Source organism: Hyposmocoma kahamanoa, unplaced genomic scaffold, assembly GCF_003589595.1.
Source record: "Hyposmocoma kahamanoa isolate Upper Pololo Valley unplaced genomic scaffold, ASM358959v1 93, whole genome shotgun sequence".
In the NCBI taxonomy this organism is placed as follows: Eukaryota; Metazoa; Arthropoda; class Insecta; order Lepidoptera; family Cosmopterigidae; genus Hyposmocoma; species Hyposmocoma kahamanoa.
Window position 1 is genome coordinate 12697804 of NW_020654810.1, and position 72089 is coordinate 12769892.

Sequence of the window (72089 nt, forward strand, 5' to 3'; positions counted from 1 at the left end):
GATTCAATATATACCGATTTTAGCAGCGCATTTGATTGTGTTAACCATAACTTATTGCTGTCGAAACTTGAATCCTATGGCATTCATGGCAAACTGCTCAATTGGCTTAGTTCTTATCTAAAACACAGAAAACAACGTGTAACAGTGCTCGGTTTTAAGTCTTCCTCTTTCGAGCCTACTTCTGGAGTGATACCCTGGGCTCCCATCTGGGTCCAATTCTTTTCTTGGCCTTCATAAATGATATTTCCGACCAAATCATAACTAGTAAGTGTTCCATGTTTGCCGACGACGTTAAATTATACAAAAGCATAAAAACCCAGAGCGATGTTAACCTTCTACAGTTGGATCTGGATTCTATTCACGATTGGTGTAAACTTAATAAAATGAATTTAAATGTATCTAGATGCTTTCACATTAAGTTTACTAGAAATAAGAATTTTGTCCAGTCAGAGTATAAAGTGGACGGTGTATGTCTAACTGAGCACTCTTGTGTCCGTGATCTTGGGGTCATGTTTGACAGCAAGTTAAATTTCACGGACCATATTAATAGTATCATATTAAAGGCTTGGAAGATGGTGGGTTTCGTCAAACGCTCTTGCAGGGACTTCAGGAGTCCGGCTGCCATACTCGCTTTATATTACTTTGATACGTAGTACCTTGGAATATGCATCCCCAATTTGGAATCCACATTATAGAATCCATTGTGAACGAATTGAAAGGATACAACGTAACTTTACTCGTTTTCTGGCATATAAAGACCCCGACTGTCCCTATCGTGCTGAATATAATACTCGCCTACACAATTTCAAAATGCTTTCTCTTGAGACCAGACGTCGAATCATCGATATTGGAGTTTTGCATAAGATAGTGCATGGAGGTATGTCGTCGCCAGAGGCTCTTGCCCTCACTAATTTTAACGTTCCTCGTAAAGTGCCTAGGTACCCCATAGTCAGAACATTTGTTTTGTCTAGTGGCAGGGCTAATCTTGGAAAGTATGCCCCCTTGAACAGACTCATGCAGTCATACAATGACTTACTTACGACTGGAGACGGCGAAATGGATATCTTTAATATAAAAAATACTAAGCAGTTTCTTCGTATGTGCAAGCAATTTGTTTTAACTTATAAAGCTTATAAATATCTATTATACATAACTAATTATTACTGTAATTTTATATTTGTAATTATATATTTTCTTTAGTATCTCATTGGTTAACATTCGATTTTTAGTGATGTATACATCTGTAGTGACTTGGCACCTTGTACAGTGAACCTGTGTGTATTTTTTTAAAGTATTGTTTTGTGTTAAGTTGATGGTGTATCTTTAAATAAATAATAACACATTGCATGCGCAAAAGATGGAAAGAGACCCATTACGTTAATTTCAAGAAGCTTATATAAACTTGTTGGTCATTGTCAATTGTCCGAACCACAAGCGATTGAAATATTTAGAACAAAGAAACTATAGAGTCGCTTTGATGATTTTTTATTAAACGTTAGCAATAACTAACAAGATATTTTTGTACTCGTTTTACGGCTTGGGTTACCTATCAGAATTCAGAAAATACATTTGCCCGAAATAACGTCAGCTCGAATTTTCATAATGTCAAATGTTTTTTTTAAGAATATTACAAAACAAAAGCTAATTTTCTCTTTGTGAAAAGCATCAAAATTACTTGAGAGCGTATAAAAAAATACGTGTTTTCAATTATTTTTGCGGGTATTGAAATTTTTTATCTTGCCTATGTGAGTTTTGTGAAGCTATGATTTAGAACATGGTCCTCCACGCTGACTCAATGCGGGTTGGAAACTTCACACATTTTCCGAGGGTTGTGAAACTTTTTCGACGTGTCATCACGATGTTCTGCTTCGTCGAAAAGCTTATGGCTAATTTCAAACTTCAACAGCAAAGGCTGCGGCCCGCCGTATCGTCTGTCCATATCAGAACCTAAAATTATCCCGAACATCTGGCGGCCGCTGTGATTAAAGAAAATGGATAGAATACTATTAGATCGTAATTAGCGAGACGAAGATTTACTTTTAGCGCAAATAAATTAAAAGAATATGTTAATAAAAAGGAGATGTCGAATATTTGTGCAGAGTTCAAGAAGTTGAGTAGGTAGAATGCATCATGTAAAGTTCGTTGCGGCTCAAAATAAATATTTCAATTCGTTGTTAGAGAGCGACAGTCGTGATGAACAATACGTAGAGCAGAAAAGCGATGTTGCCGATGAGTAAGAGTCAAGATGGTATCATTTAGGGTCGTATTCGTCGTGTTTTTTTTTAAATTGAAAATATTGACTTTTGAACTTCTTTTAAAATATTGAATTAATTCTAAATGTGTACTCATACAATTTGCTTAACTTCGCTTTTGAACGCATGAAAGTGAACTCGGTTCTACTCTTCGGGTCGTATTCTAGAACTATTTAGATATATGTCTGAGTTTTGGAAAACGACCCTAAGCGTCGTATTCCAGAACTCTACTCAATACTCAAGACAGGACTTGAGTATTGCAGTGAGCACTGAAAATCATCGTCGAAAATCGTCGTATTTCCAGTGCTTGAAATCATACTCAAGTCTGCTCAAATCCTGGCTTGAGCATTGAGTAGAGTTCTGGAATACGACCCTTAGAGGAGTCAGTAAAAGAAATAACAGACTCAGCAGAGCGTTCTGTGTGTGGTACTGTCATGTGTAAACGCTGTAGGTCAGGAGATGGTTCAAACAGTTTCGGCAATGCGAAACGATCTTTACACTTACCGAAGCTGGATCTGCCCCGATGTAATGGGAATATCCGACGATAGCTACCGTTCTGGGCGCAGTTCAAGAAGTTTGACTCTGACGAGACCATAGACAAAGAAGACAAGTTCCAATATTTGACCCAACCAAGTGGGGACAGGTGCACTAGAGCTAGTGGAAAGCTTCCCTCCGTCAGCCGAGTATTATAAGGTTCTCGAACAATTTAAAGAGACGACTTGACGACGGACGGAGTTTTACGTACGAGAACTGCTTCAATAACTTTAACTCAAGCCAAAGGACCCACCAGTTCTTCTCTGAGGTAATTATACAATAAGATCATGACACAAATTATGGCGTTAGAGTCGCTTGGCGTTACACAAGAAAAATATGCGGCTTTCATGTTTCTATTAGTTGAGTCGGCGTTGCCAACAGATATATTACGTGTGTGGAATCGGTCTCAACTGCAAGGTCAACCGGGGAGTCAACTGACTAAGTTACTTCAGTGTGTGAAACTAGGAGTAGAATCTGAAGAAATAATAAATCTGACTCGTAGTAATCAAGGTAGAGACTATAAATTTACTGATGCACCAGGTCCTTCAGTAGCGTGTTTTTCGACGGTAAGTAAGAGCAAGAACGTTAAAAATGTAAAGCCAAAGGATAAAGATTAAACTGATAAGGTTCAAACTTGCATATAGTGTGACAAACTTTCTCACACAAGTTCGGAATGCAATTCTGTGGCAAAAATGTCTTTAGAGGAGCGACATAACTTCTTGAAGCGGAAAAACGTATGCTTTGTATGTTTAAAGGTCGGCCACATGGCAATGAAGTGCAGAAAACATGTACAATGAATTGCCTGTGGAAGACGACACTTTTCTATTATGTGTGAAAGTTTGTTGGGCCCAAAACAAGAGGTGTCGGAGAAATCGAAAGATGGACAAGCAGTATTAAGACAAGTGACGTCTTGTCAAGATACCGTATTACTACAAACATTGATGGTTAACGTAATAAATGGAAACAAAACGGTGACGGTACGAGCATTGTTAGATTCATTCATTCGGTCATTTATAAAGAGAAGTGTAGCGGAATATCTACAATTGAAAATTATTGGTCAAACAGAGATGAACCATACTTTCGGTGGAATAGTAACTCAAAGGAATAACCATAAGTTGTATGAGTGAATTACTGAGAATATTGATGGTAGTAATCAAATTAAGATACAGGTCTTAGAGCAATGTAGTATCTGTGATCATTTACCTAAAGTTAAGTATGGTAGTAACTTATTGTCAAATTTGCAGCAAAAGGATGTACATATTACTGGCCATATGAATAATGCGAAAGGGATCAGTTTATTAATTAAGTGAAATTCACTAACTTGCCGCCTACAATTCAGAACCCGCTCGACCGTTAGCGTAGTTAAACACTAGTCGAAAACGCGAAAAATGAAGAATTGTGCCATTATAAACTGCAAAAGCACCCTAACTGTAGGTAAAGGAGTAAACAGAGACGTTTCCTTCCACGGGCAAGTGATTTTGTAATCAGAAGATGCATAGTTTATTTTAAAAACAATTATTTTGGTTTTTTATCAATTTAGAGAAATAGAGAATAGAGAAAATAAATATGCAACCGAGTGTATGCCTCATAATTTGTAATACATTGCGGCTTTTACTTGGTGCGATATATTTGCGATCCTTTGTTAATACGCTATGAATATCGAACGAACGCACTTTTGTATAATGAATTCAGTTTCGTGTTACAGCCGATTGTACATTCTTTTGGCCTTTAACATTTAGTTATGTACTGTCTCGATTCTGATCGATTTTGAGAACAAAGGGACGAAAATTATTATGACCTTAGCAATATTATAAAAGAAATTCTATAACTCTTTGGTTACAACGTTTCGTTTTTTTTTCAGTTTTGTAGTATCTATTATCAGTAGTGTAACTGGGGCGTAGCTTGGGTTGCGTAGCGAGAGGTACTTTTATGAATTTAAACTGGAATAATCTTCAAAATATACTTTATTGCACTTTTTTACATACTTTCGGCGTTGGGTTATATTTCGTTATATATCAAGATGCTCTATTCTTTTTTTACTTCATTTCCCAAAACACATTCTAATTACAAAACTATTCATTCAGCCAGAGATTCTACACATAGAGTAGAGCCTAGACTACATCCCTCTTCGTCACAGCTGAAGGGGTGAATATCCTTAGCTGGTGCTCTACCTATGATAGGCAACTTACATCAGTGATCAGCCTTTACTATAGGCTAGCCACACACTGCTCGGAAGCTATTATCTTACCAACAAGTAAACCACCGAGGAGGCTATGGCTTTAGTCTGCTAAAAACCTATCTAAAAGGATAGACCATGACCACATCCTAATCAAACAAATCAAAATATAATTACTCGTCAGCTATCCTAGCTAATTAGGGAACCTGGCTAAATCCTAACACTTTATTTCAGCGACTCTAACCTGGCTGAATGATCCTAACAAAATGTCTAAACATCACTACTCAAAACTTCCTAACTGTTTCCCTAAACTATCTTCAACATGCATGCTGCCACAACGACGACACAGGCTTGAGCATCCATCGGATGATCACTGGGTTACATCAATATTGATCTCCCAGCTGCCTTAGTCCTCATCCTGCAGCTATCCACGTTCCCTCAGTTTTTCTCACTTTCTTTAAACAAACAGGAACAAACACACATATAATCCTAACAACGACAATTTCCTAACATACATATGATATGAGGGTATACCACATGAAGGATTTCTAATAATTAAATAAATATATTTTCCTTGAATGCAGACAGTTCTTGTTCATCTGGGAGAGTGACCACGAACTATGAACATAAACTGGATAATATATCTATGAAATTAAAAAAAGAAAAAGTAAGCTATATCTATCCAATCCAAATCGGCAGTCATCTTCCCCAATATCTGTCATGGACTTAGAAGATGAAATTTTGTTGTCCATTTCTAATTTTGACAACTTGAAATCATGTTTCTTTAAAATATCCTGACCCAAAATTAGATATTCTTCAAAATCCTCTACAACCAGCAACCTTGATTGATATTCCTTTCCATTAAATGTCAACGACACTTTGGTGGACGACTGCACATTTATTGGCGTTCCCCCCACTGCACGCAAAGGAAAACTTGGAGTATCATCAATGCGCAAATGTAACTTTTCTGCAAAACAACGAGAGATTATAGAAACCGAAGCACTAGTATCCACCAACGCCTCGCAACTTACATCATTAATAAAAACAGATACAAAAGGTGCTCTAAATCTATCTACACTAAAACTATCAATTGTAGACAAATTTTCTAAATGTTCAGCTGCGCTTTGCTGACATCTACGTTGAGGAGATCCCGACGAAGATCCACTACTATGTGCCCGTGAATACCCTTGACTTGGCGTATCCTGATGCACGACTGGTGCTCGTGGCACTTGATATTCCGACTGCTTAGACTCGGGTCTAATTATCGGTGCAGAGTCACCCTGTATTTGCCAACAGTGAGAGTCCTCCTTAGGAAAATATACTGGCAAATCAATATTTTGTCGACTCACATCATAACCGTGATTAAATATATCATCTAGTTGTATATTTTCCTCAACTCCTCTTTAGATAAATACAAATTACTAGCCAGCATCCATTGAAAATTGGGTATCAAAGATTTCAAGAAATGTCTAATAAACTGAACATCTTGAATATTCGCTTTCGTCGCTAACTTATCTAAACTACAAAAATAACTTATCAGCGATTCATTAGGCCCCTAATGAATGTCGCCTATAATAAAACTCTCGGGCGTAATCTATTTGTGAGGGAAATTCCTCTTTTAACTTCTGTGCAATTACATCATAGACGTATGATGACATGAGACATGACGATGTATGAAGAAAAATACGTTTTATACCATTATAGAGCTGGCCCCTCCAAATACAATGCAAACACGAATCTCTTATGCACATTAGACCAATTATTTAATACACTAATGGACTTTCCGTGAATACCGGAATGACTCGGAATCCAGGAGAAAACTACAGACAAGCCTTTCGAAGAGCAAGCTAAGAACAAATTTCTAATTTCGAGTATTATTGGGCAAAGTATTCGCGTTTTAAAAGGAAATCTAGACAGTGCCTGAAGTGCACTCATTAGAGCCGGAAAAAATTACAGTGTTTCTTAGCTTAGCTAAGAGAACGTACTCGACTGATTTGTATAAACCGAAACACTCTCCAGTAAAAACAGAAGTTTCTGGAGGCAATTTAATTTTTTGAACAATATTATATTGTTGATGATACACACCAACGCCAACAACACTGTCGCTGCCATGCTTAGAAGCATCACTAAAAATGCAGTGCCACGATTGGAAGTCCGTCTCTAATGAAATTGAAAGTATGGGAATTTTCAATAGAATTCTTATTGATACCTAAAGACAAACGGATGTCCAGAGATAAAACTAAAGCTTCGTATTTAGTAGAGAAAAGAGGCAAACAAAGGGAGTTATGAATTGGAGTTTGCAAAGACAAACGCTTACGGAAACTAATAACCAGACAAGGAAGAGACTTATGAGTCCAATAAGGAGATGTTGATGCGTCAGTTGAGAGGCGTCGAAGTCGTAACAAAAGAGGATGTTTTGTAAATTGCACGCAACGGAGCAGATATTTATCGGATAAGTATTGACGTCTCAATTGAAGAGGAGGTTCCACACACTCCACTTGCAACGCATTGATGGGACTTGACTTCATTGCTCCCAGAATAATTCTTAAAGCTTTAGATTGCACTCAAATTTTTTAAATGCCGATGAGTAACATGGGCCAAGAATAAAAGATGCATAATCAAAAAGACTCCTAATAAGTGAATAATATAATAATTTCAAACAAAAAAAATTTGCTCCCCACCAAACACCCGTTAAACATTTGATAATATTCAGGTTTTTCTCACATTTAGCTACGATGTAATCTGAGTGTGGAATACCAGTAAGCTTAGAATCTAAAATAATCCCCAAAAATTTAGTTTGAGGTACAAAGGAAAGAAGAACATTATTATAAACCACACAGGTATTGGTGGATTACGCTTTTTAGAAAATAAGACAACAGTGCTTTTGGGAATGAAAAGTTCAAGGCCATTTGTATCTAGCCAACATTTCAAATGTTGAAGAGACTGTGTCATTGAGTAAGATGCTTTTTGAACACAACCGTTTACATTGTACAGCAAAAGATCGTCAGCGTTTTGAAGAATTTTAACAGAAATATTAAGTGAGGACTCTAAGTCATATGTATATATATTATAAAGAATAAGGCTAAGAACAGAGCCTTGGGGAAAAGACCCTTCCATAACAAGTTAACTTAGCGCCATCCTGAAGATGTATATTGATATATCTTTCAGACAACATATTTATGATAAAAGAAGATAACATTACGGGAATTCGTAAATCATATAATTTTTTTTGAAGCAGAGAAATTAAGACATTATCATATGCTGCACTGATATACAAAAAAGCCGATAAAACAGATTCATTATTTGTAAAAGCCAAACGGATATCCATCACAAATATACTAATATTATCAAATGTGCTTTTACCTTTTCTAAATCCAAATTGGTTTGACGCCAACAAACCATTGCTTTCAACAAACCATTCCAAACGGTTTTTAACCAAGTGTTCAGATAACTTTAAAAGTACGGATGAAAGAGCTATAGGACGAAAAGAGGAAGCATCCGACGCTAACTTGCTAGGTTTTTAGATTGGTGTTATAGATTGATATTTCCATGATTTAGGGATATTACTTGACAACATAACTGAGTTTACTATATCCAAAAAGTATTTAAGGGTCCTGTCGCTACAATTTATGAAAAATAAATATGGGATGCCATCTTCACCTGGAGATGAATCCTTAACGAGAGAAAGTACACCTTTCAATTCGTTTAGAGAAAAGGGAGAATTAAGGACAGAGTGGTCTCCGGAGGAAAAAGAAGGAACAGAGCAAGTCATTAAATTAGGAGCTGAAGCTGGAGCCAACTTATCCAAAAATTGATTTGCTAATTCAGATGGAAAATTGGGATTTGATGAAGAATTAAATGCGCTTCGAAACCTTATATTTTTTTTCCCAGACAAAGACGGGACTAACGTCAGGAGATATAGATAGATTCACAGAACTTCTTCCATTCATCAAATTTCTTTTTTTTTTAAAGGTTACGGGTGTTACGTGCGACTTGTGAATAAATTTCAAATTTTTCAGAAGTCATGCACTGACCATAAATTCTTTCAGCTTCCTTCCTTCTCTTGATAGCCTCAGTGCATTCACAATCCCACCAAGGAGGCAATGGAAGTCTATCTGGATAACCTTTTCTAATGGGAAACAATTCATCTGCAACTTCAAGAAGCATTTTAACAAGAGAATCTGAACAATGAGATTCCTCATGAGTAGAAACAGATGGAAGTGAAGAAGTTCTATTTTCAACTCGCTGAGAAAATACAGTCCAGTCATGAGGAAATCTATACTTTATGCGGGGATTGGGTTTTTGGCATTAGGCATATGGCGAATAAAAGGAAATGATATTATAATAGGAATGTGGTCACTACCACAGGAAGAAGTATGAACATGCCATGAGAGCGAGGATGCTAAATCAGGCGTGGATACAGAGAGATCAGGTGCACTTAATCCTTCACCTGGACCTGGGAGACGCGTAGGAGCGCTATTATTCAAAATACAGAGATTTTGAGAGTCAAGTATATCTAACATTAAGTCTCCAAAACAATTACATGAAGAGCTTCCCCATGATTGATGATGACAGTAATCGCCTAATGCTAAAAAAGGTTTTAGTAAAACTGAAAATAAATGGTTGCCTTCATTAAATAAAGCTGTTGAAGGACGTGGAATGTAAATAGATACGAAACATATGCCATTTACAATTATTGCTATAGCATCTTTGCCATCACTTAAAGTGGGTAATTGTAAGAGTTGGTAAGTTAGAGAATTTTTAATGATTATGGCGACACCGCCATACCCATCAGATCTGTCTTTTCTAAGGGTGAAATAACCAGTTACTTTAAAAGGATAGCCAGGTTCCATCATGTTTCTGAAAGATAAAGCATAAAGGGATGAAGTGCATTTATTAAATAAAAAATGTCAGATTTTTTACTGGAGGCACTTCTACAGTTCTACTGTAGAATTACTGGGTCCATATTGAGGACGAATTAAAACAGAATTTTTAATAACATTGGCTACGTAGGACGGTTCAAATTTAGTCTGAATCATATTTGATTTAGTCAAGAAATTTACAATGGCTATAATAATGTCCGAGATAGATGTCTGTGAACTAGTATTAGAAGAGGCTTTAAGTGCTGAACCATTAGGGAAAGCTAAAGGTATGTTGTAATCCTTTGCAAATGAATCATGTGCAGCACGATCATACCCACCCGCTACTTTAGGAGGGGACCGTGGTTGAACAAACACTGTTTTTTTATAAGATTTATTAGTTGAATGAGCCTCTGCTGAAACTGTGTAGTTAAGGTTCAGCCTACTATCATTAGATTTTTGTTGAGAGGAGCGAACTGCATCAGCAAAAGATCTTGAAATTGGAGGGTGATGTTTTGATGCTTCGGAATATGATATACTACTTTGGGCCATGGACACTTTAATTTCTTTTTGACGGGCAAATTCAGGACAGGATTTGCTATTTGCAAAATGGAATCCAGAACATAGGCAACAAGAAGCATAATCTACATGTACCGAGCAGGTTTCAGCAGTATGGTCTTCACCACATTTTAGGCAACGGGGTTTGGATCTACACTGCATTTTGGTATGACCATAACGGCAACAACGGTAACATTGTATTGTATGATAATATATATACAGTTCAACAGATAAAGCAGTATAGCACATATAAATGCGCTTTGATAAAACTTGTCTTTTATCAAAGCGCATTTATATTAAGGCTTTGGCAAAGCCATCAGCCTAAACATGAAGTTTAATTATGTTTCTGTAAATATGGACGCCACAAAGAGGATAGGCAATTTGAGGCGGCGTGCTTGGATTGACTCGGGATTCCTTAAAACGGGCCGATACGGGTACTTTAATTCGACATTCGTATAATTTCGCGTTTTAATCTTCGATTAAGGCACAATAGCGCTATCCTATTCCACTTTAAACTAGATTTCCCAAAATAATTGAAAGTCAAAATAAAAACGACACTTTTCCCTCCAAAAGGCCCAGAGCGAATCTGAAAGCAATAATAACATTTTCACACATAAGAAATTTGTTCTAACAAAACAGTTTACCTATAGACTGGTCTTACTTTGCGTGCGGTTTTTGAACACATAGAGAGTTTATGATATGTGTGTAGATTAACTACTTTGTAATCTACACGAGATATTTTGAATATCCTTGTAGTAGAATCACAGATATATATGTCTGAGTCAGATATATGTATAAGTCAGGACTTGAGTATTGCAGTAAGCAGTGAAAATCATACTCAAGTCCTTGCCATTAGGGTTGTATTTCCAGTGCTTGAAATCATACTCAAGTCTGCTCAAATTCTGACTTGAGCATTGAGTAGAGTTCTATTCCAGAACTCAGACATATATGTAAATAGTTCTAGAATACGACCGTAAGAGTAGAACCGAGTTGACTTTTTATTCGTTCAAAGGCGAAGTTAAGCAAACTGTTTGAGCACACATTTAGGATTAATTCAATATTTTAAAAGAAGTTCAAAACTCAATATTTTCAATTTAAGAGAAAAGCACCATCTGTATTCTGTGTCGTAATGTTGACGGGACATTGGCGCTAAAAATCAATTGTTTACAGCAAATTCCGAAATTTAATATAATATCTTGGTGACGATTTCTTCCGCAAATCCCCATTGCAAGTACTACGTTAGTGTGGATTTGTGAGTGTGGGATGGATAGAACATGCCCGCTGTGTATTAGAGTTATCGCAATCTTCGGCGACATGGTCCAAAGAGAGTGATTACATTATCACTACGTGGTCATGCAAGTAATGTAGTACTGCCCAAAAAAATGTGTTCAATCACGTATTTCTTGATATAGCTGTATTTAGTGCTAACGCCACAAGGGCTAAGGAAAAAATTTGCAATCTTTCAACACCCTCATAGTCTCGTCTTGACAAAGATAAAGTTCAGAATGACAGGCGTCATGTGAAACCCCAGCTTCGAATTGTCCATTACAATTGCGGATTTTTAAAGAGACCTGCTGAAGGTCGCGTGTTGCCACTGGATATCCGAGATCTACCTAAAGAAAACCTATAATTTACATCATTGTTCTTCAGGCATAGGCCATGGGCGCCACTAAAAATGGATTCTATTAGGAATTCCTAAGAGCCTGATGACAACCTCCAGCTGAATTATTATTATCACAGAAGAAAAAAAGCAGTAAACCGTATTTATTGTTCTGTGATTGGTAGTCTACTATTAGCTATATATTCATGAATTTTATAAAGACAACAAAAGAAACAACTAATTTGGTGGTAAGTTTATTGGTGAAATTTTACAAATGCGTACAATAAAGTGACCTACAACATGCCTACAATAATTTTATATTACTATCATTTACTTCTTAACAGCAGCCCTCTCTCGCGCTTTCTTGCCTTCCATCAACTTTATTCTTTCTTCTTCTGATAGATTGTTATTGATCTTAGTGATGACACCTGTTCCTAAAGTCAAGTCACCCAAACGTAATGTGAATCTTTGTCCAGCTTCACACACCATAGGTTTTACAAGTCTTAACTTGAGACTGAAACAGAAAAAATAAGTGATAATTTGAAGAGCACAGATTTAATGAAATTACAAAATAAAGAACGGAAATACTTACGTAGCATCTTCGCCAGGCATAACCATCTCCTTATCAGGTATGACAACTTGTGCTGCACAATCCCAAGTCATTGAGAACATCTGTAGTTGAATGAAAGATGTGAAGGGTTTGGATCGTCCACCTTCGTCCTTGCTGAGAATATAAACAGCAGCTTCAACATTGTCATGGGCCTTTACTGTGCCAGGTTTGGACATAACCATGCCTCGTTTGATTTGTTCTCTTTTGATGGACCTAACCAGGGCGCCTAACTGGTCACCGGCTTGTGCTTCATCCAGTGTCTTGTGGAACATTTCTACACCAGTAACTGTGGTCTTCATCACCTTACCATGGCCAACAATTTCACACTCAGTACCCTTCTTCAAAACACCTGTAAACAAAAAAAATGTGCTTATATTAGCCAAAACATGACTCATCTGTTAAATGGTATTTGTCTCCCAATTTCGCCTCCAAATTTGTTATGTTACATACCTCTGTGTAAGCGTCCAGTAACAACAGTACCACGTCCAGGAATTGAGTGTACAGATTCAACTGGCAAAAGGAAAGGTTTGTCCAGCTCACGTATTGGTGTAGGTATGTAGGCATCCACTTCATCCAAGAGCTTGTTAATTGCTTCAGCACCAATTTCTGGGCTCTTACCCTCTAGTGCACTTAGTGCAGATCCTAAAAACATAATCAACAAATCAATAATATCACAAAATTATAAAATGTAAACATAGTTTTAATTTATTTCCTTGAACATACCTTTAATTACAGGTACGTTGTCACCGTCATACCCCATTTCAGTCATTAGCTCTCTGATTTCCATCTCCACTAGCTCCACCATCTCTTCATCAGCAGCATCAACTTTATTAATGAATATTACAACATGCTGAATGCCTATCTGTTTCGCAAGCAGCAAGTGCTCACGTGTTTGTGGCATAACACCATCTGTGGCTGCTACTACAAGTATGGCACCATCCATTTGAGCTGTTCCTGTGATCATATTCTGAAAGTATACAAATGGTCATTAGTATATTTTATGTATTGATATCTTTTTAACTGAATGATTGCTGTAAGTATTGACTCTGCTCATCGGGTATATAACCAGAAATATAGGTAAAATAAGGGCTATCCATCCCTGGCAACTCATCAGGCAAATGGGCCTTATATCACTTTTAAATTTCTACTCTCGTTTGCACTGGAATCACAAATTAGAAAGCTGAAATAATACAGCGCCAACAACTGACCTGTGTGTACGTCTCCATATATTCCAAAAATATTCTGTATTTGTTGTAATAAAGATATTTCTAACTATGGGGAGCTGTTTCATTCGGTTGAGTGGGAACAACAGCAAAACATCTAATTACAAAACAAACGAATCACATTTCGTCAGTAATTAAATGTTAAATATGTAATTTTTCAATTTTCGTCCATTATAGCAAGTTAAACTGGTAGATTTGAAGTGAAACAATTGACGACGCCTGTCAATTGTTTCGAATTCGGGCTGACCAATCGGAGCACAGTCATCACCGTAAGGATTTGGCAGAATAGTTTTCAAACAAATTAAATGACATTTCGTCGCTATTTCTGGTTATACTCGATGACTCTGCTATATCCACTACATTCAAAATCAAAGAACAATGTTTTGAGTAAATGATATCAGTGTTTTCAATGATGAAAATACATGATTTTTGTTTAGAAGCTGAAGAAAGAACTACTACTACTACTACTAAGTTAATGTACCTTGATGTAATCAGCATGTCCAGGACAATCTGTGTGCCCATAATGCCTCTTGTCTGTCTGGTACTCAACATGGGCAACATTAATTGTGATACCACGGGCCTTTTCTTCAGGTGCATTGTCAATGTCAGAGTACCCTTTCATCTGAGCTAAATCACGGTCTGCTAATACTGAAGAGACACCGAAAAACATTATGTATTACCTATTCTTTAAACTGCAAGGAGAGACAAACCATCGCTAATTGTAAGTGTTAGTCTGGCAAAAAATTATTACCTAATGAAACTCAAAAGTGTTAGAAAGAAAGTATTTACCTTTGGTGATGGCAGCAGTAAGTGTAGTTTTTCCATGGTCTACATGTCCAATTGTGCCAACATTGCAATGAGGCTTTGTACGCTCAAACACCTGCTTCTCTGCATAGTTTCTTCTGAGTACAATACTAAGTGGTGTTAGGCCAGGGAGACCAGTAGTGCTTCGTAGATACGCACATTGGCTTTGTTTCAACATAAGTTTTACAGCTGAAATTGTGGAGGATTGTAAATAGGTAAAATGCCTCAATTCTGATACAAGGGCAAACTATTGACATAACCTCAAAATTTTGATCCACAAAAATCAATATGCGCATTTGTCACCATTCAAGAAAGTACAACATATGAAAATATAAGTAAATGATACTTTAGTTGTCAATAAAACTGAGTAACTGATTCGAAATTTTAGACTCAAAGCATTTCATTTACATAATCTTGAAACAACAAAAACAGCTTAACATTTTATTTATGAATTTGTGTTCCATACCATAAGTAAAAGAATATCATACAAATTAATGTTGTGTATGGAGCTGGAAATCCAATAAGAATACTAAATCACATATAATTACCTGGGTTAACCAAACTTTTGGCAAATGATATAGTAGCCATGTCGCCGGCACACCACACCAAATGCTGGAACTTATTTGAACACACTAATTTAATGATAGTTTGTTTGTAAAGAACGTAATGTTTATATTCGAATCAGAGAAAATTATATCACACGCCAAACGCGCACTGCAAATTAATTCTAGAGAGAAGGGACATAAACTAATATATAATATACGTTCACAAATAAAGAAGTGGTTTCACTTAACATTACAGCTGTCACTTTGACAATAATCTCTATCCATCCCTTTCAAATAGCAAATGAAAGAAAGAAACCAAAAATCGGCCAAGAACTTGTCGACCATGCACATGACAGTGTTTCGAAGTAAATTACATAATTAATTTTGTGAAACTTTATTTTGTATAAAATAAAACGCTACTTTATGTCGTCTAAATTCACAGATATTAAAAATCCGTGATATCGCGCTTAGAGGAAGGATGAAAAAAAAATCCGTCAAGCTTGACACCTAAGATTTAAATTGAATTGAACTCTAATTAGTAAAATTAAAAAGTAAATTAAACAAGGCTATGACCGCACTAATTTTTATATTAATTTTAAAAACTACACTGGCACACACCATTATATTGGGTGTAATTTTGTTTTTCCATCCTCTAACACCGCGTTTACACCTTGTTTACAATATCGTCGAAACAATCGTGTCGAGAGGTTGAAACGCGTTCACACATTCGTGCGATAGGCGATGCGATGCACGACACGCATGCGTAAACGGTCACTTCGCTATTCGCGTTGTGCATCGCATGAATCGCATCGCCACTCGTGCGATCGCATTGTGAGTGGTATTTCGAGCACGAGTCAAAGGACACGAGTTTTTTTAAAGCTGTGCTTTTTTTTTTAGAGAAAAATATAAAACTACAATCAATGGTAAAAATAAACTCTTGGTATTTCATGGAATGTATCTATATTATTTACGTAAATATTTATACAATGCATTTTCATTAAAATGTATACAACAAAAGGTTATTGTAAATTCTCGGACAACACTCAAACGGGGTAATTATCACGGCCTTGTATATTAAACTGACCGCGCACTAAGTTAATAAAGGTAAATAAGGTAAACGAGCCGAGAGAGAGGCTTCAAAGTAGTAATGCGTCTCTTTCAGTCATGGTTCAGCCAGCCCATAGATACAGAATAGTATCTATGAGCCAGCCACATTGTTTTTAACTTTTTAATTTTTACAGAAAATGTGGCCGCTTATTTTATTACCAAAACTACTAATATTATTTCATAATTGAAATTAGTATACTTATTTGATATGCTACTTCATAATAGAAGCTTTCATTGTTTATATATTTTTTTGTATTATTACAGTAAAAGCATAATACCTTTAAGCTAATTTTATTTAACCAAAAGTTGGTAGGTCAATGACCAAAATGAAAAAAGTTAATGCACTAGACACTACCTAAGATGATTTTATTTAGCTTTGGCAACTTGTTAGACAAGGACAGACCACTACTTCGAGCTATCTCACGTAGCTGGGTTTTTACTTTTATTTAAAATAAACCTTAACGTAACCCAATAAGGTGTAAGTTTGTAATATTGGTATATAGAAGTACGCGACCCAGTTTATGAAATATATAAATCCGTGGTACGTCCGTACATTTTTTTTTAAATATGAAGTGTCAAAACTAGCTGACATATTTTTTTAAAGCTACGACTCAATGAAACTTTTTTTTTATACTAAACTTATAACGTTTATTGTTTGATTTGTGACTGCAATGAATAGCATGGTTATTTATAATGACGTTAAAAAAAAATCACTCCAAAATTAGAAAATTTGTGATGACAGTACCTAAACATGTGGTCTAGGGTATCGATTGACAACATTTTCAAAAAAATGCCTATTATCGCTTAACTAAGTGACATGGATTTTTTTTTAATTTTTACCAGAACTGATATAACCTGGCCTCTCGCCCAGTGACCGCTTGACGTTGGGTTTTGGGACACCTGTATATTACATATATTCGAAAATTAACAAATGTGTACATTTCATTGCACGCGACACCCACGGCCGGTAATCCACAGACTACTTAGTGAACTACGTTCAGACTGCGCACTATAGTACTTTTTTTTCAGTAGTAAGAATTATTTTTAATCTGTGATACTAATGTCGACTGACATTTCATTTTTTTTAATAGGTAGACGATATTGTCTTGCAAAGGAGCAGAACATATACATCCAAAAAAAATTTAGGTGCTAGGTAGGGTTCCAGTTCATTTATATAAAATAATACGATAAAATAAAATAAATAAAACAACTCAATATTTGTTAAGGCGTTTATTTTTTAAATTCTTTTTAAATTTTTCTAATGCTTTGTTTTGCATTGGAGGTAGAATGCGGTTTGCTAACCTATGTCCGTGCCTTTTAAAATTTTATTTGTGGTACTGCACCAATTCATAATTGTAAATCGAACAGTGAAAGCAATAAAACTATTAAGTAGATTGGTTTTATGTTCGGCACAGTTTATGAAATCAAATGAATACTTGGACAAAATTATTCGCTGGAATATTATATGCAATATTCGCTTTATTTGCGTTGCGTTCAAAGTATTCATTTGTTTCTCTGATTACTGTACCGAAACACGTTACTGCTCCTTCGGATGGGTATTTCAGTCGGTTTTTATACGTTGTATACTCCCTGTGACTTATCCAGTCGTGAATACGCGTTTAATTACTTGTTAAAATTTTTAGGCATAAGTTACAGTTTATTTTTAATTTATTTAAAATTTTCCTTACCACCCATCCAGCAGTGTAGGCCCGAGAGTGAACATTGAGACATTCTCGACGGGCCTGGTCTACAATAGTTTCAACGCTTTCAGTCCTAGGATGATCAGGCTGAATATTTTCTTTTTGTTCTTCAAATAATGATTGTAAATTGAACACTTGGTCCGCCGGATCATCCTCACAATTACAAGTTTCATTATGGAATTTAATAATCCTAGTTATTAGTAATGATTTAAAGGTGTAGTTAGAGCTGTGGCAGTTTGGGTCATTATTTCTATAATTATAGGCCCTAACTTGACCGAACAAATTCTTTATTGGATCGGAGTTAAAATATCTAGGCCTCATTATTGTAATCCCTTTACTTTGGAAAAACTGCCACAGCTTCATATAACTTTTTAAAGTTATGACAAAGTTTTTCAATGACGGCACGGACTTTTCATGTCCTTTCACATCGACATATTTGGTTTCTTCCAATTATTTTATTGATTCCCTCCAAAAATCGTGATGAGGTGATTTTTCCGTTATGGCTGTTCTTAATATTTTTCCTTTTCTTTTTGACCGTATTGCAGTTCCATTGACGTTGTCAAACAATTTATCGAAGAACAAAACAGTGTCTGCAGTGTTTTGTAAAGTGTTACTGACTGGTCTGCCATCTGCATAGTGAGCTGAAAAATAACCCTTTATTAATCTATCAATGAGTAGTAAATAATTAAAATCAATAGCAACCTGTATCGAAATTCACCAGTAAATTTTTGAGTAAAAATGCGTGCGTTCCTCAACTTGACATTGGCGAAATCACTAATTACTTCAATGGGGCCATATTATTCAACAGAAGAACCTGGGATTTTTTTTCAATAAATCCATTTCAACAGTTTTACTAGAAAATGCTACAGTAATACTAACTGCATGACTAACCTTTTAGTACTTCCCTTTGAAAGTACGTGTGGTCAAGGTGTCTTTTACGCGAGTAACTATGCTCCATATCAATATCCATGTTTTCTGTAAGTGCAAAATAAATAAAACAATTAATATGAATAACATTAAAAGTTATTCCTTCGAACTAGGACACATCCCGGTATAAACACTAACACATGCAGGTATAAACAAACAATTCAAAACAAAATATTATTTCTTTAGTTTTAAAAGTAAGTACTTAAATTGTTATAAGTTATTAACGCTGGATACACCAACGTCGTCAATTGCGAATTTGTTTCTTAGATGACGGTCATAGTTATTAATATTTTATTTCCACAAGGCGACTACGGGCTAAGTTCATATTAAAAGTCTGTTAGGACGTACAGATTAGAAGGCTATAGTAAAGTCTATACTTAAAACTTACCGGCATTGTCCTGTGATGGTATTCCAGAGGAAATCGCGTCTTCGGTAAACAAAGATGGATATGCACTGCCTATGAGACGTGATTTCGGTGTAATAAACCTCTTTTCAAAGTGTTTTTGACATACAAAACATTTGAAAGTTTTTCTGGTGATAACTTTTTCAGATTATCACGATTTAGACACTTTAACCACTTCATGAGTCTTTTCTCAGTGCGAGGAAAATGATGTAAAAAAGCGTCCTGTCGTGAACTTTTACATACACAGCACTCGTACATTTTGCATGAAGCAAAATACAAACACACAATACAGAATTAACGGAGAGGATAAGCACGTCACGTCTTCACTCGATAGATTACCGCACGGCCGGTAATCTACCTATAGAGAACCGCTCGCAATAGCAGCCATCTTTTTTAATGAATAATGACATTTGTCATTTTTGTTTCCTTGCTGTGATTGGCTGCCGCAGGAGCAGTAGCCTTTCCGCCATCTTGGGTAGTGATCGTGGTATTTTACATCTTGTTATTGTTTTGTTAGTCACCTTGTAGTGGCTTGTAGTTTGTTTGTACAGGTTCAGATCGAGTGAAGACGTGACGTGCTTATCCTCTCCGTTAATTCTGTATTGTGTGTTTGTATTTTGCTTCATGCAAAATATACGAGTGCTGTGTATGTAAAAGTTCACGACAGGACGCTATTTTACATCATTTTCCTCGCACTGAGAAAAGACTCATGAAGTGGTTAAAGTGTCTAAATCGTGATAATCTGAAAAAGTTATCACCAGAAGAACTTTCAAACGTTTTGTATGTCAAAAACACTTTGAAAAGAGGTTTATTACGCCGAAATCACGTCTCGTAGGCAGTGCATATCCATCTTTGTTTACCGAAGACGAGATTTCCTCTGGAATACCATCACAGGACAATGCCGGTAAGTTTTAAGTATAGACTTTACTATAGCTTTCTAATCTCTACGTCCTAACAGACTTTTAATATGAACTTAGCCCGTAGTCGCCTTGTAGAAATAAAATATTAATAACTATGACCGTCATCTAAGAAACAAATTGGTGACGTTGGTGTATCCAGCGTTAATAACTTATAACAATTTAAGTACTTGCTTACTTTTAAAACTAAAGAAATAGTATTGAGTTTTGAATATAGTGTTTATACCCGGTAGTGTCCTAGTTCGAAGGAATAACTTTTAATGTTATTAATATTAATTGTTTTATTTATTTTGCACTTACAGAAAATATGGCTATTGATATGGAGCATAGTTACTCGCGTAAAGGACACTTTGACCACACGTACTTTCAAAGGGAACCACTAAAAGGTTAGTAATGCAGTTTGTATTACTGTAACATTTTCTAGTAAAACTGTTTAAATGGATTTATTGAAAAAAAATCCCAGGTTCTTCTTTCAAATGTTATGGCCCCATTGAAGTAATTAACGATTTTGCCAATGTCAAGTTGAGGAATGCACGCATTTTTACTCAAAAATTTACTGGTGAATTTCGATAGAGGTTGCTATTGATTTTAATTATTTACTACTCATTGATAGATTAATAAAGGGTTATTTTTCAGCTCACTATGCAGATGGCAGACCAGTCAGTAACACTTTACAAAACACTGCAGACACTGTTTTGTTCTTCGACAAATTGTTTGACAGCGTCAATGGAGCTGCAATACGGTCAAAAAGAAAAGGAAAAATATTAAGAACAGCCGTAACGGAAAAATCACCTCATCACGATTTTTGGAGGATATCAATAAAAAACTTGGAAGAAACCAAATATGTCGATGTGAAAGGACATGAAAAGTTCGTGCCGTCATTGAAAAACTTTGTCATAACTTTAAAAAGTTATATGAAGCTGTGGCAGTTTTTCAAAGTAAAGGGATTACAATAATGAGGCCTAGATATTTTAACTCCGATCCAATAGAGAATTTTTTCGGTCAAGTTAGGGCCTATAATTATAGAAATAATGACCCAAACTGCCACAGCTTTAACTGCACCTTTAAATCATTACTAATAACTAGGATTATTAAATTCCATAATGAAACTTTTAATTGTGAGGATGATCCGGCGGACCAAGTGTTAAATTTACAATCATTATTTGAAGAACAAAAAGAAAATATTCAACCTGATCATCTTATTCATTCATAGGACTGAAAGTGTTGAAACTATTGTAGACCAGGCCCGTCGAGAAACGTCTCAATGTTCACTCTCGGGTCTATACTGCTGGATGGGTGGTAAGGAAAATTTTAAATAAATTAAAAAGAAATTGTGACTTATGCCTTAAAATTTAATAAGTAATCAAACGCGTATTCACGACTGGGTAAGTCACAGGGAGTATACAACGTTAAAAAACCGACTGAAATACCCATCCGAAGGAGCAGTAACGTGTTTCGGTACAGTAATCAGAGAAACAAATGAATACTTGGAACGCAACGCAAATAAAGCGAATATTGCATATAATATTACAGCGAATATTTTGTCCAAGTATTCATTTGATTTCATAAACTGTGCCGAACATAAAACTATTCTACTTCATAGTTTTATTGCTTTCACTGTTCGATTTACAATTATTAATTGGTGCAGTACCACAAATAAAATTTTAAAAGGCACGGACATAGGTTAGCAAAAACGCATTCTACCTCCAATGCAAAACAAAGCATTAGAAAAATTTAAAAAGAAGTTAAAAAATAAACGCCTTAACAAATATTGAGTTGTTTTATTTATTTTATTTTATCGTATTATTTTATATAAATGAACTGGAATCCCTAGGCACCTAAATTTGTTTGGATGTATATGTTCTGCTCCTTTGCAAGACAATATCGTCTACCTATTAAAAAAAATGAAATGTCAGTCGACATTAGTATCACAGATTAAAAATAATTCTTACTACTGAAAAAAAAGTACTATAGTGAGCAGTCTGAACGTAGTTCACTAAGTAGTCTGTGGCGACACCTACGTATAAAAGTTGCTAGATTCCAAAAAATAATTCGAGGTAAAATTGCCTCAAATTGTACAAATTAAGAAAAATATGTATTTAAAAACGCAATCCTATAATTATTATTTTGTTCAGCCACTTTAGGCAATTTTACCTCGAATTATTTTTTGGAATCTAGCAACTTTTTTACTTAAAGTTTAACTACTTCCTCCTTGGGCAACGTGGCAACACTACTTATTCAAAAAGTTGACAACCAACGTGAGCTATTACAATTTCTTGAAAACAAGTCTCTTTCTAATTATAAATCGAAAAAATAATTATCATCAATATCAATCAAATCATTATCATCTTGTGATATTGAAGGTTAAGCTTTATTTTCTTTATTCTCCAATTTTTTACTTTTCTTACTAAAAGAGCTAAAAGATTTATCTATCAAATATTTTGTTTTGTACCTAATAATTTCGTAAATCTGAATAAATCTATATAGCTAAATACTGGCTACAGTGGCAACACTACGAATAACTGTTTATAATGAATAATGTTGTTAATGCTCAGTTCATAAGGAATAATGTTATTAAAATTTAGATTATTATTTATCCACTTAACATTATTTTCAACTATTACCATTTCATAATCTCCATCCTTCATTGTTTAGATTTACCTATAATATACTACCTACCCTATCTTGTTATTCACCGTACCAAAATTCCGCTTGTTTTTATTTTTATTCCGCGATTTCCTTTCCCCGTTTTTAAATTCCTATTAATATCCAAACCCCACATTAAAGTTCCACAACAACTACAACTGCGACGACAATGACATCCTGAGTGTCAAGAAGGAAGAAAGTATTGGATGAATTATCAAAAATTGGCAACTCAATCGAAATTGCATATGGCCAAAGGCTGGATGCCATAGTGCCAGGAAATAAGAAAAAAAAGTAACTTCGCGTCACCTGTCGTATCTAACTTCGCGATGCTACTCGTGCCTAACTTCGCGATAGCGAAGTGACCGTTTACGTATGCGCAAAGAGTACATTGTATATCTACATAATATGCGTATCGTGTATCGCATCGCCTATCGCACGAAATAAGGTGCAATATAGGAAGTAATACTAAATTGAACACTATGCCCTTTTATGCCGAGATGTAAGAAACCGGAACACGCACCGGTCTAAAGTGTCAATTGATAACTATGACTATATATATATATATACACATGTGTGTATATATATATATATATACCTTAGACTATGGAAACTAAAGGACATGTTACGTTGACATATATAAATCAGACGTTATATGTATATGATGCATTTCGACGTCGAAAACATAAACATATTATTGTCTTTGTTTAACTATTACGTGCCGTCTTAAGCCAAAAGAGATAGCATTACATTGGTCTGTGTCAAACACGGGAATCGAAAATTCGTAACGTCATTTTAAATGCCAACCGTGGCCATTTCAAGTACATGAGGTAGGTACATGATACCGTTGTCAAAGGGAAGTACATCAAATGTCAAAACAAATGTTTTTCCAAATGTATTATTGAATTATTCACATGTATTATAATTAAATTGGACAAAAATATTGACAGTGAGAATAATTAGGTATTAATAAAAATGCGACGCTGCAGCATTAAAGGATGCGGCTTTAGAAAAACTGCAAATCAATCGAATGTTACATTGCACAGGCATGTGTTATTTTTTTGTCTATAAATCACACAATAGCCCGAATATTTTGTGTAATTAGACTTATTTAAGTAGTTTATTTATAAATCTTGCCAAATTTTGCTTTTGTTACTTTAGATTGCCTGTTTGTTTGTATATTTTGATGATTGTTGTTAACGATTATTTTGAGATAGTGTTGATCTTGTAAGCATACATATTATCGATATTCTGTTATTAAAACAATTCACTATGAGGTTTTTATTGTTTTATTATTATTATTTCAAGTTTTCCTACAAATGAAAAAAGGAAGAAAGAATGGTTGGAAATCATAGGACTGCCGAATATAAACGTTGTATCAAAGACCATCTTCATTTGTTCGCTTCATTTTGAAGAGTCAAATTTTAACAGAACTTTAAATGTAACTAGATTACATGACAATGCTATTCCATCATTAGGTTTATTGGTAAATAGTTTTATGTTCAATTTAGATTAAACAAGACTCATTTACTAGCTATTCTCAGTTCCTGAAAACAAAATTATCCACTCGTTTCTGATTTTTCCCAATGACAACTCTAACTATTAAAAATGACTATTTTTTTAAAGCCTGCAATACAATGACAACATACCAACGTATAGACAGCCTATTTGCTTTGCCTTGCCTTGTTCGGTGTCACTCGCCTAGCTGACCGAGTGAAGGCGAGCGCCAACGTGTATAAAGTTCATTCGGCTTATCACAAACCAAATTCGCTCGACCAATAGCGTTCACACGTTAGTCCGTCCGCATATGAAATGCATACTGGTTTTATAACTCTATTCAAAAAAAATCAAAACACAAAATAAAGAAGTATACATATATTATATATCAACAAAATGTCATGTTGTTCTGTTTCTGGAATAATCAGCATCCACCACGTTCGTTTTTGTCATTTCTTTTTTGCAACTTTATTGCGGGGATTTTATCGTGGGGAAAAGCTAGTACGTGATAATTGTTGATTTCCGATAATTGATTTTTACAACTACTTCCATTATTTCTTTGTTAAAATTGCTTGATAGATTCATTTGCTTAAGAAAGCCCGGGAATTAACGGGAATACTAGAATCCGCAGAAACCTGAATAGACTTGTACTTGACGGTTAGTTAAAAGACGTTATGTAAATATGTACTAAAATGTAGGTTAAAGGCGTACCTCTTAAAGTAATTTTTATATTTTATTTAGTAAGTACAATTAATACCATGTAATGTTAAATACAAGTAAAGTAGGTATAATTAAGCAAGAATGCGCATGTCGCCAACAAACTGCACAGCAGTTTGGTGACTTTTACTAAATAAGTTACCAGTTGTAATGTTGAAAATAAATTTTTTTTGAAGTTAAAAATGTGTGTTGACATTTATAATAATATACCACTCGAGATTAAATTATCAGACTTGTGTTTGTTTAGGCATACTTTGGTTACAGTAAACTAAAGAAACAAAAATTCCAGCCATACATTTGCATGTCGATAATGACTTATTGATAGATTATGGTACAACACTAAAGAAATCTGCCATTTGTAACTTTCAAATTTTGGTAATATGCACGTTGATTCTGTACTTAGGGCAGCTCCTTTCTTTTATTTTTTTCCATCCTCTAAGATATATACACACAATAAATCACAGGTCAAAGTCAATGGTCAAGCTTTAAAAACTGTGACATTTTTAAACTACAAATGACATAATACCGTTTATTTTTGTCTAGACTATTTATTGAGACTATTTCTTTATTTTTTCCGTCCTCTAACATTTTTATACGCAAACTCTTTTTATTTTCTTTGCTCCTGATTATCACACACAGCGCGAAATTATTTATTGAATGAATAGTTGATCTTTAGAACGAAGACGACAAAAATGTATCGTTGTCTTTAAAGGGTTGTTTCCAGGATTAAAAAAACAGAAATTAAACCTGCTTTACGCCAAGTTATGCTCTTTATTTTGCACTTAATAGTAATAAATTACAGAATTATTTGCCTCAAAGGGAATAAATTAGTATTCAACTCACAAATTAATCTAAAATTCAAAATCATCACTACTGGGTGAGGCGATGCGAATTTGAACAACTTGCGGCATTGTATGTAAAAGTATAGATTTTATTTCATCCACGTTTTCAGGAATGTACGTGTTAGATATGACTGAAACAAAAAGGCTCTTTTAATCAATAACGAACGAACGGTGTAGGAGCAAGAAAGTCAAAGCAATTTGATACATTTTAAGTTCCCATTGTCAGGAGTCTCCATTGTCGCTAAGGAAGCAACCGTGCTGCCGACTTCTAAAGTCATGGAATCGGTTTCCTTTGCGTTTTCATTCACGGTAAACTGAATAAGATTTCCTTTGTCTTCTTCGTGTGATAACAGAGAATTGATTTCGCTTGCGGTTGATTCTTGTGCTGTTTTCCAGCTATCAGCCGATCTATATTTCTTGGCAATGTGACTTTTCTTTGGTCTGCTTGGAGTACCCAGAATAATCACGTTGTTTTGTTTTACCGGAAAACCATAATATTTTCCATTTTCTTCAGTTTCATATGCTTCATGTGACTCATCAGCGCTTTCGGCAAGACGTGTATTTCCGAAATTGTATTTCCTTTTAACTTTGTTTTGATACACTATCACGTCATGTTTAGTAATATTTTTCGGTTTGTTGATGGATCCTGGGTATCTCGCGATGAAGCTGTATTTTGCAAGTCTGCTGTGCAGAGGCAATTTTTCGGCGTCATTTGCTTGAATGATAGCAATTTGTATACGTTTCTTATATGTATCGTTTTTCAAAACGTCTTTGAATATATTTTTGTTGATACGGTATGGTTTCATTTGTTCGGGACTTAGCCATGCCCGTGTGACGTTGGCTGCGTCGAAAAATACCACATTGTAGTGAGTCTGGAAAAAATATCTATTAGGATTTTTGTTATGAATAGGTACAGTTAGGCCTGTGGCGCCTATTGATAGGACGGCGTGGCAATGATTCCTTCGGCATTCCTACATGCAAGCGCATACTGACGGTCGAAGCATAGGTACCGTCGCGACATCGTAATCGCGTCTATCCTCACTTCAGATCTGTCGTAACATTACAAATTGGATTATTACCAATTGTATAGGTACCTATTTAAAAACGGAGTTTTAAATAGACAACTGGTATAATGGTAGTCTTGTTGAAGAAGAAGGGAACTATATTCTAAGAAAGCGAAGATTTTGGGTAAATTGGAAGCCTGCCGAAGCATCCTGAAGGCTGCCGAGGCATTTCGGTGGCTGCCGACTCGGTATTCCTAAGCTTTCCGCAGATTTATTTTTGCAATAAATTATAAATGAAATTTCCACAACAACGTTATAACATTGAGGTATATTAAGCCTTCGTCACGTAAAAATTTCTCGCCGTGTGAGGGCACGCTTAGGGATGCACGTTGGAAAAAAACGTCGATGTTTATTTCGATGTTGTGCATCGCGCTTTGGGATCGATGTTTTACGATACATCGAAAAAAATCGATGTTTTGCATACATCGTTTTCATTTTTAAATATACAGTGAATTGTATGATCAAGTCTTCGTTCTATCGAAAACATCGCTTTGTTTGTAATACGCAAAAAATATTAGTTGTTACATGCAATTTTCGTTACAAATCCAAGTATTATACTTAAAACATTTCAAAAATCCCAGTGATTTTTAGGCAGGCATTATAAAAACAAAATTTTATTTAGCCTTTTACGGTTTTGTACCGCAACAATGTCAACTGTTTATTTTCAAATTTGTCAGGTTGTCAGTATTGGCAGTTTTGCCACCCCTCATTTTTTTTAACGTTTTGATTCACGGTCAACCTTCTTTCATTGAGCACTAATGCTTTTTCGCTGTATCGAGTCGAAAACATTGATGCCTCGAATCAGTGAAAGATCATACAATACATCGGTTTATTCGATACATCGTTACAAAAACATCGAATGTATTTAATACACGATGTATATCGTCCACCCCTAGACACGTTCCCGGCGAGTTGCCGAACGTAAGTAAGTAAACATGGTGGTCCTCTTAATTTATAAGCTAACATTGTGAGCGGCTCTTAATTCAAAATAGCATTACCTACTTGCATTAACTAATCATATTACCGGAATGTCAGAAAAGCCATCCAACCAATAATACTGTTCCGTATCGGGGTCATCGTCGACCATGGCTGGCCACCAAGGCCAGCCCGATAAGCGGGCCCAAACCATCGATCCTGCGGTGTATTCGCCATGGATAAGATCTTCTTCATCGCGGACCCGAATTGGGGACTCAGGAACGGAACAGTTTGCTACCGTAATATCTGAAAAAATTTAGTAGATACGTTTTATAACAGGATAAGAAAGTTCCATCATTATGTAACTTGCATTTCGAAGAAAGTACAGACCGACGCCGGAAAGCGATCTTATGAAAGTAAGATTATATACATCATACTTTAAAATTAACTTTCTACTAATTCAAATTAAAGAGAAATAAAAAGAGAAATTTTTTGAAATAGTTTTTCGGCCCCGGTGTAAAGTTCTATTTTTCGAGATACGACAAGATAGCTTTCCGGCGTAGACAAGGTCTTTGAAGACATCTGAAGTTCACCCGCTTTTGAACAACCAATAATCTTTAGCAACAGTAGAGCTTCTTGTGAAAGGTTCGTCCTGGGAAGTACTGCCACGTTACCTATTCCTGCCGCTAAGAAAAATATTTTCGAGAATTAATTATCTTCTACTTTCTGTAAGTGCGATTAAATCGCAATTATTCCATAAACAAAAAGTTTTCATTGAAATGCATGTAAAGATTACCTGGATTCATACGACAGTACCATTTGTCGGGCAGTTCGTGATTGTCCAGCACACGAGGGAGGAACCGCCAACGGTTGCATTCGTCACATTGCACCCACAATCCTGGCGTGCGTCGCTTTTGTAGCCATTGAAGACGCTGCTTCTGTGTTAGCTTCCCGTCGGGTTGGCTTAAAGTATCTTTGTAAACGCTATACAGAAGTAAACAAAGGAACAAAATACGATAAGAAGCAGTTATACTCACATACATCCAACAAAGATGGTTGGAATATAAAGAACATTACTTGCTGTTGTGTGTATTAGATCTTTCATTTGATTTGGAAGCTTCGGCAAAAGTTGGACTTTTGTTTTGCTTTCTTCGTTGCACTATTGACGACATCGCGTCCTTCAGCTGTAATTTTCATTTTGGTGGTAGAACGAAACGAACAAAAAAATAAGTGTTTGAGGGTAGGATTGCGATGACAATGAGTAATCATATTATTAACATTATTAATTGCAAGTATTCTTACCGGTGGATGATGAGCTTCTTCTACAGGTTCTTGGGCAGTTCCAATGGGTAAATTATCCTGCTCCATCGTATCCGCAATAAAATTTCAATAAAAAATGTCAACCTGTCAAGAATGAAAATAATTATTGGTTATGAATCAAATTGAAAATGGAGTTGTCTATAATACGAATTAGAGGATAAAAGAAATTAATTAATTACAAGTGTAGTAAGATTTAGTAAATTCAAAAGTATTTACCTATGTTATTAAAAATTATTTTCGTACCGCGTCTGACAAAACGAGAGTTTTTAATTTCCCGCGTAAATAGGAATGTATTACTCGTTTTGTAGTCGTTTTGTTTCTGATTTTGGTGTATAAGGATTAAAATACATTTTTTGTGTAACTTACGTAAAAATGAAATGTAATCGTAGATTTAGTTATAATTATCGTATTATTTTATTACAAAAATGAATTGATCATTTTTGTAGATTTGAGGACTTTGATAAGAAATGGTGTTAAAACGAACATGAATACACAGCCGGAAGTAGATGGGAACTTTTAAAAAAATACAGAATGATGAATGGTAGATCAGTGATGCCTACTGATTTTGAACTTAAATTTAAAACTACTTTAATCGAAATATTTTTCAGTGTTTATTTCGTAATTTCACAATGACGACTTATTGAAGTAAAAAAATAAAAATGGCCCCATGACACGCCCGTGTCGGGTCAAACATTTTTCCCATTTTTCCGGTATAAATTTATTTTCAAAAATGACGAAATATGTTTCAAGTCATGTCAAATACTGTAAAAACAAAAAAAAGAATTTCTGACGTAAATAATTTCAATATAAATAAAATTACAATTTATAGTGCATGAATACAAATAGTAATTAAATTTATTTATATTTTATTGCGATATTTTGCAAGCGGAAGTGCGCATCCGATTTAATCGGCTGGCTGCCGGCTGGTCGCCATATTGTGGCGAGCTAGGTCTTGGTGTTAATTCTTAAAAATTTCGTCGTTGCCGACGAAAGGGAGTATTAATACTCCCTTTTTTGTGTCCGTGTGTTACGTTCATTTTATTTACCGCTAGGTAAAATTTACTATACCAAAGAAATATATTTCTCTTTGTTTTTGTATTTTATAACATGGCTTTCTAAAATGTCGGCCCTGTACGTAAAATCGTCGTCTCCTTGCGGAGTAACCCGCTCAGCTGGTTTTGTGAATGTTGGAGGAATCCAGAATGGACAAGAAATCTGTAAATCGACCTTCTCAACAACAGTCGAGGGCTTCGGCCATCGACTGTAAAAAAAGTACTGGTGAGTGGGTACACGAAGGTCATCTTTCTATCAAGAACAATTTTATTACATAGTGTGTCAAACCTGTTTGTTGATATGTCATCTTAATCTTTTCCTCGGAAAAGACCTTTGTATCATATCCCAAGCCCTGTCTTCTGCCAAAATTCTATTTGCTGTAGTTATTTATTAATTTAAATTATTCTGTAGTTGGCAAAGTATGTACATAAACATTTCACTATTACGCCTTTATCTATGTAGCTTTTCAAAAGTGGACTGTCTCATAGATTTGACTCATAAACCTTGGCCACGGAACAATAAGAAACGCGAAGGACTTGGAAATGCGCCTAAGAATGACTTGTATCGGAAAAACGTTCCAACTCAGAGAGGCCGGGGTCAGGTGGATCGCAGGCCGCGTGCACGAGGTGGCCCCTCCGATTTCACTGTGGGTGGAGCGCAGAACACCGGGTAATCTTTTATATATCATATAGAATATAAAATTTTAAGGACCAAAGACACCATTTAGCTTTGTTTCTGTATGTATATGTGGTGTAACAGACTGGTGTCTGCAACTCTACGTCAAGGCGCCTATTTTGCATGTGGTTCTGTATATATATTTCTGCATATTATCTGTTATATCTGTAATATATGAACAATGTGGTATTTTCTGTAACTCTTTAAATTTGATTGTTATTTCAAAGCTTAAATAATTATTTATGGTTTGTAGAATTACTCACCAAAGATTAGATTTAAATGATTAAGTATATCAATGGCACTGTTTTGAAATGTATAAATAAAATGCTAAATGCGCATATGAATGTGTAAGTATTTGTTTGGTTACAGCATGTAGAGAAGTGGTCTTAGGATATTTTAAGGTCAATAAATAAATTGGTTGGTCCTTTTAAGACAAAGCCAATTAGCAGAACAACATTTTTTGTAGGTTTAGAATTAAATCCAGTACATACGGGGTTTTTCAAATACAAAGATGAGATCCTTATAAATGATTAACTTAAATGTGCGAAATGATCCTGTATTTTAACAATAAATTACAGGGTAGATGATAAAGAAGAGCCGGAAATCGGCTCAGTATTTGTGCCTGGCAGCAAAAAACAGAACCTGAACCATTTGCTGAACTTTATGCTTCCTGCCCGGGGTCAGCAGGACCGTGGTCTGGAAAGAAGGGGATCACCCTTGGTACGTCGCCAGCTGCCACAGCGTGGAATACATCGTCTTGATCACGACCTTTATCTGCGTGCTAAGTAAGTGCATCCCTATTTAATCCAATTTTTCAGTTCTTATACCGCATTGTTTTGTTTCTCTCTGAAAATACCTACATACTCTGACTACATAAGTTATGTCGTTGTATAATGTGTTCATTACTGTCTCACACGTATATCCATTTTTAACCAACTTCAAAAAAGGAGGAGGTTCTCAATTCAACTATGTTTTTTTTCTTTTTTTTGTATGTATGTTACTCGATAACTACAGTATTTGTGAGCCCATTTTCATGATTCTTTTTTGTTGGAAAGGGGGTACTTCCATAGTGGTTCCATTTAATTTTGAAGAAAATCATCCACCTTTAAGGGTGGCAGTTCACCCGTGAAGATTCATTTTTATAAATAGTGCCTAACTTTAATTAAGGAGCAATTATTTTAATGGTTGATTTTGCTATTTCTCCAATTCAAGGCGTTTTTCTCTCAATATACTTTGAGAGTAGTGAGAACCGATTACTATTATCTCCAGTGTCAAGTCCTGTATAGTGGCGAACTAGGGGATATTTCAATAAAACTTAGCAAGCAAACTGCCTCTGTGGCCGAACGGTTACCATGCCGGACTGCCACGCAGAGGTCCCAGGTTCGATTCCCGGGCCGGGAGAAATGTTTGTATGGCCTACATTTATTTCTCTCGTGAGTTTGGGTGTAATTTGTGGCTGTCTATATGTGTGTCCATGGCACCCGCGACACAGGGTTTCCCTAGTGCGGGGCTATGTTGAGTGTGTGCGTTATTTATTTAAAAAAAAAAAAAAAAAAAAGCAGACGTAATTCTACTTTGAGGTCGGTTATTTTCAAGTACTATTTCAATCTAAATCATTCTGTTTAAATTAAAGCCTTTTCATTCTGCATATTTAGAAACTTTCCTATACCTATAGAGTGCAAAATTGCTAATATTCTTTTCATAATTTCTTTTCAGTTGTCAGTTTGTGGTGAAGGAAGATGGAGATTACCGCACAAATTTGTTAGATCCTGATGTGCCGGTGAAGTGGGATCAAGTTGAGGAAATTGTATGTACATCATATTCATAGTTCTACATTTTCAAAGTCAATAATCAATCATAAGTGGCGGATAATCTTTGTATTTTTTCTTAAAAAAAAGAAATGTACTATTTGTATTACTAAGAGTGCAAACAAAATTTTTTGTTTGTAAACAAAAGCATAATTTGTTTGTAGGTGGTAAGAAGCACAGGTCGCTCTGAATGTCCAATATGTTTGGGCGCGCCAGTAGCCGGTCGCGTCGGGCATTGCGGCCATGTTTACTGCTGGGCGTGCATACTCCATTACACCGCAGCGCACGAGAAACAACCACCGCCTTGCCCCGTATGCACCACGCCGCTGCTTGTGAAAGACATGCGCCCCACAAGGATGGTTCAGTGGGAATCACCTGTGGAAGAGGTGGGCTTTATAAAAACAATTTTGTTGTCTCAAATGACTATAACAATTTTAAAATTAGTAAAACTTGTTTGTGTCTAAAAAAATGATTTTTCATGCAGCCATGTCTATTATGCTAGTAAAAGAACAGCTAATAACACATTTGACCCTGGAAAGGTAAAATGTCTAAAACAAGCAAGTGTATGCTAAATATTACAGGAGAGCCATTTAAAGAGTTTTTTTTTAAGAAAAAAAATCGTAACTAATAGGAAATGAAACTATTTTTCCGGATTTAAATCGCGTATATTTGTTTTTTCAAACAAACCGACGTTTCAGGCCCTGTACAGGTCCCATGGTCACGGTTGACTGAGGTGGTACAGTCTTCAACCAGTTACGTCTAATATTAATGCAAACCACCCTATTTTTTCACTATAGTTAAAATAGTTATTAATTAAATACCTTATTTTTAATTTTACAAAGAAAACATTCCAATTTACGCTATATTAAGTTTTACAAATTATTTTATTTAATGAATTTTTATTAAGTTTCATTAATTATTAATTATTAATAGAAATTAGAATAAACTAAAACATATTAATTAGTACTGCAGTCTTATGTCTGTTTGGGATTTTTCATTAGAGGGAATACTGGATCCCAAACTGGTGGTACGGAGAAACCATCTTCCCTGTTGAAATTAGGATGTTTTTTAATTTCAATGGCCTCTCGCAGCATCCTGGGCAGATATATAACAAATATACGCGATTTAAATCCGGAAAAATAGTTTCATTTCCTACGTGTAACAATCGCGGAAACCTAAGAACTCGATAATCAACTAATTTTATTTGCTATATGGAAAACTTCAGCATTTCCATATAACAAATAAAATTATAATGAGTTATGATTTTTTTTTCTTTTCTAGTGTCAATATACTTTCTCATTTTCGAAGGTTGGATTTTTTAATGAACTTTCATTAAAAAATCCAACTGTATGAAAATAAATGTTGTTTTTTTTTAATAGGTCACAATGCGACTTGTGCGTCGTCTCCGCGGTTCCACTACGGTAGAGATAGCACCGCCACGTGGAATGTTGGCGGAAACCGAAGCAGAAGGCATCTTGCCCATCGAGAACATTAACAATGCACCCTATGCCAAATTTTTCTCTGCTACAAAACAACAAGTACTTTAATTACTATTTCATCGGCTTAGTGCAAGAAGTCTTTCATTGCCATGTAGTGTATATGGCAATTAATGACTTCTTGCAATAAGCCGACGATTTATAAAGTCTAGTAAGGAGGTGGCACAGTTAGTAGGGTCTGCTTTTAACTTGATAGTTTAAACTATAATTTATCATCGGCTTGTAACAAAAATATTGAGTGTGTACCAAGTTAATTTATCAGTGTTAGAGTATTGTCGTTGACAAAAGCACGCTGTTAAGGCTATTTACTAACTGGGCTACAGAGTGTCTTTGAGAGACAATTTTATACAAATAAACATTTTGATAGTGGTGTCACCGTACCCATATGAAAATATAAAATTAATGAGACATGAAACTCGCTGTTCTAACCGACCCCAAATAAGGAGGAGACTCTCCAATCCGACTGTTTTTTTGTGTGTATGTTACGCTATTACTCCAGCATTTGTTAACCGACTTTAAATGACTTTTTTGTTGGGAAGAGGGTATTCATCAGTATTGAACCCATTTAAATTTGAAGAAAATATTCCACTGCTAAGGGTAGTAAATTTGGAGATGAATTCGCGTGTCTTATTCCAGTGTGCCCATGGTCGAGTTTTTGAAATTTGACTAGCCAGATAAAAAGTCGCTATTTAGTCGGTTTTAGTCGCAAAAAACAAAATTTTGTCGGTCCGTCGTTCAAAAGTTATAAAGGTGTTTTCCTGTCCAGCGAGGACACTGGCATAAGCCAGTGGCACCATTTCTCAATCTCTAGATCTAGAACCACAACACTAAAAAAAGTCGTGATTAAGGCGGTCCCAGTTGTTAAAAACTAGATGTAGTCGTTACGCCGTTTTGAAGTTATTAAGGTGTTTTACTGTCCACGTTTTATATGTTTTGTACGTAAATAAAGAAAAACATTTTTAACTTAATCTTACATTAAATAACCTTTTATTTACATATATGCGCCAGACTATGGCAAATAATGATATTATTGTATGTTTACATAACTTTAAAGGTTAGTAGTGCAAGTTAATCTAGGTGATACCTAAACTAAGTAAAATTGCTTACTTGTGTCTTAGGTATCCAAATCAGTGCTTATAGTATAAAAGTTAGTCAACATATTTTGTTTAATAACATTAAATTACAATAAAACATAAATACTTAATTATATTAGTTAGCATATTAACTATTATTAATATTACGTAACAACAGTAACTAAAATGTAACTATCAATGAAAATAATTGAATATCCAATATCTTCTAAAGTAAGGAGCGACTAATTCTAAAATTTCGCGACTAGAATCGATTAATTCACGGCTTTTTTTGGGTGCAATCAGATCTAAGTTAGGAGCTGTGGTTTTGGAGATTCAAAAATGGTGCCGCCGGAATAAACTTACGGACAGTAATGCACCTTAATAACTTCAAAATGGCGTAACGACTAAATCTAGTTTTTTTATGACTAGAACCGACTAAATCACGACTTTTTTTAGTGTAATCATACCTAAGCCAGGTGTTATGGTTTTCGAGATTGAGAAATGGTGCTGCTGGAAGTGGACATTAAAACACCCTTATAACTTTTGAACGGCGGATCGACTAAATCTTGTTTTTTGCGACTAGAATACGACTAAATAGCAGCTTTTTATCTGGTTACTCAAATTTCGAAAACTCGACTATGGTCGTGAACTCAGTTTCGCGCATTTTCCGGTAACAAATTTAAAAAAAACTTTACATAACGATTGAATTCCACTAACTTTTGTGGTCCGTTTTTTTATAATTGCTTATTGTCATAACAAAGTCAAACTAATTAATTAAAGGGGTATGTTATGCTTCTATAATATGATTCTTGTTCATGTTCCAAATTTGCTATTTACGAGGTTTAAAATTATCCTGAAACAAAAGCTTAGACAATAAAAATCTGTGGGAGTGAATCCATTCAGCTATTTGAGGTTGCTTCTAACTACAATATTTTGAGATAAATGTGTGGTAAATGTTACAATATCTGTTAAAAAAGTATTAAACTAATCCACACTTCTGGAGAATGAATTGATGAATTAAATTTGAATTATTATGCACAGGTGATTGATATCTTGGAAAGAGAGAGGAAAGAGATACAAGACCAAATCTTGGCAGAAATTGACACAACAGAAATTGTGTTTATGGAGCAAGCATTGACAATGCTCCGAGAAAAGGAAGAAAATCTTAACAATCAGTATGAACAACCTAAAATTATGGAACTGGACCATGCAGAGGTGCCCATTGTGTATCAAAAACAAGAGGTCAATCAAAATAAAGTTGATTGGTTTGATGTTACCGAAGATGGCGCCTCATGTATTGAAACTATTCACGACCAGGTGGAAGACTTGGCTATTAGTCTTGCCCAAACTAATCTGAATCCAGAGGCACCAAGCTTTGTGTTGGATGAACTGAATGACAATCAGTCAGAGGAGTTTCCTCTTATTGAGAATGCACCGCCAGAAGTTGTGGAACAAAAAATAGACAACGCTTGTAGTGACATTGATAAACAGAATCAAGCAAAATATTTCTATTTCTATCAAGGTTTGTCACTAAACGTGTATTGTGTTGTGCTCGCATTGGCACAAAAATCATCTATTATCCTGTTTTACAGCTGAAGATGGTCAACAAGTGTTCTTGAACAGCCTGAATGTTCGTATTCTAAACGCTTCGTGGGGTGTTCTCGCCGCTGCACCCCCTATCATACGCGGCCGTGTTTTGCACAGAGAAACACTGTCACTAGGCGAACAGGTAACATTATAGGCAATTTATAACTTTAAATTTGATATTTGAAATGGTAACATTTTTATAATTTTTTTATAGACACGAAAACACATGCCCCATACTGCCCATTTGCCTCTCTATTGTTCGTTTGATGTCGTCGAGCTGGACTTGCAGCCGCCCTATGTCACGCCGGGGGCATTGCAAAATTTTGCAGGTAAAACCAAATTTTAAATACCCCATATTGTTTCAATTTTACTATCAGTAATACCACAGTATTACAATATCTTCCCTACATTAGCGCAACGTCTTTGCGATACCACCGCTCGCTGTTATGCGCAGATGTGCAAGGGTTGTCAGTTTCTCACACAATGCAAAAAAATTGTGATTATTATTCAAATTTAAATAAAATTTTTTTAATTCAGATTATGTCCATATTATTGTAACGTAATCATTCATTAACAATTCTTATTATTTTCAGTACACAATAATGAAATTGTAAAAAAAAATTATTAAATATCTAGTTACAAAGATTTACAAGTGTTGCACGGCCAACATTTACGTGACACTTTATTTTTTGATGTTTTCAGTTTTCTATTATTAAATTTAATATTAAATAAAATTATATTCATATTCGGATGAACAGTTATAAAACGGGAATAGCAGTGCTTTTTTTAAATATGTTTTTTAATATACATCCATCCTTCAAAATGCAAGGTCACATACATTTTATATACATGTTATTTAAATTGTTTAGTGTTTTTATCTTTCAAGTCAGGTCTTTGATCAGCATCTATCCATAGCTGGCACTGGAAAGAAAAATATCCAATGTTTATTACATATAAAATATGAGCTGGTAATCTCGAAAACAACATTAACATTCACATACACATTGTATATACATTGTGAATCTTATTTCATAAATAACCAAACATCGCGATATAGATTTCACGAGGCCCACGTCGCGCGCGGGGCGTGCGTAAATTTTTAACACTCCACATTCAAAGAAACTCGGTAGCATAGCAGTTTCGGGGCCATACGATTTGCCAGTTCTTAAAATATCATGACGCCGCACATGCATTCGTGCCTGCACTTTTATATCTTAAATAATTAACAAACAAGCTATTGTAACACCTATAACCTTTTAAAAAAGAAATACCTAAATAGTATCAGCATAACGTATTTGTTTTTCACAACCTACATTGGAAGTTGAAATAGTCATTTCTGCTGCTTTTGATTTCTACGGCACATGAATTAGAATTTACTTTCATAAATAGATATTATACAGGTAGGTACGTATTACAAAAATTATAGGAAAGACTCGCGTCACGGGAAAATCTACAAAATTTTTAATCCTTGTTGTATTTCGTTGTCGAATTATAAACGTACACAAAAGCGTTATGCACCATTATATACGCCTAAAACGATTTTTATAGAAGTCACTTAACGTATTCAAAAATATTTTAAATCATTTACGTACGTCGACCCTTAGCGCTCGGTACGCAAACTCAGCGCGTTCGCTCGCATCGGCCGAAGCCGCCCGACCCCCCTCGAACACCGCTTCTTTGCTCTGCGCAAGTAGATTCGTTGCGCAACCGAATGGTTTGTAAAACTGTGGTAATACTATCAATTTAAATTGTGTTATTTGTAATGGTAGATGAGCTCGACCGTCGTGCTCGTACTCGCGCACGTCACGAAAGAGAAGAGCGGCGACGAGAGCGCGCTTATCGCCGCGCTATGGAAGGACCTCCGAAACCCGATTTCTCTTCAGATGTGTTATTCCCACCCGCACCGCCATCATTCAGCCCCCCCTCGTCGACTCATTCAAGTATGCCGTTTGAAGAGTTGAGTCCTTCTACTAGTGCCACTTCACCACCTGGGCTTTCTTTTGCAAAGGTAAACAGTGTATCATTTTCAGTTTTATGTAGAAATATTCTGATATACATTGTGAAACAAGCACTTATTCATTCCGTCACTTGATATTTTAAAAATAGTTATTTTTGTTAGAATTGCGGAAAGTTAGTCATTATTCACGAGTCTCGAGGCTTCTTGGCCCGAGCTAGAGACCAGGGTCAAGACTCGAGACAAGTGAAAATGACAAATCCGCACGTGTATCAAACGACGTTTTTTAATACATTTGCGAATAAACTACATTGAAAGTAAAATAAAACAGTATTAAAAAAAAGAACTTTCTTTGTCTGATAAAAATTCAGAGTACAATGGCAACTGTTGCCAGTATTCAGCCACATTAAAATTACTATTTTAGTGGCGCGGCGTCCTTGTTAATACTCAATCAGCCATCTTTATGGAAAATATTTTGGTATTTTTAAATGTAACCCGTTGTTTTATAAAACACCTGTGCAATTTAAACAAATAAGATGTTTGTAAGTAAATATAAGTTTTAATGATGAATGACTTACGTCACAATAAATATACAATCTTTTTAGTTCTATGTTTAAGACTTGAAACAACAGTAAATTAAAAAAGAATGGAAAAGTAAAAAGCACTAGTGCGACAATTCTATCTTTCGGCACGATTTGTAGTACGAAAAATACCGCGTTTTGAGCAACTGTATTAAAAATTATGTTACCTATTTTTAGATGGCAAGCACTAGTGGCACATGGCGCATTCGTAAAGTGGCTCCTCCGCCACCCCCTCCGCCTGAAGAGGATGAAGGATTAGCTCCAAGAGGTTTGAACCTCAGCGACGCCATTGAGGCCGCATTACACGCTGCGCCAGGGTCGGCTGGTAAGAAAAAGAAGTCGAAGCCAAAAGTCCTTTTTGCCACTGGCATGCACCGCGCTGCCTAATGGTTTATCTGCGTACAATATTTCGCATATTAGCAATAGAACAAATTCATTTATTTGTAAAAATAACAAATACTGTGTTGATTAACCACCCTCAAATATTATGTTTTCATAATTTTTCGCTGAAGATACAACTTTTTGGATGTTCATCATCATTTTAGTAACTTTTTTCCACAATATTGTTGTTGTTCTAATAAATGATTACATTCAAATTGGGATAATTAATTGTATGACTGTATCATTATGTAATATGTAGGTAGATCTGCTTGTTGCGGTGACTGGTTTATGCCTTTTACTCATTGACCTACTAACAAATGGACGTCGGGTTCGCGCTTAAAAGTGTCCGTACCTATAGGGCGTTAAAATTGCATACAGAGCGTCAGTCACGCAACAGTCTTCGTTTATTCGACTGACAGCGCGGTTGTCAATCATGCAGTACTATACAATAACAACTTGTAAAAATTACGGCAGTAAAGTGTAAAAACAGGATTTTGTATCATATTTTCACTAAACAAATATATTGTGTTATCATAGTTTTCATTTAAAAGTGTTGTTTGGTACAGTTTTAAAGTGCTTAATTTATATATAAATTAATCGTAAATTACAAAAGCAAACAAAATAATCAAATAGCTAGCTATCCTTTTTCTACACATTGCATGCGCAAAGGATGGAAACAGAACCCATTACGTCAATTTCAAGAAGCCTAAATAAACTTCTTGGTCGTTTTCAATTGTTCGAACTATAAGCGATTGAAATATTTGGAACAAAGAAACTATAGACTTGTGTTGATTTTAATCTTATTTTTAAAATGACTTTTTATTAAACGTTAGCAATAACTAACAAAATATTGTTGTACTCGTTTTACTGCTTGGGATTACCTATCAGAAGTCAGAAAATACATTTGCCCGAAATAACGTTAGCTCAAATTTTCATAATGTCAAATGTATTTTTTTAGGAATATTACAAAACACTAGCTAATTTTGGCTTTGTGTTCTTACAAAGCCAAAATTAGCTTTTGTTTTATTGCATCAAAATTACTTTAAAGCGTAACGGTTTTGTTATAAATCGGTTTTCGGAATTACGGATATATGAGTTTACGTTTAGTTGTAATATCGGTACAATTAATTTAGTACAAGCTTATTTTCACATTTGTAGTAATATTTGTATGTGTGTATCTGCCCAACTGTTTATTATATCTTTAAGTGAATTTGTACAAAATTCGACATAATAATATGTATAAAAATTAATTAATATTTACGAGAAAGGCTACTCCATTGCTCTTATGTTAAAGTATTTTTCAGTCGAAGCTAAATATGGTGCATTTTGTTGTTTCCAGTAGAAGCTGAATATGGGGTTTTTGGGCCCTTAAATTGTTGCAAGCAAAATTAGGCAGTACTGCAATGACGTTATAACTTAAATTAAATGTTTTAGTTTTTTATATTTCGTTAGATGTCACTACGTTTGTATGGGTTAATTTCGGACATTTTTTTTAGTGGTTTTTGTATTTGACCCGATGTCCATTTCTTGGTAGGTCAATACTCTTTTTTCTTCAATTATTTTGTATATTATTCTTATATATTATTCTTTTTTTGGTCAATTACTTTTACTCCATCTTATTATTTGTGAAGTTAAGTTCCTTCTGTTTAAATAATATTATTACAAATAGTTTACAGAAACCGTTAGGTAAGAATAGTGAAGGTGTATAATTATCCTTTTGTGATTTGTTGGTGCAAAATGTTCCGGCTACTTAATAGGTATCAGAGTTTTTATTTTAATTACATTATTTATTAGGGTATCCTCTTACCGTTTAACGGCAAAAATTTTTAGCATGTATGCTGCTGTATCATTGTATTACAATATCAGATTTTGGTGAAATAAATAAATGTGATTAATTTGAATTTTATTTCTTCACTCTCGCCAAATACAAAACACTATGTTATAAATTATAAACAAGATGAAGAAGTTCTAAGTGTCTTTAGACGCGTGCCTTATACCGTGACCATGGTCGAGCGTTTGAAATTGATTAGCCGTTTAGCGATTTTTTATCTAAAAAGTCTCTAGTAGTCGGGGCTAGTCGCTAGAAACTAGACTTACTCGGTCCGCCGGTCAAAAGTTATTTTCAAAAGCAAGTTTAGTAATGTTCAAAAGGGTGTTTTACTGTCTACGCTGGAATAAACTTATTCCAGCGGCGCCATTTCTCGATTTCGAGAACCACAACACCTGGCTTAGATCTGATTACCCTAAAAAGTCATGATTTAGTCTGCTCTAGTCGTAAAGACCTAGATTTAGTCGTTACGCCGCACAGTGGGCCCAAATTGATAATTCTTGGACATATGAATAACTTGTGGAGTATCGAGGTAATTTTTTTATGTTATAGGTAATAACATTCCTAATAACTTTTATTCTTGTGTATTTTTTTGAAAAGTTGATAGTTTCGGAGAATAAAATATACACTTTATTTTTTATCTCAAAATATACGAAAATGTTATGTGTGTCGGTTACTTACAGTATAGTTTTTTCTATGTACAAAAAATAATCCGTCTGCATGTACTTGCGTCTTTGTAAGTAAAGGTGCGGGAAAATTACCAACTTTTTTTATGTACTTTTGTAACAAAATACATGAGCTTCACCAAAAAAGACTTAGTGTAATTAAAGAGTGTTATAACAATAACACGAAAGTTAAGTGAAACTAGTATATTGTGTTAAAAATAAATAACAAATCTAAAAAATTTGCCACCACTCGTAAAACGGCTAGTACCTGTAAATGGATTTTTTTTCTCGATAGAGAATGATTGGACCTATGCTGTAAATAAACCACAGACATTACATTTTTCTACATTTCGAGATAAAAAATAAAATGTTTATTTCTCCAAACAAAAAAAAAACTAAAAATTAACTCGATACTCCGCAAGTAATTCCTGTGTCCAAGAATTATCAATTTGGGCCCACTGTGCGCCGTATTGAAGTTGTTAATGTGTTTCAATGTCCACGCTGGAATAAGCTTAAACCCGGCGGCACCTTTTTTAAATATCTAGAACCATAGCTAGCTTAGATGTGATTGCACCCAGGAAAAGTCATGAATTAATCGATTCTAGTCGCATAATTTTAGAATTAGTCGCTCTTTAGTTTAGAAGATATTGGACATTCAATTATTTTTATGTGAAAACACAATAGACACCGCTAGGACTGGTAGTTGTAATGGTACTAACTGGGTGATAAATCTGTTAAAGATTTCTCATAGATGGCGCTACGACTAAAAAGTCGTTGAAAGACCAAGTACAAAGACACGACGCAAGCACATAGAAAAATTCGTGAGGTCCGTTGGTTCGTTCCGTGGCTTAGTTGGTATAGCGTCTGGCACGGTATGCAAGAAGACGTCGGTTCGAATCCGACCGGGACGAAGGAATTTTTTCTGAGTGTTCGATCTTTGTATTAATAATTATAATACAATAGACACTTTTAGTATATCTTTTATTATTTTTCCTAGATCAGAAAAACAATACAAATCTAATAAAAATCAAATTTATTAATGACTTATCAAATTTACTGAATCAATCGCTCACAATTCCAAAATGAATGATCTGAATTAAATTAACACGAATTATCTGAATTAACAAACATCAATCATCAATCACAATAAGTTTCCCTTACATAATCTCTCCATGGGGTCGTTTGAAAATACCAACCAAGGGTGAATTTTGTCTACTGCAACCACGGCTTTATAAGTTTGTTTACCGTTACGACGCGTGATGGGCGTGTCTTCAATTTCAAATGTATCATTGCCTAGGTTTTTTACGATTCTATAAGGCCCGCTACATTTAGGGAGTAGTTTTTTGCTTCGACCTGGCACCGGATTACCTAGCTCCCTTTTCACTCGCACCAAATCACCAATGTTGTAGTTGGTGCCTTCGTTTCTCCCATTGTCAAAACGAGCTTTTTGTTTAAATTGCTCCTTTCTCATCTTATCAATTGCTCTCTCCCTTATTTCACCCCGATTGAGATTTCCGTGGGCCTCAGACACTTGAATTCATAGGTCCATCTGAACTTCCCGTCGGTATCGTTCCAAAGAGCAATTCCGTTGGTGTTTTACCAGTGGTCTTGTTTATAGTATTGTTGAGTTCCTGCTATACTTTAATTATAGCCATATCCCATTCGTTGTCTGGCTTATCATGATTACTGGTGGCAAGAGACTCTAAAATAGAGCGATTATAACGCTCTATTTATCCGTTTGCTCTCGGAGTCGCGATGGCGTTTAGCACATGAAGAATTCCCTTTTCTTTAATAAAAGCCGTAAAAGCATGACTTGTAAAACTTGTACCTCTGTCCGTTATTATACGGAGCGGTATTCCGAATAACGAGAAATAATCTTCAAACACCGAAATTGTAGTGTTTGTTTTGCAATTTTTGACGGCTCACTTACATCAATTACACTTACATCAATGTAAGTAAATTTGGTAAAAGAATCAATAATCGCTAGAATATATGCATTTTGTTTTTTACTCAAAGGGAACGGTCCACAGTGGTCCGCATGTAGTGTTTCAAACGGTTTATTAGGCTTGGGTATCGGGTGCAACATACCCACTTTTGGACCGCCGGTAACTTTGTTATGTGCGCAATGTAGGCAGGATTTGCAATGTTTTTAAATAAATTTACGCATATTTTTAAACCCAATATACTTTACGTATCCTGTCGTACGTTTTATCGTACCCGAAGTGCCAGACGTCGTCACCGCTTTCGAGACGATATCATTTCTTTTTACTATTCTATATAATTTTCTTAATTCTTTACTATGAAATAGTTTTTAATTTCTATCAAATTATTGGATCCGAATCCTTAAGGATTTCAACAATTATCTTTAGCTCATCGTCAGCCAATTATCATCATAGTTACCATCTATGCCAATACGAAAACGTTCAGGGGCCTTGCCATGAACTCTAATTACGGTTCAGTATAGGTTCGTAACGACAAAAAAGCGGGATGGTGATGTACACTTCATGTAGCGCTGTCTCACTACGATTCATTTTAGGTTCTAAACTGAATCGTAATAAGAGTTCATGGTAAGGCCCCAGATCGTCATCGTGAAATAATGGTATTTCAGTATCGACAGGGTTTCTGCTTAAAGCGTCTACATGGGCCATTTTAGACCCTGCGCGATACTCAATTGTGAAATCAAACTCCTGCATGGCTATCCATTATCTCGCGACTCGGGGAACTAAATCCCTTTTCGTCGTTTGTACTACGGATCGCGTTACAGTCTGTGACAAGTTTAAACGGAACACTGAGAAGATACACACGAAATTTGTTAAAAGCCATAGTTACTGCGAGAGTTTTCAACTCGTACGCGTGAAATTTTTGTTCTTCAGGAGAGGTTTGCCTACTGTAATAGGCAACAGGCTGCAGTCCTCTCACACTTATCTGTAATAGTATCGCTCCAACCGCCTCCTTACTCGCATCCGTATGGACCTCAACTTGCGCTTGGGGATCATACAGAGCGAGTATTGGTCTATTAATGAGTCTTTCCTTGAGGCTATTGAAGGCGTTCATTTGATCCATTCCAAAATGCCATGGTATATCCTTTTTTGTAAGTTGCGTAAGGGGTCGAGCTATGATCGAAAAATTGTGGACAAATCTACAAAAATAGCTGGCCAAACCTACGAATATACGCACTTCGTGTGCATTTTTAGGGACGAGGAATCGCTTTACAGCTTCTATCTTATGAGTACCTGGTCTAATCCCATCCTTCGTTACTTTGTAGCCCAAGTATTCGATGCGTTCTTGGAAAAACACACACTTCTTTATGTTTAGTGTTAGTTTGGCATTTCTCAACATAACAAAAACTCTCTCTAATTTTTCTAGCCTCTCTTGGACAGTACTTGACGGATCCAATAAATCGTCCATGTACGCTAGCGCCAATTTTTGTCCAATTCCGTTCACCATAGCGTTTATGGCTCTTTGAAATACGCTTTGAGCATTCGCTAAAACAAAGGGCGGTTTGTATTCGTACAAACCATCTGGGGTAATGAACGCAGTGAGGTGTTTACATTCCTCCGCTACGGGGACCTGATAATAGCCAGATGCAAAATTTATACTAGTAAAGTACTGGTTACCACCTAAACAGTCCAACTTATCTTCTATTCTGGGTAAAGGATATATATCCTTGATTGTTTTTCTATTTAGCGCACGATAATCCACGCATAAGCGCTTTTCGCCATTCTTTTTATTCACTAAGAGGACTGGGCTTGCGTAAGAAGACGAACTTTCCCTTATAATTCCATTCCGAAGTAAATCATCTATAATGAGAGACAGCTGTTCTTTCTCTTTATACGACATTCTATACGGATTGTAAACTACGGGACTATCATCTTTAAGTCTAATAACCATTTCAGTTAAATTCGTTTTACCGAGTTTACCGAGTAACCTCTGAACTTCAATAATAATTCACTAAGTTTTTCACTGTATTGTTTAGTCAAATTGGTGCCTACGTGAATTTCATCCAACGGTAACGGTGATTTGTGTGTTGAGGCAACATTGGTGAATCCAACATAAGGTTCTTTTATCTCATCAAAAGCGGATCCTCGAGGCAGCACGTTATTTTCTTTAAAAGTTAAGCGCGTCTTCCCAACGGATGATATTATTATAAAACCTTTATTTACCTTCTGAGAAATTATGTACACCCGGTAAAATAATATATTGCGAACCTATTGGTCTTCAAAAACCAACCGGCACATATAAGGCACCGCAATATTTTGTCACTGTGCTTACTTCTACTGGAGAGGTAGTAGCCGCATCAACCGTAACTTTTTCTATTAAATTTAATTTAATTTAAGCGTTCGTCTCGGAAAGGTCGACAGAAGATGCACAATAAAATAGTAATTCCTGTTGAGTTTTGAGCATAATTTATATTCGGCAATTCGGTGGATGTTTGTCCTATTATTATGTCACAAGACACGTAATGATCGGCCACTATTACGAGATCAATTTCCGCTTCAATATCGTCTACATTTATGACACCTTTAACAGTGCCTAATGGCTTAACACTAGAAATTCCGAAACCACGTAGATGTGTGACACCATCGGTAAGCGCCCAATTGTCGAAAATTTCCATTTTAGCCACACTTTCCTTTAACAGAGTACAGCTGCTACCTAAATCGATAAATGCATTTTTTATCACGCCTTGAATTTTAACATTTTTATAATATTTTTCAATATCATGCTCATTTCATCGGATGTGCATGACGTTAGATAGTGCTGTAAGTTGCAACATTTTATTACTACCTGCTTCAGTTGCGCTGGTAATAGGAGCGATTTTATTTTGACAATCTTGAGCTAAATGCCCCACTATGCGACAAACAGTGTAGTGTAGAAGAGATGTATCTCTTCATCGGCTTAGTGCACCTAGAACGAATATGACCGGCGTCTCCACAATTGAAACAAATTATGTCGTTTTTCAAAGCGTCGGAGTTAACGCGTACCGCGACCGGGCTTGGTTAAGTCTGTTATTGTTGGTGAATGACTTTATCTCATTTCTACGTTTATTGATATGATTATCATTTTGCGCTAATGTTTTCATACGAAAACAGTTGCTCTGGCTCCTCAAAGCGTGCGTGCGTGCGCGCGCGCGTGTGTGTCTGTCTATTTGTCTACTTTCAGAATTTGTTCAACATACTCATAGCAGAGTGATTTGAGCCAATTTTTCACTTTAAGTTTAGTTCTCTGATTGAGTAATTTTTCAAAGGAAGTCAAGTAGAATTCTTTTTACAAATTAAATAGTTAATATTGTTTAATATTTTTGGTAGAAGCTTATATATATTATAATATAGGTCATTTACATAGAAAAATCTTACACATCATGAAAAATGTATATATATCTAAGGAAGGCACCGCACCAAATGTTCGTTGTGTAATCACTCAAGATATCGTGTTCGTGGCGAATAAAATAATTTTGAATTGATAAATGTGTAATGAATAAATATTTTAAATATCTTCTGAATTTTTAAGAGTCAAATTGTCAAATTTAACCGTAAAACCTTGGTACCACCAAGTTGACAATGACTTACGCTATAAATTATAACAGTCATCGTTTAATACTTAGAGGATGGAAAAAAAATAAAAGGAAGGAGCTGCCCTAACTACGGAATTAACGTGTATACCTGAACAAACATTGAACGAAGAAATGGCAGATTTCTTTAGAGTCGTACCATAATTTATCGATAAGTCATTATCGACATGCAAACATTTAATTAAAGTATATCAATATTCCATTTGGGAATATTTTAGTTTATATGGGAATATCCGGGAATGTCACATGAAATTTTGAATTTGTTGTTTTGCGTTTACAAATACTCAAATATTAGCAAAAGTGAATTTGCCCAGAAAAAATGTAATTTGAGATTATATAAAAAAAGAGAGAACTTTACACATAAACTTTACTTGATAAGGTTACATTTCTTTAAACAGATAATTAAAGATGCAGCAAGCAGCGCCACATGGTCACGCTGCGCCGGGCTCACTTTTATAAAGTGCACTATGGTATACAATATATTCTTTACCAGACTAAATAAAGAAATTTCTTTTACCAAAATAGGGTACCCGGCACATCCTGCCAACATCGGCAATGCAACAGGGCAACACAAAGTGTTACTTAGCGTTTCCACAATAAGTTGTATATTTGTATGAAAGGCAGGCAGTGATTAGAAAGGGTTTTTTCCACTGTTGTAAAATCATTTTAAATCTCGTTTTTCTATACGTCGCTTTTACCTGTATAAGTTTATTTTATAATTCATGTCAAATAAAACTTCAAAACATATTAAACGTAGGACATAATAGCTTACATCAGCTTTCTCAGGTCCCGGGATAAGCCCTGTCGCTCTCTCGTTAGGTCCCAGTTATTTTTTCCATCATTCAATTCCGATTTTTATTCTCACTCTTTTACTGTTCACGCAGTCAGACTTCGGAACACGCTTCCCATTACTGTTCATAATAATAAATCCTTAGCTATCTTTAAAATGAGAGTCAAGGTGCACTATTTATCCACTGTTCCATCCATTTTATAGATATTATAATATGAAATGGTAATGGTGAATGGTACAAGCGACCCTTAATTAAATTATTAAGAGAAAAGGCTTACGACCGTGACTCATTCGTCTTACTGCGAAGAGGGCGCGTGAGATGAAGGAAACTGTGTACAATACCTATATTTCAGATATTGAAAAGTACATAAAAGAAAATTCCCGCGCATTTTGGTCATTTATAAAAAGTAAAAACCAGTCGAACTCGTACCCCTCTGTGCTTGAATATGGTAACCGCGCAGTCTGACGAAATTTGTAACTTGTTTGGGGAATATTTTCATTCAACTTTTCTAAATCACCACTCCCCTAACACCCTGATAGATTCCATTTCAATTGCGCATCCCGACCCATCTGCTGATTATATCTACTCTTGAAGTAATAGAAACAAATGTTTTAAAATTATTGAAATCTTTGAAATGAAATGAAATGAAATGAATTTTTATTTGCTTAAAACATGGTGTGAAAGATGGAACAATTATTAGAGAACACATGTTTTACCTGACTAGGCATGCAAAATGTTGCTTAAATTTAATTTAATTATAGCATTGTCATCAGACGTGTACAAGGAATAATAATAATAATAATCAATTAATTAATTAATAACAACAGAATAATAAACTATCAATGTCAAATTATTAAATGTCATACTTACATCATGATTACATTTAAACATAAATATACCTTATAATTTCATGTCGACATCCAATAAGAAACAAAGAATAATCAGTTTTTTCATCAATTAAAAACAACAAAATAATAACCTTCTATGTCAAACTATAAAATACATTTAGCACTAATTTCATGTCAACATTTATCTAAAAAATCAGTTACTTTGTAATAATTTTTGTCTCTAAGCCATTCACTAAGTCTGTTTCTGAACAAATTATTTGGTAACGTTTGAATGTCTTTTGGCAGAGCATTATAAATTCGGACACACATACCGTTACATTGATTTTTGTAATAACACAATCTAGGTTTATTATTATACACCAGTCTATTTGGGTCCATTACACCTCTACTATGTACATCTGTAATTTTTTTAAAAAGGTTTAGATTTTGCTTAACAAACCATGCCACTTCAAAAATGTACATACACGGTAACGGCAAAATTCCCAATTCTTTAAACAAAGGTGCATAAGATTCCCGTGGGGAAACACCGGTCATTGCTCGAACACACTTTTTTTGAGCCGTGAACAATTTTTTACACTCAGTTGAGTTACCCCAAACCAAGAGTCCATATCTAAGCAGAGACGCAACGTAACCATGATAAGCAGTCAAAACTGTAGATGGTGATGATATATTTCGCAACCTCCTTAAGACGTATATGTATCGATGTAATTTATCTACCAGTGACTCGACGTGTTGTGACCAGTTGCAACTACTGTCTATTTCCACGCCTAAGAATGTTGTAGAGTCTGCCTCCTGAATATTGACATCCATGTAATTTATGTTAAGGTTAATTTTCATTTGTCGATTTGTACCAAATAGAATGAATTCAGTTTTAGTCAAGTTAACAGTCAAATTATTAAATTTAAGCCAATTTATTATTACATGTATTGAATTGTTTATGTCTAATTCGTAGTTAATTATGTCATTTTTGTAAGGAATTACGACTGAAATATCATCTGCAAATAATATGCATTTATGTCGTGTAACCTCTGGCAGGTCATTTATGTAGAGCAAGAATAAGAATGGCCCGAGAACACTACCTTGCGGGACACCACACGCATTGACTCTATATTGCGATCTTGCTGATACAACACAGCCGGTTTTATTTAAATGTTTTATTTCTACAGCTTGCTTCCTATTTTCCAAATAGGAAGCTAACCAGTTAAGAGTCACGCCTCTAATACCTAAGTTATTTAGTTTTTTCAGCAAAATGTCATGAGATACAAAGTGAAACGCGCGAGTCATGTCAAAAAATATCACCGTTGTAGGTATTTTTGCATTAGTGTTCTCCACTATCTGCCGTACAAGATGAAATGCAGCCAGTGTAGTAGATTTTTTCGATTGAAACCCGCATTGCTCTTGTTTGATTATATTGTACTTATTAATAAAACTTAGCAGCCTCTTCTTCATGCATTTCTCAAATATTTTGGACAGCACGGGGATTAAGGTTATAGGTCGATAATTATCAATGCGTGCTCTTGCGCCTTTTTTATAGATTGGTTTCACTAAAGACATTTTTAACAATTCGGGAAATATGACTTTTTCAATCGACAGATTAATTAAGATTGTGAGAGGAGGCGTCAGTTGCTTATTGCAGTGTTTTATCACATTTGTTGGTATTTCGTCGTAACTTGTGGCGTTTGTAGATTTCAACGTTTTAATGTTAGCGCTAATTTCATTCGGTGCAAAGGGCTCTATAAATATACTATTCATTAAGGAAGATTTGTTAGTATTTCTGCATGACTTATTTTGTGTGTTAGTCAGATTGATTTGATAATCATTTCTTGGCTATATCAATTGGGTCACTTATAATTTTGTCATTTATTATAATTTTCTTTAAAAATTTATTATTGTATAATTGTGTTCTATTACTATATTCGTTTTTTATTATATTCCACGATACTTTCCCTATACTTTTCGCACGTAGAATTTGTTTATCATTATGGTGTCTCAGAGCCATATTCAAACAGGGTCGCAAAATTTTTGAGTATAATCTATATTTTTTCTTCTTTTCATTACTTTTTGCCGTGTAGTATTGATAACGCAGTATCCCTTTGGTTTTACAGCTTTTTATAATGCGCTTGGTAATCCATTTTGGTTTTCTATAAATATAATGGTTTTCTATAATTTTCAAATAAATATTTGAAAATTTAAAAATTTACATTTAACGAAATCTCCAGGCCCAGACATCATTCCCGCAATATTAATAGTTAACTGTGCATCGAGTCTAGTTCTTCCTCTGTCTATGCTGTACCGCCGCCCTTTTTCTGAAGGCATCGTCCTAAGCATCTGGAAGTCTGCCTTCATCATTCCCATTCACAAAATGCTTCAAAATGCTACGTGAGTCTCGTACTCGAAAACCCAAACATATTACATTAATACACATTTTATAATGCTTCGCTAACTAGAGTAGACTCGATTAAAGATTTAGGGGTAACTTTTGATAGTAAATTGTTGTTTGATCAGCATATTGATAAAACAATATGAGTGTAACGGTATGAGTGTACGGCGCAATATCGAGCCTGTATATTTCTGCCAGACTATGAGACTAGACTGTCGCAAATTTCACTACTCTTCTAACTAACATAGCAAACGGCACTGTCGATTGCCCAGAACTCCTTGAACAAATAGGACTACGCTCAAGCAAGGTTGCACTGAGAAATTCTGTCCCACTTTACGTTCCTAGGGTTAGGACAAATTATAGACAAAATGCATTTTTAAATAGAGCGTCTCGCTCATTTAACTCCTTAGTTAATAGTTATGGTGAGGTGGACTTGTTCAAAACCAGTATAAGTAAACTAAAACGTTTACTCAGTGATATGTTTTTTCTTCAAATATGTAGATACTATAACTGTTTACCCCTTACAGCACAGAATGATACGATCGTGTGTTCAACTTTGAAAAAAATTGGGTATAAAAGTATTCAATTTACCACGTCGGATCAACACCGATCGTTTGTGCATTCGATCAATATCCGCTGTTAAAGCAGTGCGGCCGTGTTCTAGGGTTACACACCTGTGCCGAGAGCGATAAGTGTGTAACCCTAGAACTAAAAAAGAATGTGTACTTGTCGGACGGCAGGACGAAAAGCAAGATTTTTTCATTTCATTATTTCGTGTTTTCTGACCTAATGGTGTATTTTCTTATTAAGTATATGTTATATTTTACATAATTTTTTTTTGTTTTTAGGGACGTTAACATGCGATTTGGTTGCACAAATCATCGAAAACGTTGACAAATCGCAGTTAGGTGAATCTGACCTTGAACATTGTGAACAGGAGATAGAAAGTGATAGTGACTCTTCACTGTCACGTTCTATCGTTATTGCTGTTGCGTTGCTGTTGCTGTTGTTGCTGTTGCTGTTGCTGTTGCTGTTGCTGTTGCTGTTGCTGTTGCTATTGCTGTTGCTGTTGCTGTTGCTATTGCTGTTGCTGTTGCTGTTCCCGTTACTATTACTATTATTATATTTATTTTAAACTATTATTATTATTATTATTTACTGTTACTGTTATTATTATTATTATTTATATTATTTATAATAATAATAATGATGATGATGACGATGACGATGACGATGACGATGACGATGACGATGACGATGGCGATGGCGATGGCGATGGCGATGGCGATGGCGATGGCGATGGCGATGACGATGACGATGACGATGACGATGACGATAATATTTTTTATGGGCGCCTGAAAAATGTGCTAAACAGCTATTTGTCAGGCGTTAATAAGATCCGAAGTTATAACTCCTGGGTCATGCCTGTTCTGATGTACACATTTGGCGTGCTCAAATGGACTCAGACGGAATTAGACGCTCTGGATAGACGAGTCCGCACGACGATGATCTCTCACCGAATGCATCATCCGAGATCGTCAGTTATGTGATTATATGTCCCGCGGAAGTGTGGAGCTTAGGTTAGGTGTGGGACCTATTAAGTGTCAAAACCATGCACAACCGCTAGATATCCAATCTCAAAAACTACTTTTTGACGATGACGGATGACGTAATTCGTGGGGACGTTGTCACATGTGATAAAGGGCTAACTCCCTTATCGTTGGCCAAAGAGGAATGGCGACACCCGGTGGTGCTTAGCACCTCTGACTGCGAGTCCGTATGGAAAGAGAAGGAGCTCCATGGGAGGTTCTTCAAGGTACATTGGCTGCGTTTCGGAGACCTCTCTGGGAAAACAGAAAGTTTTGTCTGTGCAATACAGGATCAGGTTATCAAGACGCGAAACTATCGGAAATATATCCTAAAGGACGGCACAGTAGACATTTGTCGTGCATGTGACTGTCCGGAGAGTCACTTAGGCATATTGTTTCCGGTTGTTCCGCTATTGCTAACACTGAGTACTTGCACAGACACAACCAGGCAGCCAAAATATTACCCCAAGAGCTCACTCTCAAGTACGGACTAGTGCAACAGAGGTTGCCATATTACAAGTAAGTATTCACCGGAGCCAATACACGAAGATGACCGCACCAAAATCTATTGGGATCGATCAATTATCACGGACAGGACTATTATTGCGAATAAGCCTGATATTGTGATATTGGATCGATCGCAGTCGCGGGTATTTCTTGTGGACGTCACCATCCCGCATGACGACGGTCTCGTGAGAGCTGAAACCGAGAAACGCCGGAAGTATCTCGACCTGGCGCACGAGATCACTGACATGTGGGATGTGGCCTCCACTGAAATAATCCCAATTGTTTTGTCCGCAAATGGGTTAATTCTAGTCAGCCATTCTAACAGCTTGAGGCGGTTGGGGGATGCGAAATTTAGAAGTGGAACAACTGTGAAAAACAGACAGCGTCACTAGTAAAATTTAATGTCCCCTTGGCTGCTCTAAACTTTAGTTTGGTTAATTGTCAGATTCTGAGAAATCTAAATAAATAGGCACTAAGGCACTATTTACATTTCTGTGGTCAGATCGGAAAAATTAGGACGACGTAAATTAGTAGCAGCGTTTTACAATTTTTTTTTTCACACGATAGTAAGTAACTAAATCCATAAATCATTTTTGGAGTTAATTCTTGAAACTAGAGATGGTTGAGCTAGAAAATTTTCTATTTTATTACAGCATTATTTGATTATTTGCACAGGTTGTTTGCTATAGGTACATTTGATGATGGGTGGTTTTAATCCGTTTTGACAGTGCCAACCTGTGCCAACATATAGTGCCGCGAAGATTTGGTTTACTTACATGTTTGGTAGGTAGTATTTTATTAAGTGTTTTCTTGATGTATTGTTTTTCTAATAAGGCTGCCAGGTTCAACATTGACCAAAACTACTAAGTAAATAAAGACTTAAAAAAACTAACTCCTCATTGCACCACCGGCAAGAACCCAGAACATATGATTTTCGGACATCAGCTGCAATTTTGTATTCTTGATAAAACACGGCAAAATTAAAAAGCTCTATAGCATACATAAATAAGTGCCAACATAAATTCAGACGGTCTAACGCTATGTTTCAAATAGGAGGACAGAGTGTTTGTACTAGACCTGTGTCAGTCGATCATTTTTGATAACCCGGTTCGATCATGACCCATGCGTAATGTGATCGGGTCGATTCGATCGTTATGTTTGATATTTTAGCGGGTTACCCGTCTCTCATGATACTTTGTTCTCTCCTGCTAATGGGTAATGTGTCTACAGTTAAATGCATCATTGATAAACCACACTTAGGACATTAAAATTTCCTTCTAGGAAAAGAAACGGTGTTACAAAACAAAAATACATAACAAAAAAAAATGAGCATTCTAAATGACAAATTTATTATTCATTAATATTTTAATATTAGCTGGTGCACTCTTAAATAAACACAACATACCGAAAAACAGATTAAACTTACAAAATTACCACATAATGAACACTACTCCACGGAGCAATTAGGACGTTAACCCGGACCCGTTACCCGTTGACCCGTTGACTCGTTGATCGATTGCTTGACTTTTTGGTTCGATCGAATGAAGGTTCTTTAGAACGAAGGTTCTATCAAACGAATGCTCTATCGAACCAATGTTCGACGCAAACGAAGAGAGAGAAGGCGAACCGTGTCGTCCAAAGTCCCCCACTTTACGTGAGAGTGAACGAGACAACAATAATATTGTGAATTGTTGAATAATCTCTAAAATTATAGAGATAAAGTCGAATATTGCGCGTATGACGCATGAAACTCTAAAATCATCAGGTTATTTAGAAGCTAGTAACCGGGTTATCGGGTCACAGGCGCTGTTCGAATTATTTTGATTCGATCGAACACGATCGACACACATCTAGTTTGTACCCGCCAGTCATGGGTCGTATGCTGCCATAATTATCAAGGCTTATGTATAGTTCCTACAATGGGGAGTCGTGGACATACCCGATTATCGGGTAGAAAAGAGATAACAATGCCGATCACGTACGTTCACGCTGATCATATCAGCTCTATTTCTACTAATAGCTCTCTCAACTACCGTCTGAGGAAATATAATATTACAATAGCAAACCCGAGAATATCCCGCGTTCATCTGAAAACCTTTTGAGAAACATTGAAGGTTCCCAGCACATCCTTGTACCTACAATTATGTACCATCAAACATCATCAAATCAACCAATGAACTTAAATTGCCATCAAGTCTTCATGCAGGATGGTGCTTGTCGTTTTTCCACCATAACAAGGAAAAAAATTTAATACTTCTACATTAAGAGGCTGTATGGTAGAACGTTTGCCTACCCAAATAAATGAGAGGAAATTTAAAAAAAAAGATGTTTTCGAGCTAGGCTATATAGCTATATAGCTTGTTTCTGGGGAATCGGTATTGTAAACCCTTGTAAAAAAAGTAAATTTGGCAATTGTATGGACCCTGAACAGAAAAATATTCTTTAGACTGAAGCCTTTTGCTATGAATTCGGTATGACTTCTCGGAGAAAGTTTTTTCTGTTCGAGCCTTTTAAGGTTACGGAAGTTCAGTGCCGTGGTTCAGAAATTCCTAGACCTCGTAGTGGACACAGAATAGCTTGTGACGATGTGAACGTTTATTGCTTTGGCGGCTACAATCCTGTACCTTCAGAACCGGTGAACCGTACGGATAATCCGACATGGACACCGGCGCGACCGCTATTTAGAGAACTTTGGAGTTTTTCAATAGCCACACAAAAATGGAAACAGCATAGGGTAGTAGAGAATATGCCCGAGGAATTGGCGTCAAACGCGATGTGTATGAATGGGCGTTATTTAATGGTAAGTGTGTTCGTAAGTTTTGTTTTAAAAAGATTAGTTTCACTTGTTGCAAAAATTTAACACGACATATGGCTGAATGGCTAATTAATTTATAAAACTGTTGCAGATATTCGGTGGTACAGGTGCTCCCTTTGGCAACAAGTGTAGTAATGATGTAATTGTGTGGAAGACATCCATTGGAGATGCAAAGCTTCAAATCTTAGATGTGTCGGGCACTAGACCGCCTGGGCAATACGGTCAAGCCATATTTTGCAATGATGGGTACTTTTACTCAATAGGAGGCACTGATGGATTTGCTTACAATTGTGATGTTTACAGGTTAGTCTGCAAAGGCATTGATTATTTCATCATATGTCTAGTACACTTCAATAATTGGCGAAATTAAATATTTTTGCTCATAACAGGTTAGACCTTCGGACGTTAATATGGGAGCCTGTATATATCGGAACGGGTCAAGAAGGGGTGCCATTTGGCAGATATCGTCATGAAGTAGCCAAAGTTAGTAACAAAGTCTACATAATTGGTGGTGGGACATGGGAATGGGCATTTGAACTTATGGAAATACCAGTTTTTGATTTAGAAAGTAACACTTGGACAATTGTTGTGCCTAAAGCAGATGATAGTCTGACAAATACATTGGGACCTTTGCCTCGGAAATGCCATAGTGCAGTTCAAGTGGATGCGCCTGATGGGACACAAGTGTTTGTGGCTGGAGGTTCAGATGGGCAAGCAGTTTTTGAAGATGTTTGGAGGTTACATGTGCCTACAATGCAATGGACGCTTATGCAAAAGACAGTTTTGCCTAATCCCTTATACTTCCATTCATCTACAATTACATCATATGGGTGTATGTATGTGTTTGGAGGCATTGAACCAAAGGAGAATGCTGCTAGTAGGAATAATATTTTGTATAAAGTATGGTTATGTATACCAAAACTCAGTGAGATATGTTGGGAGGCTCTCCTCTATTTCCATCCATATCTGGATCAAGTAGACAGAAAAACTCTCCTGAATATCGGTGTTCCTAGACATTTTATAGATAGAATACATCCGCAATAAAGAAATGTGTTCTCTGCAATTATTTTGTGGAATGGTTCAAGACTGGTGTGCATTTATGCATAGACATACTGTTTTTGCTTGGTATATTGAAATGCTTTTCATGCAAATATTGTATTTTTTGTTTTGTAAAAATAAATAACTTTCTTGAAGCATAATATCAATTATGATTTTAGTGTTTTATGTGTATCGTTGTATTTTTTAGGACACCAAAAATTGTATATAATATGTATTGTAAAATGCTGGTGTTAGACATTATTACTAAATGCATTATATGAACGATCTGAAATAAATGTGTCTTTATTTTGTAATTTAATAATTTTATTTATGAATTCAGCCACAGGACTCAGCAAACATATTTTTTTCAAAAACTGGAATTTGAATACTGTATTTATGATGCAAGGTTCAATTTTCAATATAGAATTTTGAAAGGTAGTATGTTTTAAGGTGTGTGTTGAAACAGTGAAAAACACACCGTAAAATGTTTGAAAATGTTGTAACATTTGGCTAATTTCAAGAATTTCTTTTTCGTATCTCTGACATATGTAAGTTTTGTTCAAAAGTAGAAGTTATGTAGTTATAATGGAATATTTTAAATGAAATATAATATTATGTGTAAAGTTGTCTGCAACAAGTGCCGGCCGGCAAACGGCGACCGCATCGGCGTAGAGCGCGCTTCCCGAGACTCGCGCTCGTAGGATAGGACGCGACACTCGCGGTTTCGCGTTAATCGTCCATCCACGACGCGCTGCAGTGCCGGGACGCCACTCGTGCGGGACACGCTCGTTTCAAGTTCAACTAACAAACGGACGGACACTCGCGACACTTTGCGTATATCAAACTACATACTTTGAAAATTTAATTAAATTTCATACATCACGTGAAAACTTACAAAACTTTTTCATCAAATTAATTAAAAAATGTTTTATCAAACTTATAAACTTTTGAAAATTATTTTACATGCGAATGGATACCAGTGCAATGTTACTGAAAATCATTTAATGTAAGTAGTTATAAAAACTTCTGAATAATGGATGTGGAGTCACTGTTAAGGGAAGGGTCAGTGCGGCATGACTTTACACTACGGTCGGCATAGTTACGTAGCGAATTCGACTTTAATTTGTAAGAAATTTGTGCGTCAATATGGCTGATGCCGATAACATGACGACATCGACGGTGATGTCGGTGCCCCACCGGTCGCCAACACCTGAGCTGCATGCGGTGTATACCTCTCTTGAACTTCTGGTGGCTTTAGTAGCGGTGATAGGAAATGCAATGGTGATACATGTGTTTCGTGCCGACCGTAGACTACGAAGGCGAACAAACTATTACATAGTGTCATTAGCCGTTGCGGATTTCCTAGTTGGCCTTCTCGGAATACCGTTCGCTATCTTGGCTTCAGTCGGCCTACCAAGGAACCTACACGCATGTTTGTTTACGGTATCGTTGCTGGTTATGCTATGTACCATCAGCATCTTCTGCCTGGTAGCGGTGTCTGTGGACCGTTACTGGGCAATATTACATCCCATGTGCTACTCGAGGAACGTGCGCACGAAAACTGCTATCGGTAAGTTCTACTAAACCATTGATAGTTTACATTATTTAAACATAACACAGATCACACAAGACGAAAATTTTATACATCTTGACACGTCATTAATATCGTTTAGTAAAGGTCAGCCTGCAGTTACCATTTTTATTGTTTTTTTATAGGCACAAGAACCACATTATTATTTGAATACAATAGAGGCAAATCCTTAAATGAAATTTATTAATTTAAAACAATGTCTACTTTATTACATAATTCAACATTGTTATGAGAGATGTGTAACCAGATTAAACGATTTTAGGAGATCGTTTATCTGACTGTGATGCCTGAGAGGTACCTACGACTATTTTTAAGACCTATATTTGTATGTCACTACTTTCTGAGGTTGAATAGCTTATCACCTACACGACAACGATGTGTCATAGGCAGTTATACTAACGTGTTCAAACGTTATGATGCATCATACTAGACTTCCTGCTAGAACATTTCTGCCAGTTTAGTCTTAGTGTTCAACAATCACGTACTTCTGTATTTATCCTTATTATTACTATCCTTCTGTATTTATACTCTTTCTGCTTTTGTGAAGGAAATTTCCTACGGAAAATTTATTATGCAATTTGTGATATTCGGGATCACCACAGCTATGAACGCTGGAATCGGCTTGAGCCGGTCAGGAAAAGCTTTACGTCAATACATTAAAAGGGACAAAGATGATTCAAAACTTATAACGTCTTATTCGCTCTTATATGGACTCTCGGCTCTCGGCGCCCTGCGCTTTCAATATAATAACGGCTTCAGGATGCTGTTGGGGCTACCGCGATACTGTAGCGCATCTTCCATGTTTGTTCAAGCGGGAGTAGGTGACTTCTTTGCTGTTATGCGAAAAAAAACGGCGTCAGTACTCTCTAGACTGCGTTCTTGTACTAACAGCATGGAAAACGTTTGCGGCTAAGGTGGATGCGTCGATGCTTCGTCATTTAATCCGGGTTCTGGTGAGGTTATTTGGTAGTCGCCATCTCGAGCGTAATAATATGTGTTAAATGATTTATTTATCATTATTATTATTAATGCAATTCTGTGTCGATAAATGTAGCGACTCCCTTCTCCTACAAATAATGGTCTCTTCAAATTTATTACGTAGGTACTTTACGTTATCTGCCTGTCAAATTGCCACTGATAATTGCGGTCGGTTGCTCTTAACAAGGGTCATACTATATTTTCCCGTCTATCCTCTTCCTTTAATGAAATTCTAAATGTTTCCGTATCTAACCTTGTAAGATAAAGTTTCTTCAAGACTGCTAAAGTCATAGGAGTTAATAGTTACCTACTCTTACGAAAAATATAGGAAGAAGACATTACTTTAGTAATTAATGTATCATTACCTTACTTGTGGGTTGCATGTGTTGTTTTCCCGGATTGGTATGTGACGCATATTGTGATATTAAATTGCGTTAATGGGTATTAACGCTATTTTATATCACACACAGAACGGCTGTTCTCCAGATTATGCACAATGCGACATTAAAAGGTAATTCATTTAATATTGCCCGCGTAGTGGACTCTACATTTGCGTAAATTAGTTTGGTAAGAATTAGGTACACGAATTAAACATTTTCAAAGTAACTATCATATTAACAAATCTATTGTTTATTCAATCGCATTTTATATACGACTAATGGCGCAGGTTAAAAAAAAGCAATCGAATAACAATTTGAGGTCGTGGCCAACGATGAATAGTCTCCAAATCGTTCAATCTCAAAATCAATACACTAATGCTCTCGCCACACAGAGGCGGCCGCGGAAGCGTTCCGGGCGCCGGACTTTTTGTAATTTACGAGTTCATATGAACCCTGCCACACTGAAACGCCCGGAACGCTTCCGCAGCCGCCTCTTTATGGCCAGAGCATTAAAGAAACGACGAAGAGTAGACGGTTATACGTTCAAATACGCTAATAGTAATCCATTGTAATAATAGACGGTAAATAAAGAAATTATTTTTTTTTAAACCTCGATATAAAACAGTGTATTCTATAAAAAGTAATAAAAATATCATCGGAAAAGAAGCTGATGCACAGCTGAACGGATATTCATAAAACATAGCGAAGAACCATCGCGAGTAAATTAGCCTCAAAATAAAAACTGCCTTAAGATTTGTCCAGCCTTTAGGGAGCTACGATGCTACAAACAGACAACCCTACTGGGTTTCATATGTTTTTATATACATTCATCATCCATCATCATTCCCGATTCATCCCATAGTTTGCCACCCATAGACGTGGAATATTTTCTTCAAATTTAAATGGAACCAGTATTGGAGAGGTGCCTTCTTTCCAACAAAAAATATCATCAAACAAAATGTAAAATGTACCTATAGAGTAATCGCGTAACATACACACAAAAATAATACAGTCGAATTTAGAACCTCCTCCTTTTTTGAAGTCGGTTAAAAATTGAATCAACTTTTAAAACTCTTTTATGGATAACGTTTTGCTGTTTAGAACACTACGGCTTTAATAGGAAAGGGTGTAAAAAGTTAATGGTAGCAGTCTCACCAACTAATAGCATATGAGAGGTTTCTGCCTGCGGCAAATTAATTCGATTTAATTCCATTTGATGCTACATTGACCTCACCGCTATTGTTTTCTCGTCTTTGATTTTGTTAGTCTGCTTTAGTTTGTGATAAGTCTAATGTTCACGTTCAATTCTTGCAAGTAGTATTAGGCCCTTATTTACATATTCTTGATGATAAAATAAAAAATGTATTTTGTGTTTAGTGCTTAATTATGATAGCCACGAATACAAGACCTTATTAACCACCGGTTCATAACAGAGATCGCGGCTTATAACGGGGTCAACGGCTACCTATAATGGTGTCGCAGACGAATTGTATACTACGTTATACAAACAAAATGCTGAGTTCCAGGCAGAATGTTATTAAAGCTAAATAAAAGTATGCAGTTTTGACAAATTCCTTTACAATAAAATTTAGCGCGTCGTTTTGTCATCAAATGCATATTACTATGATCTAGTGCAGAGTTGACAATAAAGGGTTTACTAATTTTATACTAATTTTATTTTCGGAATAAAAAAAAGAAAAGGTAGAGAGTTCATATCACGGCATTCTTTATTAAACCACTGGTCACAATGTTTGCAAGCGACATAAGCAGCTAAATAAAATAATATAATTGACGTAACCATCTCTCAGTCCGTGTGCGTCAGTCCATCAGCAGGTCAGCTATACATGGACACTGGCGTCAAAGAACGTCACATCAACAACCAAGATCACTTCTACGTTGATATAATCTGTTTACACATTTTGGTAAATGTAGACTACCGTATAGGGACTTTACGACATTTCGGTTAAAAGTAAAGTGACTATGCGTCGTGTAGAGGTAGGTGCCTACAGCGTATTATAGGTACATTTCGACCGAAAGACATTTATATTACATGCATTTAAAAAATGTGAACGAGTAAGGGAATGCACAGTTTAAGTGTGTATGCTACACATCGAGTTTATATACTCGATGATGCTACATTGTCGATCTGATCGTCGCTTTCCATCAGGTTAGATGGAGGTCAAATGTGCACTTATTTACTTATAAAAAAGAATGATTTCAAATAAAGAATCGATGAGCGTAATCGTAGAAAACAGAAATGGTAACAATTGTCTATGCGTTTTAGTGATAGTGTTTAACCTATTTGTATACGCTATTAAAACTAAAAGTTCGTATCAGAGCACTTAATGAAGAAATCCTTGACTGACATCGCATTTAAAGCCCAAAGTTTAAGTTCTTCGATACCAAGCGAGTGAACATATCTCCTCGTAAATTCCGAGACTACAGATATAGGTAACCACTTTTCCACGTTGAAACTTCTCTTGTCATCGTTTATATCCGTACATTGTTACCTTAATGGTCTTTTTGAGAATTTCAAGGTGTTTGGCACATTAATATAATTTAGTGTCCACAATTAACTCGTGTAAACACCGGATTATGTACGATTAAGAACAGTTTTTACAGAATTGCTACATATTCTGTGAAATGTGCAACTGCTTTTCACAGTAATATATTGATAGGTATCTACTGATGTTCGTTTTTGTGTTAGCACCTCTAAAGAAATTATATTTGAAATTTCTCCAGTTCCCAGGTTTTCGGAATTTTTACACGTTGGTAATGGGTAATTTTCATGTCAATTTTCTCTAATTTCTGTGGCAATTTTTATTATTTAAATATTCTAGAAGATTAACGTGAAGTACTTATTATATAATATTCGAGTGCTGTATTCTGAAACGTTATTTAATATTTTACAATAATATTCTCGAATATCTAAATAATAAATATTGCCACCGAAATTAGGTACAGAAATCTAACCTGAAAATTACCCAAAGGAACTATTTTTTCCGATCTAAATCGAGTGTGTTTGTTTTTTTCCAACAATCTAACGTTTATCACCCTTTACAGATCCCATGGTCACGACTGACTGAGATTACAGTCACCAACCAAGAAATATACGCAATTTGGTTTCTAAAAAAGGTTGATTCCCAATCAATATACTTTATGTGGTTAAAAACAAAGTTTAATATACTCAACAGTGGACTACATCGTTTACCCAGTTAGGTGCACTTAGATACATAATAATTATTCATTCTCAGTCTAGAGCTAGAGCGCTATAAATATTTGTGGTTAGTTAACAATAGAATAATATAAAGTGTTAAGTAACATAGACACAACGTAAATAAAAAAGTAAGTAAGTGGGCATTGCTACCTACGATTACTTCATTGTGCCTAGGTACATGCTTTAATTTTGCTCTCTAGAAGTTTAGAAAACGCAAAAAAATACGAGAAATATTTGTAATAATAATCAATCTTTAGTCAATAAAAACAGATATTAAAAACAACATCATAAATTTACTACCCAAAACACAGCACTAGGCTTTGTCAATAGGTACTATAACACAAAAACTGGGGTTTATAAGAGGTTTCGTAAAAAAATCCTAAACTAAAAAATCCCGCCCTGTATTGTGCTTGGTTCAAAAGTTCCCACTTGCTGAACCAACCACGACCCAAAGCGGTGATCATAAAGTAAATAAATGTATTATTATTTGTAGAGAATATTATAGAGCTGTATAATAATAATGTGCTAGGCCACCACATCACACACACCACACCACACTATTCAGTACACCCAGACCAGAAACAATTTAGCAGCGCCGGCGCTAGCCATTGTAGAGCCCGGGTGCAATCACCCTGGCGCCTTCTAATAGGCACCCGATCAAAATGGGATACATGTAGTGCAATTTTAAAAGTTTATTTCCCAAATTTGGTCTACAGGGAATTGAACTCGGGATCTCCTTAGCCAGTGCCCACAGTGCAAACTGTTTGATCACTGAGGTCGTTTGAATAATACTCTTTGTAGACATGTGTATACATCTACACTACTTAGTAATCATGGTGGATTAGATCTCATAATACATTCAATTTAGGCTCAATTTACATTGCAGCAGAACGGTACCTTTGTGAGCAGGTTACCAATTACTACTAATAATTCTCTACTCACCATATTCACACCTCAGCACATTCTCATTTTGCCATGTTCTCAGCACACCACATTCTCATCTCACCACTATCTACTACTACTATTCTACTACTATACTATCAGCAAAGTCCAAGGGGTTCCATCTTAAGGGTTCTTTTACGTGCAGGCAACAGCGGTCAGTAACGACACACGCAGTTCGCTTGTTTTTGTCAGTCAATAGCGCTTAAGGACTAGACCATTTTTTTGGGTGGTGAAATTTGAAGTTATTGCCTTTAAAAATTTATGAATGTATGTAAATGAATAAAGTAATAATAACATATTACGTCTATTTACGTAATGTTACAACGTCTAATTACATAATGTTCGGACACATTTTTTGAATTTCAGAAACTTGTAGTAATTATTAACTTATTTATTTCTCAATAAGTGAGAAGTGTTGGGAAATAATTAAAAACTCAGTAGGTACGATATACCGGTATTTGATATAACCGTACCGGTTTTTAATTTAAAGTACGTTATCAGAAATTACAATGTATATAATATATTTTCGGAAACATTACAAATAAAAGTACGTTAACAAGATTAAAATTAATTAAAATAAAACAGTTAATAGTGTATAGAGCACATTTGAAAGGTCATAAATTCATTGGAGAATAAAAGAATTGTAAATGCTTCGTTGATTAAACTAAAAAAATAAATGCATAGACAGATATACAAATCGAAATGTTGTTGTAACGGACAACGTAGATACGATACAGTAGCTGCGGAACTGCGCGAGATTTCTCCGGAAACATGCGATCTGTTTTTTGGGTCGTATATAATCTGTACGTTACAGTATACTATGGTCTCAAAATTTCGCTTCCATTCCGTTCTGCGGCAACGTACATTGAGTTTTACAGAAGATCTGTGTCAGTCAATGAGAAGTTTAAGTCTTAAGAGGTTTAAATAACTCAGGAAATGAAAAACATTGTACAAAACTTATTTACTAACTTAAGGAAGTTCTTTTTTTGCACTAATCCATTAGCGTATCTTATTGTTCTCGTATTACATTTTTCCTCGTTTACTGCTCTCCATTCAGCATTTCTTTTAAACGTGACAGAAAACAAGGGTGGTTAATTTACTAAGGCGCATTTTACCAGGCAATTTAGAAAAACAATGTGCGTGTCGTTTTGGTGGCAATTAAATAAAACATTTAAGTCACACAGTTGAAGGTCTACATAGCAACAGTGATAAAAAATGGTTCATTGAATTAGAAAACAAACTACAACACCTGTACGTACGTACATAACGTACCACTCAGCGCTTTAAATCGCAAAGATCTGAGGGACACTACCACTGCGCTCGTCACCCTGAGACATAAGTTGACAAGTCCCATGTCCCTGTAATTTCACCAGCACCCGTACCCTTTAAAACCGAAACACAGTAATGTTTATATTACTGATAAATAGGTAATGTGGCAGTAGTTCCTTGGACACTCTCTCACAAGGAGCTCTACTGTTACTTAAAATCTTTTTAACTAACAGTAAATTATCTCATTCTCATAAGTAATAAAGGCGTTACATGAATTCCACACGATTAGCGACTCGCAAAGTTTTCATAATTTTTATGTAGATATTCATACCATAATTTTGTATACACGAAAACCATAAATGAAGATATAATAATTGTACTTAGTCTGTCTAGTTTAAAAAACACAAATAAATTGTCAATTTGATAGTTTGGGGTTCCGGTTTTGATTTTCGGTAGGTTCAATGTTGGCAAGGAACTTTTTAAATTGGATCATGTTGGGTGTTCTGGGAATTTTGTTGTCTGCCACTATTATATAATTTTATAACAAATGTTGAACATTGTAGAATGTCGTAGAGATAGTAAGTAATGATGTATTAAATTCTACACGATGTATAATTTCACTTTGAAGTGTACTGTTGACCTTCAAAGCCATTACTGCTACACTTTCTTGAACGTTTTTTGCATGCTCTAGTTTTCAGTTGATTTGAAAGTTGTGTAATTGAATTCGGTTTTTCTTTCGGTTTTAGAATACAAAAAATATTATAGAAAGGATTTTGTATGGTTTCCTAATTCTGTAATTCAACCTATAATATTGCAATTTCAAAGTTCAAGGTCTTGCAGTAAGTAATCCGAAAGTAATAGACTAAAATTACATATTCGTAAATTAAGATGTATAGTAATAACACTGTTAACGAGCATAATATTTAGTAACATTTGATACTACTCACCACACCCTCACAGTTAATAGCCGATTGTTAAGAGGGCAACGTTTATTGTATCCTACGTGTTGCCATTCCGTTAATTGGAATTGTTTGCAGTGACCGAACATTTTCTGCGCTTTCCTCGAGGCCCTTGTGTAAAGCAAGTTCAACGTTACCTGAATCTTCTAATCCTTCTTTTTAAATATTTGAATTTCAGTCAACGACTGCGTAAAAATGATAAAAATACACAAAGAGACAAAAACAAAAAGTTAGTTAATCAAAATTATCTTGAGGAAAATATTTTTGCGTTTGCGTCATGATCCAATCATAAAACAAAAAGAAAACAAGAAGAAACTTTTTCGTTCATAAATATATAATTAAATTAAAAACAAGGAACGTAGAAATGGCTGAACGAGAGGCAATATATCTAAACGCGAGCAGGCTTAACGCGGCTCTATTGACAAGCCATCTGGCTTGTTTCTGGCTTGGACACTGAACAGGTAATATATCTATATTACCTGTTCAGTGTCCAATCTTTTACTAGTTTGCCATCGTGCTGAAGTTGCTAAAGAACTTTTTGAGGGAAACTGCTCAAGTACAATATTACAATACTTGTAGTAAGGTTTACTTAGACGCTCTTTATTCTGATTTGAAATGGATCTCAAGTAAACTAGACAAAATTAGTAACATTTCCTCAGCTAAATTATCTTTACGTTTGTTGTTTTGTGTAATTTCTTCTTATTAGTATTTGAAATTAATAGTTAATTATTTATATACTTATACTTGTCTGCCATTCAAAAAGAACTGCAGCGATTTCAAGAGACTGGTATGTACGTGGGAACAGGTATTTGGCATTCCGAGGTGTACATTTCCTCGAGATGACTGTAACTCGGGAGCACTACGCTAATAAACCAATATCTCACGGCTGTTAAGATTTAAATAGATTTCAAGAAATTTGAGTCAACACTGTGAGCTCTGACACGATTCTGATACGCTTCGTGAAACTGATATGAAGTCTTACAGGCCAGTAAATAGCCTCTAACGTATCTCGAAACCTCGACTTACCACATTACGGTTTACTCGAGAGCACTTCCGATGGACAGGAGGAGATTAGTTTAGGGTTATGTGTTCCAATAAGTCCAGATTTTATTTATTTACTCGCAAATCAACAGGTGTGGTTTGAGGTTACCATTTGGTGTAGGTTCTACAATTATGTGGGCTGGAGTAACTTTAGAAAGTCGTATTGAGTCATTGGTCATAGAAAAAAGCTCTGAATTCTCTCAAATACGTAGAGTAGATTTTAAATGATGATACTGGCTCTTTGGCCTTTTGGCAGATTATTTACCCAACGCTATATTGAAGGTAGATTTATAGAGTATGCTTTTTAATGAGCTCTGTCAAGCTCGAGCCACTTGCACGAGATATGGAATGCACTAGAGAAAGAATGGTCAAATATTGACCAAAATCGTTATAGAAATTTGGTTAACAGCATGCCACATCGTCTTACTGAAGTCATATAGCCTTATAGAAAAAATAATATACACTCGCGAGCAACCAAATCGACTCAATGTCTAAGCGCGCATTCAGAGTAGGGTTTATCAAAAAGTTTACAACCAAATTATAAAAACGTTATATGTTTAAAATGCTTGAAACTTCAGCTTTAAAAAAGTACCATTAGCATCAATATCGATTCAGTAGTTTTTAAAAAATAAAATAAAATAGGCAGTACAGGAATATTTACTCGCGGTACCCAGTACGAGTTGGGCGACCAGCTAACCCTATAAAAAGTCCCGCACGTGGCTTATCCCTACAGTCGCTTTCCAGAAGTTGACCTGAACGCATCTCCGTGAATCGCCATCACTATTTTGACAAAACCATGGATACAACACCGGAAGAAGCCGCTCAAGTTGTTGCTCTTTTGCAACAGGGACTTAGTCAGCGATCTGTCGCTGCTTAACTGCACCTAAGCCAATCTGCTGTATCAAGGGTATACAGAAGATTTCTAGAGACTGGTGTTCGACCGGAGGCCGAGAACCAGCCGTCACAGGTGCACAACTCAAATCGACGATCGGTTCATAGTCTCTACATCTTTACGAAATCGCCACCTGACTGGTGTCGACGTACAGCAAGAGCTAAGACGTGTTCGAGGAGTGGCTGTAAGCGAGTGGACAGTTCGAAGACGCCTGAGGGAAGCCAACCTTACACCAAAACGTCCTGCAACTGGTCCGAAATTGACGCCAAGCCATCGACAAGCGCGCCTGCAATTTGCTAGAGAGCACCTCAATTGGAACCACGAGCAATGGCGGGCTGTCTTGTTTACTGACGAGTGAGTGCAGAATGTGTCTGCATGGCAGTGATAGAAGAGGTCGGGTGTATAGGCGCCCAGGTGAACGATTTTCGCAGTGCTGTTTCGCTGAAACTGTTGCATATGGCGGCGGCTCTTGTATGATGTGGGCTGGAATTTCTTTAGACGGGAAAACCGAACTCGTTTTCGTGCCTGGGGGAGGCCGAGGAGGAGGATTGACAGCCGATCGGTACATTACCGATATTCTCCTAGAACATGTTGTTCCGTACGCGGGGTTTGTCGGCGATAACTTCTTATTGATGCACGATAATGCCCGGTGTCACACTTCGCGTATAACTAAGCGGTTTCTGGAAGAAGTCCGTATACAGACCATGGACTGGCCAGCGCTTAGTCCAGACATGAATCCCATCGAACATTTATGGGACGAGCTCAAACGAAGGGTCCGAGCCAGAAATCCGGCACCTTCAAACATCAATGAGCTCAAGACGGCGTTGTTAGAGGAATGGGACGGAATTCCTCAAGAAGTTATTAAAAAGTTGATCAGGTCAATGAAAAATCGACTACAAGCTGTTACTAAGGCTAGAGGGGGTTGTTACCCCTTGGTGTTCCAAGTATTAATTAAATAAATTTATTTATTTATTATTTTATTTTTTTGTTTTAATTTAAATAACAATCTCTATAAATTATTTTTCTAAATTCCTATTTTCCCTAACTATTACCATTATTTCAAAAACCACGCAATCGATTTTTATGCTAATGAGACCATCTTAAAGCTAAAGTGTCAGGCTATCAGAAAATATAACATTTTTATTAATGGATTGGGTAGTTTTTCATAAAAACTACTTTATATGCAGGTGTAGGGTCTGAGTCGGTTTGGTTGCTCGCGAGTGTATATTGAAACGTTTTCCATAGCTTTTTTTTACAATTGTGTTGTTTTTAAATAATATAAAATAGTGTACAAACGAAGTATTTGCTTTCTTTTGTATATTAACAAGTCATATATATAAATAACATTTTACTAACCTATCTCACAGTTGTAAGGAACTGTCACAGTTTCTTTGGGTGACCTTTATTTGTAAGTCAATGGGGTGACCCGTTATTTTTGTTTTCCAGTGTGTTAGTACATGCACTGCACGCTAGGGCGGTAACGTTCGTTCTCTTTAGTTGAATTTACGTAACTTCTGCCGTGTGAGGTACATTGTTTACTTAACGCTATTTTAGTGCGTAGTGATAATGGAGTTATATGTTTTGTGCAGTAGAGGTATTAATTCGTTTTGGTGTTCTTTAGATATTAGCCTTATCTGTGATGTTGGATAAAACAATGAGTTTTTCTATATGATATTTATACATATTACGAGTATTTGGAATAATTTCATTGGAGGCTAAAAGAATGTATAGCTGTGCACAATCACAGGTGACTCCTGTAGGAGTTGAAAGATTAATGTATAATAATTGCGAAGAAGCTTGTTGAAGAAGGAATATGATAGGGTAAAATAAGGAAATTAAACATATTCCTATCTTGAGTAGATAGATTCCCTGAATAGGATCACCGCCACACCGGTGAGTGTAAGCCACAATGGTCCGGAAGTGTGCCATCTGGGTATCAGCGGAAGGAGTCGCTTTGCGGTCCATTGTGTTATAACTAGTCATCAGTGATACGACGCGAGGTAGCTGACACAGTCTGTGCCACCTAATTGGTATAAGTATACTGAGTACTGACTATACAAACATCAGATATGATTTTAAGTCATCGACTATCTTAGTTTAAAGTGAAATTAGTAACATCAACACGTTATTTTTTTATTATTTCTTATAAATTACTAACTTTATTATTATAAATTATAATTACTACCTTAATTACAATTTAGCCTTATTACAAGACTAAAAAGTAATTTTAAATAATAATAAATAAATAAAATATAAATAATTTATTTTGGGGTGACAACGATCCATGGCAATAAATTACATTGCAATTAAATAAAGTTTACGTCAAAACAATTAATTAATATTATCGGAATAAAAATCAATGAAAAATTATAAAAATTAAAGTAAAATGAAATGAAACTAAATTGAAATAAAATTAAATTAAAAGTCAGAATTAAATTAATTAAATTTTAATTTATTTTATTTTCCTAAAATAAATTATTTAAATAATATATATAGACAAAATATCTTTTAATATTGAGGTTAAGGCATGAAATTGCCGTTTCGTACTGAAAAATTAAAACAATTTTTTTGTAAGATAAAATATATGTTTGTTAAATCTTGGTTTAATTATAAAAAAGTATTTACCCTCGTTGTCTATAGGTGTACAGTTCTGCCAACTAATCGGAAGGTTATCGAGTTCTTAGATTTTCGCGATTGTTATACATAGGAATGAAACTATTTTTCCGGATTTAAATCGCGTATATTTGTTTTTTCAAACAAACCGACGTTTCGGGCCCTTTACAGGTCCCATGGTCACGGTTGACTGACCATGACGTGACCATGGGACCTATAAAGGGCCCGAAACGTCAGTTTGTTTGAAAAAACAAATATACGCGATTTAAATCCGGAAAAATAGTTTCATTCCTAATCGGAAGGTTATTTAAACCTTTGCGATAGAACTCTGGGAACCTGGGAATCTTGTAATGTTA

The 72089-nt window shown here is 35.7% G+C and overlaps 5 protein-coding genes across 5 annotated transcripts in view; 3 read left to right on the plus strand and 2 right to left on the minus strand.

Moving 5' to 3' along the window:
* Positions 1 to 12226: 12226 nt before the first annotated feature.
* Positions 12227 to 15375, minus strand: LOC113237365 (elongation factor Tu). Its single transcript, XM_026473787.1, has 7 exons — positions 15165 to 15375; positions 14602 to 14805; positions 14294 to 14460; positions 13313 to 13556; positions 13040 to 13231; positions 12572 to 12938; positions 12227 to 12493 (listed from the first exon to the last, which is right to left on the minus strand). Exons 1-7 carry the CDS (start codon positions 15202 to 15204, stop codon positions 12310 to 12312), a joined length of 1398 nt encoding a protein of 465 aa, XP_026329572.1. The 5' UTR covers positions 15205 to 15375; the 3' UTR covers positions 12227 to 12309.
* A 10548-nt stretch (positions 15376 to 25923) lies between these two features.
* LOC113237033 lies at positions 25924 to 29482 on the minus strand. Its single transcript, XM_026473274.1, has 7 exons — positions 29430 to 29482; positions 29196 to 29297; positions 28971 to 29077; positions 28690 to 28877; positions 28003 to 28199; positions 26120 to 26786; positions 25924 to 26045 (listed from the first exon to the last, which is right to left on the minus strand). The coding sequence occupies exons 2-7, from the start codon at positions 29259 to 29261 to the stop codon at positions 25924 to 25926; spliced, it is 1347 nt and encodes a 448-aa protein (XP_026329059.1). The 5' UTR covers positions 29262 to 29297; positions 29430 to 29482.
* A 669-nt stretch (positions 29483 to 30151) lies between these two features.
* On the plus strand, positions 30152 to 40229 carry LOC113237473 (RING finger protein 10). The gene is made up of 11 exons (XM_026473964.1): positions 30152 to 30491; positions 30755 to 30935; positions 31520 to 31726; positions 32658 to 32748; positions 32914 to 33135; positions 34129 to 34287; positions 36360 to 36840; positions 36911 to 37047; positions 37120 to 37234; positions 38675 to 38913; positions 39618 to 40229. Exons 1-11 carry the CDS (start codon positions 30398 to 30400, stop codon positions 39825 to 39827), a joined length of 2136 nt encoding a protein of 711 aa, XP_026329749.1. The 5' UTR covers positions 30152 to 30397; the 3' UTR covers positions 39828 to 40229.
* Positions 40230 to 56382: 16153 nt separating this feature from the next.
* Positions 56383 to 58044, plus strand: LOC113237488 (kelch domain-containing protein 10 homolog). Its single transcript, XM_026473982.1, has 3 exons — positions 56383 to 56798; positions 56905 to 57116; positions 57203 to 58044. Exons 1-3 carry the CDS (start codon positions 56472 to 56474, stop codon positions 57855 to 57857), a joined length of 1194 nt encoding a protein of 397 aa, XP_026329767.1. The 5' UTR covers positions 56383 to 56471; the 3' UTR covers positions 57858 to 58044.
* An 874-nt stretch (positions 58045 to 58918) lies between these two features.
* Positions 58919 to 72089, plus strand: part of LOC113237535 (adenosine receptor A2b) — an 88820-nt gene continuing 75649 nt past the window's right edge. Inside the window, exon 1 of the mRNA XM_026474076.1 lies at positions 58919 to 59421. Coding sequence (XP_026329861.1) covers positions 58998 to 59421 — 424 coding nt within the window. The 5' untranslated portion in view covers positions 58919 to 58997. The remainder of the gene's footprint in view (positions 59422 to 72089) is intronic.

Excerpts from the sequence above, each read along its gene's own strand:
- LOC113237365 (XM_026473787.1), bottom strand. The coding sequence starts at position 15,204 with ATGGCTACTATATCATTTGCCAAAAGTTTGGTTAACCCAG. Across the intron at positions 13,557-14,293 it reads GACATGCTGATTACATCAAG|AATATGATCACAGGAACAGC; the intron begins GTACATTAACTT and ends GTATACTTTCAG. Across the intron at positions 12,494-12,571 it reads ATGCCTGGCGAAGATGCTAC|TCTCAAGTTAAGACTTGTAA; the intron begins GTAAGTATTTCC and ends TTTCTGTTTCAG.
- LOC113237033 (XM_026473274.1), bottom strand. The coding sequence starts at position 29,261 with ATGGAGCAGGATAATTTACCCATTGGAACTGCCCAAGAACCTGTAGAA. Across the intron at positions 29,078-29,195 it reads AAGAAGCTCATCATCCACCG|CTGAAGGACGCGATGTCGTC; the intron begins GTAAGAATACTT and ends TGAAAATTACAG. Across the intron at positions 28,878-28,970 it reads TCTAATACACACAACAGCAA|CGTTTACAAAGATACTTTAA; the intron begins GTAATGTTCTTT and ends ACTTCTGTATAG.
- LOC113237473 (XM_026473964.1), top strand. The coding sequence starts at position 30,398 with ATGTTGGAGGAATCCAGAATGGACAAGAAATCTGTAAATCGACCTTCT. Across the intron at positions 36,841-36,910 it reads ATATTTCTATTTCTATCAAG|CTGAAGATGGTCAACAAGTG; the intron begins GTTTGTCACTAA and ends CCTGTTTTACAG. Across the intron at positions 38,914-39,617 it reads CTGGGCTTTCTTTTGCAAAG|ATGGCAAGCACTAGTGGCAC; the intron begins GTAAACAGTGTA and ends ACCTATTTTTAG.
- LOC113237488 (XM_026473982.1), top strand. The coding sequence starts at position 56,472 with ATGACTTCTCGGAGAAAGTTTTTTCTGTTCGAGCCTTTTAAGGTTACG. Across the intron at positions 56,799-56,904 it reads TGAATGGGCGTTATTTAATG|ATATTCGGTGGTACAGGTGC; the intron begins GTAAGTGTGTTC and ends AAACTGTTGCAG. Across the intron at positions 57,117-57,202 it reads TACAATTGTGATGTTTACAG|GTTAGACCTTCGGACGTTAA; the intron begins GTTAGTCTGCAA and ends TGCTCATAACAG.